The 72,089-nt window shown below is 35.7% G+C and overlaps 1 pseudogene; it reads left to right on the top strand.

Moving 5' to 3' along the window:
* The first annotated feature begins 29,776 nt into the window (after positions 1-29,776).
* Positions 29,777-60,327, top strand: LOC111174744 (E3 ubiquitin-protein ligase Mdm2 pseudogene; annotated as a pseudogene).
* Positions 60,328-72,089: the final 11,762 nt, after the last annotated feature.

The raw sequence follows: 72,089 nt of genomic DNA, 5'->3' as shown, positions 1-72,089 counted from the left end.
GTATTAAATTCATTGTTTTCATTCATTCAGTTTTACTTATGTTTCAAAATAATTGATATGCTAGTTACAATCTGAAAATTAAACCAAGAAAACAATTCCATTAACAACATCATAAAAATAAAGTATTTAGGAATAAATTTAATAAAGGAAGTATAAGCTTTGGCTACCAAAACCATAAAACATTGCTCAGAGAAATTGTCACAGATCTAAATAAATGGAGAGACTTTCCATGTTCATGAATTGAAGAACTTAATATGAAAATAGCAATTCTCTCCAAATTGATGTATAGATTTTATGAAATCCCTATATAAATCTTAGTAAGATTTTCTGCTGTAATTGATAAGCTTATCTTAAACTTTATATGGAAATGCAAAGGACCCAGAGTAGCCAAAAACTCTTTAAAAAGAAAAATTGGGGGAGACTTATGCTGCCTGATTACCAAGTATATCGTAAAGCCACAGTAATTAAGTAGTGTAGTATTGGCATACGGATGGCCATATCGATTAATGGAGTTGAATTGATAGTATACAAATAAACGGTTAAATTTATGCTTAATCAATTTTTAACAGAGGCCAAGACAATTCAATGAGAAAGAATAATCTTTTCAGCAAGCAGTGTTGGGATAATTGGATATCCACATGCAAAACCAATCAAACACACACACAAAAACTTAAATTCCTTATCTCATGCCACATACAATTATCCACTCAAAACAAATAATACATTTAAATGTAAGAACTAAAACTATAAATTTTTAAGAAGAAAACATACGAGAAAACCTTCTTTGATTTATTTTTTTGGCCACGCCACACAGCATGCAGGATCTTAGTTCCCCAACCAGGGATCGAACCTGTCCCCCCCGACCCCCTGCATTGGAAACACAGAGTCTTAACCACTGGACCACTAGGGAAGTCCTGAGAAAATCTTCTTGACCTTAAATTAGGTAAAGAGATTTTTAGATACAACACCAAAAGCATGAGCCATAAAATAAAAATGATACATTGAACTTCATAAAAGATAAAATTGTACTTATAATTATGCCATTAAAATAAAATATTATAGAGTACTAGGTGAAAATATTTACGAATCTTATATCTGATAAAAGACTGGTATCTAGAATATGTAAAGAATACTTAGAACTCAATGAGAAGACAAAGTATCCAATTAAGATTGGCTAAAGCTTTTGAATATATATTTCACAAAATAAGACATACAGATGGCTAATAAGCTTCTGAAGTGTACTTACGATCATTAGTCATTGGAGAAATGTAATTTAAAACCACAATGAGATACACCCACTGACTGTAATAAAAAGAGTTGGTGAGGATGTGGATAAACTACAACCACCATTGTTTTGAACACACATTTCCAGTTTCTTCTACATATTAGTACTCATAAAACCCAGCAATTTCATTCCTAAGACTCTAACAGAGAAAGGAATACATATATCTACACAAAGACCTGGATGTGAATGTTTATAGCAGCATCATTATTATTATAGCCCAAATTGAAAACAATCCAAATATCCATCAACTGGGAAGTGGATAAGGCAAATGTGGCACATGCATACCATTAAATAATATTCACTAATAAAAAGGAATATTTGAAATACTGATCAAGCTACAATATGGACAAACCTCAAAAACATTATGGTCAGTAAAACAGATCTCTCTCTCACAACACACACACACACACACACACACACACACACAATGTAACTGATGATTCCATTTATATGAAAAATCCAGAAAAGGGGAATTTGCACTTGCAGAAAGCAAATCTTTGGTAGTTTGGGCTTGAGTGGGGAGTGAGGTTTGTCTGAGAATGGGGTCATGGGGATTTGGGGGAGTGATGGAATTGTTCTAAAACTGAGTTGTGTTGATGGTGTTAAAATTATAAACTTAATAAAAATCACTGAATTATATTCTTAAAGTGGGTGGCTCAATTTTATGGTATATAAATTATAGTTCAATAAATTGTTAAAATAACGTACTAGGTATAATATTTTCTCTCTTTTAAGATATAAACTATTTGAAGATAGGTTAATTTTATGATACTTAAGAACGGAGAATTTATCACTTACATATTCTAGAGAAGTCTTGCCAGAATTTCATCATTTATTCTTTTCAAATAATGGATTTGGTTTTCTAAACTAACTTTATTATGTTTCTTTGTATATTACTTCATTAACTTAAAATATTTTTATTGATAAATTAATATATAAAATTCAGCCTGTTATAGTCTAAAACTCAGTGTGGTCTTTAGTATACTGACAGAGTTGTGCAACCATCACTATGGTCTAAGTTTAGAAAATTTTCTTCATATCAAAACAAACCCCGCATATTCACCATTAGTCACTCCCCGTGCTTTCCCTCTCTCTCCTAGGCTAAGCAACCACTAATCTATTTTAGGTCTTTATAGATTTGCCCATTCTGGACATTTTGTATAAATAGAATCATACAATACGTGATCTTTTGTGACTTGCTTCTTTCATTTAGCATGATACTTCAAGGTTCATCAAAGTCATAGCATGTATCAGTGCTTCACTGCTTTTTATGGGAAATAACATTCCATTTTATGGATATGCCATATTTTATCTTTCAATTGTCAGTTGATACATATTTGAGCTGTTTCCACTCTTTAGCTATTATGAATTATGCTGCTATAAACATTCATGTACAAGTTTCTGTGTGCACTTATCTTTTCAATTCTCTTGGCTATACACCCAAGAGTGAAATTTCTGGTTTATATGGCAACTCTATGTTTAATTTTTTGAGGAACTGACAAACTGTTTACCAAAGTGAATACACCAGTTTGCTTTCCCATTAACATTGTTTGAAGATTCTAATATCTCAATATCTTTGCCAACACTTGTTATTGGCCTGTCTCTGATTGTAGCTGTCTTTGTGAGTGTGAAATGTTATCTTACTGTGGTTTTGATTTGCATTTCCCTATGACTAATGATGTTGAGAAACTTTTCATGTGCTTATTAACCACTTGTATATATTATTTGGAGAAATGTCTATTCAAATGCTTTATCTGATTTTTTGAGTCATTTTAAAAAAATTGTTGAGCTGAAAGAATTTTTTGTTTATTCTAGATACAAGTCTCTTAACAGATTATAGTTTATAAATCTAGTTTTCATATTTTGTTGGTTGTCTTTTTCTTTTCCTTTTTTTTTTTTTTTTGCGGTACGCGGGCCTGTTACTGTCGTGGCCTCTCCCGTTGCGGAGCACAGGCTCCGGACGCACAGGCTCAGCGGCCACGGCTCACAGGCCCAGCCGCTCCGCGGCATGTGGAGTCTTCCCAGACCGGGGCACGAACCCGTGTCCTCTGCATCGGCAGGCGGACTCTCAACCACTGCGCCACTAGGGAAGCCTGGTTGTCTTTTTCTTGATTGTATCCTTTGAAGCACAAAATTTTTTAGTTTTGAAGCAGCTCAATTTATTTTTTCTTATTATAATTATGATTTTAGTGTTATAGCTAAAGAAACTTTGCCTAACCTAAGGTTATGAAAATTGCACCCATTTTTTTCTAAATGTATTGTTTTATATTTACATTTAGGTCCTTGATTCTTTTTAAGGTAATCGTTGTATATGGTGTAGGATAGGGGTCCAAACCCATTTTTTTGCATGTGAATATCCAGTTGTCTCAGCACTATTTGTTGAAAAGACTGTTCTTTCCCCCATTTAATTATCATGATTCCCTTGTTGAAAAATCAGTTTTTGATGAAATGTGTATAGATTTATTTCTGGACCCTTCAATTCTATTTCATTTATTTATATATCTATTCCTACTTATTTCAGTATTTTTTAACTTGTTTCATTGCATTTATTTTACTTTCTTAAAATTTGTTCTGTTGAATTCTTTTAGTTTTTAAGTATAATGATTAGCTAATTCATTTTCAAATATTCATACAATACTAAAATGCATTTAAGGCTATGAGTTTGCTTCTAATTTCCACTTTGCTGGAATCTGAATAAATTAAACATTTTTAAAAAACAAAAACAATACAAACATCTAACAATTTTTACTTTGGTCTTTGTTTTAACTCATGGACTATTTAGAATACTGCTTTACTGTATTCACACATATTTTGTTTATTTGGCTTTCATTTTATTGTCGATTATTGTTTTTCTCTTTTTAATTCCAGTAATAGATATGTTCTATATAATCTTATTCCATGGGAATCTGTTGCAAATATATCCTACTTATAAAAGACTACCCTATGAATAGTTTTCTGACTGCTGCTTTGAAAGCTTTCTGAGGAATACTTACCCGGAAACAGATTGTAAACCGTCTTTAGTTACTAGAGATTCTGTAGTGTCTTAGGAAAATTATTCACAGTTCCAGCACCAAGGAATATTTTCCTGGGCATGTAACTGATATTCCCTATGGCTTGGGGCCCTGAGGTTCACCTCCAGCTTCACTACAAGAAGTAAACATGGATCCAGAGTTCAAGCTTTCTACGGTACATGGATCTGATGTGGATATTCCTTTGGCATTTAATCTCCAGGCCCTAATGGTGATATCAGAATGCCTAGGGCAAAGCAGCCTCATCTCTCACTCACCAGTATGTGCTTTCTTTCCATTTTTCTCTTTCTTTTATTAAATGCAAATATGGTTTTTAATGTGTATTGTGTGTTTATACATTTTATATAGCATTACTATGCGTTTAAAACAAGAAGTGGAGATTTAAGCCTATGCCCAAATTGCCCTTTTAACTCAGAAGCTTAGTGGATTGTTTTTTAAATGCATTTTGCAGATTGATCTACTAGGCTTTTATGCCTTCTGCATGAAAATTGGTCTATAGTTTTGTCTTCATCATAGAGTTTAACGAATTTATTTATTTTTTCCTTAGAGAAAGAATATAATCTGAAATCACTTTATAAATCTCCAGTGTGATAATTAAAGTTGGTATAAATATTCAGGGTAGATGTAGATTGAACACGCACAGTAGTGCTTGAGGTATTTCCCCAATCACAGCCCAGAATGTACTCAATTTTATCTACCATCACATTAAATAATTATTTCTAATTATGTGAGACTTTAATTTATAACATTATTTCCTTTCTCTTATCACTGCAACTGTACACTTCACTACATCTACTGGGGTTAACAAAAATTCTCTTTGCAATCTAATCCTCTTTGTCAGCTAAAAGGAAGAGAAAATAAATGCACGTATGGTACGTGCTGAAAGTTGGAATCAGAGGAATATACTATTTAAATAATGATTAAATATGTAGTCTAAATATATAGTCTATCTCCACAGATAGATAGATTTTGTATATAATATGTAAACTAGACAATAATTATTGCTTTTAACTGAACAGGAACTAGGTACAAATTGGTTCATAACTGGATCTTAAGGTCACATAGCCTATTTGATCCAAATTTGGCATTACTCCATTCATTCCATTATACCTACTGCACTGCCAATACTAATGACTAATTCCTAAACTTCACAGAGCAATTAATCTCTCTCACTAACTGTGACATCACTGAATGTGGGATTTGTTCACCTTTTAATTCAATGAATCTCTCTAGTGACTAGATGTCTGCTCTTCCTTTCACCCCTGGGATCCTGAAGATATCCTGCTTACCAATCTTATGGTATGTGTGGTATATTAAATTACTGTTCAGCATATATTCTTTACCTTCCTTTGACCTATTTGGGAAGAATATATTCTGTGCTCCTCTGATATTGTGTGTAGACATGTGGCAAATAGTATGTAAATGGACATAATGTAAACAGAGGCCTGAAATGGTCTTGCACAAATGTGCCTCTTTTCTTCAGCCTCTGCAATTGCCAAGACAAGAATATAGCATACATAGTCCATTAAATCCCGGACCAGGGATCGAACCCATATCCCCTGCACTGGCAGGCGGATTCCTAACCACTGTATCACCAGGAAGTCCCAGTAGCAATAACTCTTATCAAACTAGGAATAAAAGAGAACTTTAAAATAATTTGGTGAAGAATATGTAAAAAATCCTAAGGCAAACAATACATGTACTGTTGAAATATGGAACAAATTATTTCTGAGTTTGGGAATAATGCAAAAAATTCCATTTTCATCACTTGTATTCAGCATTGAACTGGATGTCCTAGCTGGTAGGATAAGGAAAGGAAAATAAACAAAATTAATAATGATTAAAGAAATATAACTGACATTACTTCAGACCTCATTACTATGTATCTGAAAGTGCAAGAGTCTACAAACAAATAATCAAAATTAAGAATTAAATTTAGAAAGATGACTGTGTAGAAGATCAATATAAAAATCAATCATATTTTCATATTCCAACAAAAAATTAAAATTAATAAAAAACATAAAGCATCAAAATCATGCTAGATCTTGGAATACCCCAAAAGCAGATACAAATAAAAGGAATAAGTGCAAAGTTTATAAACTAGAAGATTTAACACTTTAAATATGTCAGTTCTCCTGATATCAATCGATAGATGCAATCTAATTTCAATTAAAATTACAGGGCTTTATTTTCTTGAAAATTGTTAAACTGTTTGGAAAAAATCAGGTTAAGAACAGCCAAAGCATATTATAGGGATAAGAACACATCTAGAGGATTTAAACCACTGGACATCAATAACAATTATAAAGCTATGGTAACTAAGGAATTTTGAAATTGGCACAAGGACAGACAAACTGTACAAAACAACAGGGTAGAGTCAAGATAAGTATCCACATCTAGAAAGGCAGGTGATTTACAAGAAAATTGACACTGTAATGAGTGGGAAAATGGTGGTCTTTGAATATATGTTGCTGGTTCAAATGTATATCTGTATGGGGAAACAGAACATTTCTATTTGTTTTATTTTCCTACCTTAAACCATATACAAAAATTAAATTTAGTTGTAAAGCTAAAACAAGCAATCTTCTAGAAGAACACCAAAAACAGTACCTTATAAACTTAGAGTATGTAAACATTTCTCAAACAGGACATACAAGGTACTAAACATTAAATAAAAAGCTAATAAATTATACTCCATTGAAAGTAAGAACTTTTGTTTATCAAATATATCACCAAAAGAGTGAAAGGGCAAGCCTCAGACTAGGAGAATATTTGTAATACATAAATCATTCATACCCAGAATACTTCTTAAAATTCCACGAATCAGTAAGAAAATAAAAATAAAACAGATTAAAAGTGGGGATAAGGGGCTTCCCTGGTGGCGCAGTGGTTGAGAGTCCGCCTGCCGATGCAGGGGACACGGGTTCGTGCCCCGGTCCGGGAAGATCCCACATGCCGCAGAGCGGCTAGGCCCGTGAGCCACGGCCGCTGAGCCTGCATGTCCGGAGCCTGTGCTCCACGACGAGAGAGGCCACAACAGTGAGGCCCACGTACCGCAAAAAAAAAAAAAAAAAAAAAGTGGGGATAAGACTTGAACATACATTTCATCAAAGACAGTACTCAACCAGTATAAAGTAATCAACATTATTAATAATCAAGGAACTAAACATTAAGTCCACAGTGAAGCATCCCTATCAGAGTAGTCAAAATTAAAAATATAGGCATTGCTATATGCTGGTGAGAATGTGGAGCAACTGGAACTTTGTTACATTACTATTGAATGTGTAAATTTTTCAACCATTTTGGACAACTGGTCATATCTGTTAAAGCTAAATAGAGCCGAGCCTATGACTCAGCAATTCTACTCCTAGGTATTTGCTAAATGGGTAATATGCCCACCAAAACACAAACACAAGAATGTCCCTAGCAGCTCTATTCATAATAGCCCAAATCCAAGAATAAACAAATCTTGGACAAATAAAGTGTTGCATAACTATACTGTAGAATACATTATAATAATTTGAAAAGATAACAAGGATAAACTGAAGATATACACAAAAACTTCCAATTCCATCTGTAATGGAGTAACAGGCATCAGATTTAATGTCCTACCTTAATCAACCAGGAAAGTCGAAAAAATTAGATTAAAAAAAAAGAGAGAGACTTTTTAAATTCTGGAAAACAAAGTATGCAAGACTGAGTTTCTTGGGAGAAGGGAAACAAAAAAGATGACCTCTGTGATTGACCCAGCTTAGTGACTGGAAAAGGCTGTCAGGCCACAGGTGTAAATGGAGAAAATGCAAAAGAATCTAGAAGTCTGTTGATTTAAGAATACAGAAATAAGACTCAGGTAAGCCAAGCTGATTAGACTGCAGTGAAAAATCCTGGAGAGGCAGGAGCTAAAAAAAAAAGAAAAGTTGTGTGAGCTGCAGAGTTATTCCCTTGAGTCTTTGACCGAATACCAATCTGTGGGTTATTAAGAGAAAACTGCATGAGAAGGGAAAGAACCACTAGAAAGCAGTCAACTGTACAATTTCTAGAGGTCACACAGGCTTAGGGATAGTTTTCAAACCAGTTAAAGTGGAAACACCCCATAATACACACAGCTTAGGGTTTTGAAAAGGTCATTGCCTCATTAGTAAGAATAAATTATCTTTAACCTAAAAATGTCTCTGGATTTGTCCCAATCAAGCCCAAAAGAAAACTCAAAAAATCAATATTATTCCAAGGAATTTAACTACTACGTGTCAGAGCCAAGTTCAACACTATTTAAAGAAATATTTAAAAAGCTACTGCCAACATGATAAAGTTAATGATGTCTGACATGCAATGGAAAATTACCAAGCACATAAAGCAGGAAAATATGAACCATAAGGAGGAAGACGATCATTAGAAACGGGGAACGAGAGGATAGATAAATTAGAATCGACAGACAAGCATGTTTAGGTCAATATCTTGTAATAACCTATAATGGAAAAGAATCTGAAAAAGAATATATATATATATATATATATATATACACACACACACATACACACACACACACACACACACACATACATATATAAAATAAAAAAAGAAGTGGAGATTCCCTGCCCAGTCTCCTTCCTTTCTCCTTTTTTTAAATTTTATTTTTTTTATTGAAGTATACTTGATTGACAGTTTTGTTAGTTAGTTTCAGCTGTATAGCAAAGTGATTCAGCTATACATGCATATCTATCTATCTGTCTATCTATCCATTCTTTTTCAGATTCTTTTCCCTTATAGATTATTACAAAATATTGAGTTGAGTTCCCTGAGCTATACAGTAGGTCCTTGTATTACCTTGTTGGTAATCTATTTTATATACAGTATGCAAAGGACTTCAGGGCCATTGGAAACAGAGGAGTTGTGGGGAATGAAAGAACCTGTTTCCTTTAATCACCACTAGGAGAAATCTGCTTGGTGACAAGCAAGCCTGCTTTGGATTACTAAATGAGCAAAAATAAAAACAAAACAAAACAAAAAACCTATGTTAAGTCCTTAAATGTAAAGTTTTATTTCTTACCTAAATCACTGTTAACCTAATACAGAATTACCTATAAAATTAGTGAAAAAAAACTAACTTTAGAGTGGGTTCATTTTTCAACCATTGGAACACCCAAATTTACGAAAATCACAGCATGATTGCATAGATAATTAGTTCTGTTACTATATTAATCAGTGCTAAATTTCTAACTATTTCAGTACAGAAATACCTATTCTATATGAATATTCCTTTAAAGGCAAGAACAAGAAAAAACACATTGATATAATCTAGCATGATCCTTAATTTTTATTTTTAAGGGTCTTGGTTATACTAAGCTATATGTAAATATAATCTTGTCATCTCAACTCCAAGTTTAGAAAAATTTTTGTATTAAAGAGAAACATATGTATATATATATTTATAAACAACAGTATTATTTTTATATAAGAGAAGTATAAATAGAACCAAATTTTATAGGTGATAACACTCTGAAGTGTTGTGTATATCATAATAAGAATTAACCTATTTAGTTTTATAAATTATTGCTAAAATAGCCCTAACATTTCAGGGGCTTAATTTTGTTTTATGGTATCAAGGTAGTTTAATAATGTTACTTACGCTTTAATTTTAACCCAAGAATTAGCTTGCTCAATCACATAACGTAGACTAAATGTAATAGTGAATTACCAAATAGTTACGATTACAATGCAATATTTCTTACAAATTAAAATATTATGTATGTATTTTTGGACTTTGCAAATGGTTTTCAAAAGTTATTATGATTACAAAATTCTATTTTAAACTTCTAAACCTTACAGTAACCCAATCCATGTATTTATCAGTGCCGGTCTCAATACTAGTGTGCCTATCTGTTTATTCATATTGACATAATAGAAATAAGGAACAAGCGTCTGTCTCCAGATGATACACATTTCTTTAGAAAACTTGGGGAACTGAAAGAAGAGGAAGGCTGGATTATAGTTTCATACTTTCTCTATTGAATTCTTTTATTTTCATAACCTTATCTTCTTTGGAGCATCCAGATTACTTTTCTACCCAAGGTCTTAAGACCAGTTCCTATTTTTTAACCAATAAAGAGTTTTGCTTATTTTTGCTTTTGTTCTCTGAAAGGATTCTGTGACCTATATGAATCTCTAAGTCTTATTAAAAAGAGTGAAAGTGAATGAAATTGTCCTTCAGTGTCACACAAAGTAGATTTGAGAAACACCTAAGACTACATTTAAAGTACTGTTTGTTAATAATGCTTTCTTGTTGATTATTGTTCTTGCTAATTTATTTCATGGTAAATTAAATATCTTAATCATTTAAAAAAGAATGTTTAAGAACTAGCTATTATAAAGTCCTCCATATATTCAAGAAGTTAGAGGAAAATAGGAGCATGATGAGGAAAGAAACAGAAGATAATAAAAAAGAATAGAAGTTCTAGAAATAAAATATACCATGTCTGAAATAAAAATAATTGAAAAGAATTAACAGAAGATTAAAGCACTGCCAAAAATAAGGATATATGTACTTGAAGACACAGAAATAAATGTTCCAAAATGAAGCAGAGAGAGAAAAAAGACTGAATAATAATTTAAAAAATGACTTATGGGACAACATCAAACAGTGTAGCACACATGCTATTGGATTGCAGAAAAAGGGAAGTCAGGTGAAGGGAAAACAGTTTTGAAGAAATAGTGGCAGAAATTTTTCAAAATTTTCTGTAAACTAAATCTATAGACCAGGAATCTCAATGAACACCAAGGAGAATAATTACAACAATAAAAACAAACAAACAAAAGACACTACACCAGGACACACCATAACTAAATTTGTGGAAACCAGTGGTAAAGAGAAAATCTAAAGAGCAGCCAGAGATAAGAGATGTATTACTTACAGAAGATTAAACATACAAATGACACCAGACTTCTCGTCATAACCCCTGTAAGCCATAAGACAGTGGGGTAAAGTCTTCAAAGGATTTAGCCACCACCACCACAGCAAAAAAACAAACTAAAAAAAAAAAAAAACTTTCAGCAATCATTGATAAACATCTAGAACCATAATATGTAAAGAACTCCCACATCTCACCAATAAAAAGACAAACAACCCAGTATTTAAAACGTGCAAAGGATTTGAACAGACACTTCTTCAAAGAAGATATAAAGATTCCTTTGTCACAAAGGTGGAGCATGGCTCCCCACATGTAATTGTAGGCTACTCTTTGTGACTTATTTATAAAGAGGATAATATGGAAAGGAGGGAAGGAGTAATTTTACAGTGGGAAAATTTGGCAAACACTACCTTACCTGGATCAAGGTAATCATTATCAGTGATAAATCATATTATAGAATATACCTTTTGATATAGTATGTTGAGAATGGCAATTTATCTCTGTTATCCTTCTCCTAAAAATCCATAACCACAGTCCTACCATGAGAAAAACACAAACTGAGGAATATTCTATGAAACACCTGATCCTTACCCCTCAAAACTGTCAAAGTTATCAAAAACAAAGCAAGTCTGATAACTGTCAGAGCCCAAGGAAGCCTAAGGAGACATGATAAGTAAATGTAATGTGGTATTCAACACTGGACCCTGAAATAGAAAGAGAACATTAGGGAAAAAGTAGTGAAATTGGAAAAAAGTATGGATTTAGTGAATAATAATGCATCATAACTGGTTCATTAGTTCACAGTTGTGACAATATACAATAGTAATGTAAAATATTAATAGAAGAAATGGTATATAATATACAGGAAATTTGCAACTTTTCTGTAAGTATAAAACTATTGAAAAGTTTAATTAAATTTTAAAAAGATAAGAGAATACGATAAACAATTTTCTAACAAAGGTATCTATTAGTTAAAATGGACTAATTCCTTGAAAGACACGAACTACATAATTTCACTCAAGAAGAGATACATAAACTAAATAGAGTGTTATCTGCTAAGTAAATTGAATTCAAAGTTTAAAACTTTCAAGCAAAACAGCATTTTAGATTCATTTGGCTTCACTGGTGCATTCTACCAAACACTTAAGGAAAAATATAACCTATTTTTTAAAAAAACCCAAAAATAGAAAAGGAGAAAATACTTCTCAATTCATTTTATGAGGTCAGTGTTACTGTGATATCAAATTAGACAAAGGCATTAAAAGAACAGAAAACTACAGACCAATATCTATCATGAACATAGATACAGATATTCTTTACAGCACTGTAGTAAACAATGCAGCAAAATATATATAAAATGGACATCACAACCAAGATGGATTCACATCATGAATGCAAGGTTGGTTTAAAAAATCAGTACACACAATCCACCATATTAAGGTAAGTAAAAAGATCATATAACGATATGAATGTATGTAGAAAAGTGTTTGCTAGATCTCAACACCCATTCATAATAAAAGCTCTCAGTAACTAGGAGTAGGAAAGAACTTCCTCAACCTGATAAAGAACCTACTTGTGGATACTTATGGATGAAAATTTGTTTTTCCTCTTAAGATTGGACACAAGGCAAAGATGTCTGCTCTCATCACCTGTTGTCTGATATTGACTGGAGGTCCTAAACACCTAAAGCAAGGCAAGAAAAAGAATACCTGCTCTAATATTTTATCTCTTCTGTTTTCCTCTCCCCTTTCATCTCCAGGTAAGAAATAAGGAGAAACAGGCAGACAGAGACAGAGTAAGAGAGGGGGTGGGTACAGGGGGAGGGAGGTTGGTTTTATCTTTTCTCTGAAGCTTCAGTGCCAGCTAATTACACCCAGGCTCAACTGTAGCACCATTTTTCTTCAAACAAAGACATTTCCCTTTACTTGATTAATTAAAATGCCAGTGAGAACAATACTTTTACTTTTCACAGAGAATGGAAATATATTTAGGAATCTAGTTTAATCTCTCCTTCCCAAAGGCTGTATAGATACAAGGAGAAGAACAGCTGATCATTATAAAGTTTGGGTTAACTATTGTTTAGCATCTTCACGGAAAAAAAAAGTACAGCTACCTATTAAAGACACCTCCTGGTAAACTTCATGCCATGAATCCTTTTTAGATATTCACTTTTTCAGTATTTTCTAACTGCTAATCATGACCCATTAATGCAGCGGTCCCCAACTGTTTTGGCACCAGGGACTGGTTTCGTGGAAGACAATTTTTCCACGGACCAGAGTGGGATGATTTCAGGATGATTCAAGCACATTACATTTATTGTGCAGCTTTATTTCTATTATTACATTGTTATAATGAAATAATTATACAACTCACCATAATGCAGAATCAGTGGGAGCCCTGAGCTTGTTTTCCTGCAACTAGATGGTCCCATCTGAGAGTGATGGGAGACAGCGACACCTGAAGTGTGTTGCTTATGTCCAGTCTACTCCATAAGATGCAGCTTAATTGTCACTTGCCACTCACTGATAGGGTTTTGCTATGAGTCTGCAAGCAACTGATTTATTGTGGTCTCTGTGCAGTCGAACCTCTCTGCTAATGATAATCTGTGTCTGCAGCCGCTCCCCAGCGCTCGCATCACCGCCTCAGCTCCACCTCAGATCATCAGGCATTAGATTCTCATACGGAGCGTGCAACCTAGATCCCTCACGTGTGCAGTTCACAGTAGGGTTTGCACTCCTGTGAGAATCTAATGCCTCTGCTGATCTGACAGGAGGTGGAACTCAGACGGTAATGGGAGCAATAGGGAGCGGCTGTAAATACAGATGAAGCTTCACTCAATAACCCCCCGTTCACCTCCTGCTGTGCAGCCTGGCCCCTAACAGGCCATGGTCCGGTATCAGTCCATGGCCTGGGGGTTGGGGACCCCTGTATTAATGGCTCAAGGCTGTGACATCATTTTTTAAAAATAAAGCAGAGAAGAATATATTAGAAATGATAATTTCAGTGAGTCTCTCACATATAGTGATATTAATAACTGTTTTCTGCAAAGTTTGGCTTGGTCACATATATATACATTTACATATGGGAGTTTTTGATTACAATATTTAATTTATTTTTATTTCGATTGACAATAAAATGTTCAAAATAAACTACATTAGTTGGTTGCTGATTATTTATTTGAAAAGAATATAGAATTCTCCCTAACAATGGCTAAATGTGTGCTTTAGGGTAAGTTTGTGGATGTCTGTGTGGTAGAATATATATAACATAAAATTTCCCATTTTAACCATTTAAATGTACAATTAAGTGGCATTAATTACATTCACAGTTTTGGGCAACCACATATCAACATTTCCAAAACCACTCAAAATAGACACTCTGTAATCATTAATCAATAACTCCCCATTCTTCCCTCCACTTGGCCCTTGATAACCTGTAATCTTCTTTCTGTCTTCATAAATTTATTTATTTTAGATAGTATTTTATATAAGTGGAATAATAAGTTTTTTTTCCTTTTATATCTGGTTTATTTCACTTAGCACAAATTTTTTAAGGCTCATCCATGTTGCAGCATGTATCAGAACTTCATTTTTATGGCTGAATAATATTCTATTATGTGCCATATTTGTTAATTTATCTTTTATCTTTGGATGGACACCTGGATTATTTCTAACTTTTGGCTATTGTGAAAAATGTTTTTACAGTCATAGGCATACAAGTTTTTGCATCCTTGTGTTCAGTTATTTTGGGAATACGCCTAGAAGTGGAATAGCTGGGTCAAATGGTAACCCTACGTTTAGCTTTTTGAGGAACTGACCTTTTTCCACAGTGGATATATCAGTTTACTTTCTTACCAATAATGTACGAGAATTCTGGTTTCTCCATATCTTCTTCAACACTTGTTCATTTTATTATTATATTATTGCTATTATTACTGCCACCTAGTGGGTGTAAAGTGGTACTTCTAAGTGGTTTTGATTTGCATTTCCCTAATGCTAATCAAATGTTTTTTTTAATGTGTTTACTGGCCATTTGTATACCTTCTTTTTTTTTAATTAAAAAATTTTTTTTTAAATTGAAGTATGGTTGATTTACATAGCCACTGTTTATTTATTTATTTATTTATTTATTGGCCTCACCCTGCAGCATGCAGGATCTTAGTTCCCCAACCAGGGACTGAACCCATGCTCCCTGTATTGGGAGTGCGGAGTCTTATCCCCTGGACCACCAGGGAAGTCCCATTTGTATACCTTCTTTAAAGAAATATCTACTCAAGTCTTTTGTCCATTGTTAATTTTTTTTTTAATTTTTGTTTTTCAGTTTTAGGAGTTCTTTATATAATAATCTGGATATTAAACCCTTATCAAATATATGATTGATTTCTTCCCATCCTTTTTCATTTTGTTGTCTTCATTTTATCCATTGTGTTTATATTTTATTAATAAAGTTCTCTGATGAAGAAACATGTTAAAAAATTTGATGAAAATCTTGTTTCTTTTGTTGCCTATGCTTTAGGTGTCATATTTAAGAAACCAAGACCAAATCTAAGATCATGAAGATTTCCTCCTCTATGTTTTCTTCTATAAGTTTTATAATGAAGCTCTTAATATTGTCTTTGACTCATTTTGAGTTACTTTTTCTATGTGTTGTAAGGTAAGGATCCAATTATATTTTTTTGCATGTGAATATCCAGTTTTTCCAGCATCATTTGTTGGCGAGACTATTCTTGTCCTATTGAATGGTCTCAGCACCCTTATAGAAAATTGTGACCATATATATGAGGGCTAATATTTATAGTAAAAAAAAAATAACACAATCAGTTATAACATCTGTTATATTTTATCTGAGAATCTGTATGCAAAGCTGGAGGGAAACATGCCATCCTAAGTATTTAGCACTGATAAAAGTCTAGGAGTAGGGGGCATTTAGAGTAAGGACAATCAATTGCATAATAATTCAGTAAACCCACAAGATGAGCACTGGCAAGCCACCTACCCTTTCCCGAAAATGTAAAGAGTAGTGCATTATTAAACAACCACCTGAAAGAAAACCAAGCCTAGATTATAAATGTGGCTGTGGATTGTAGAGATCAAAAAAGTACAATTAGGAAGGCAACGACAACTTCTTTAATAAGTAAAAGCATTCACAGAGAAAGTAAGTTTTAGTTCCACCTCTTTGTAAAACTTTCTCCTGGAAAACTTACGGAAATGTCATTGCATAAAATATTGGTTTCACAAATACATTAGAATATGGGTCAGGTTGATAAATTATACTGGAAATGGCATAACTACAAAATGTTATGTCTTACAGAGCTACATCAAATGACTATTTGTAGAAAATTAAGCCCCATGCACTTAAAACTGCATTCATTTCTTTCTAATTTTATTGAACAGGATTTACCATTAAAGTGGACACTGAGAGAACTTGATATTTTTACATATCCTGCCACGATTTTCTTTGACACCTTGGAAAGTAATTTAAACTCAATAAAATGAAGATAATTGCACTTACCTCACAGAGATGTAGAGGGCATTAATGAGATCACGTCTACAAAGTGATTCAAAGTCTTTAGTTGGTAATATAAATAGCAAGCATAACTATATTTTTCCAGATGTCTAATAATGATAACTGTAAATATGATGAACTGAAAAGTTAAAAGGCTGCCAGTAAAAGTAAAATGTTTTCATTTTAATTGCTAGTCATTTAAATGTTCCCTCTTGCATGTTTGGATTATAGAAAATGCACAGAAGTGTTAATTATGAGTTCCATTTTAATAAGGACATGTCCCCCAAGTTTAGATTCAAGAGTACTTAACTTCTAGCCAAATAAGGAAAAACTGAACTACCTCTTCTTTGCAATTATGCCTAATAAATCACTGTAGATAAAATAAATCACAGCATAAATTTTAATGAAACCTATACATTACTTCTTCAAAATGTTTCTTAATATGAAATACAAGATCATGACTTCAGTTCCAAATCCCATTACTCAATTGTCATACCTTTGGTGTGTCTTTATTCCTGAGCTGATAAAGCCAAATACTAATATCCTCCATTCAGTTCCTATCCTGTTAAATATTTCCCAGGGCAGAAATACTTGTAATAAGTCCCAAACTATTTTTAAGTTCAGAGCCTACAGTATAATACTACTGCTGTCAACCATTTGTGAATTAAAGTACTTATCTTTAAAACTGAATTGCATTTTACATTAAATGAGCCAGAAAAAGCAATGTTGATTCTAACGGGAACAGGCATGATAATCTCCTGGAAAAGATGCTTTTCAAAGTACTGATTCTTGGCAGCTATGGTGGTTCACTGTCTACTCTACTTGGCCATGGGATAAGCATTGCAGACAGGGACTTTGAAACGAGACCAGACATTAGGTCTGGATTCAATAAATACCAGAGGAAAAGAGGTCACTCTGTACAGCAACCAGCAGGGTAATTGCATCCTAAAGGACAGCAGAATTTCTTGTCACGTCCCATGAGAGTGGTTTGGGTTGCATTGATCTGACTGGTTATTGTTGGATCTCATCCAACAAGTTGTCAGAATCCAATAGTCGGTCATGCTCCACACACACAAATAAGAAAAGCAAAAGCTGAGACAGAAAAATTCCAGTGACTTCTTGGAATAAGAAAACAAATTTTATTTCCTTTTAACCTTCCTCTGTAATCCATCAAAATTAATGAGTTCATTGCTGTATATTGAAGTCAAAACAAATGCATTCAGCTTCTGTACATGGCCCCTCGAGCTGAGGTGTCACTGTTGCCATTTCCCATGAGAAACTCTGGTCTGAGGTGCAGGGGGCGAGACCTCTGAATGTGGCCCCCTATGAGCAAGTGGAACTAGACTGAGCACAGAGGAAAAGTTAAAAAGTTTGGAGAATCCTGAAGTTGTAAACCTCAGGTCCAGATGTAAACCTGGGTGGAAAGTGTAACCTGGGTCTCAGACACTGGTCGAAACCCCAACGCTGAACTCTGGAGCAGAGAAAGCAAGTGCCCGGCGCCCCGCATGACTCAGACCTGACGCCCAGCCCTCAGGAGACTGCACCTGAATGGGAAGCCCCTGAGAGGGGGCTGACCCTCAGGCGTCTGTAGGACCCAAGGAGAGGAGCCCTCACAGAATGCCCAGGCCTTGGGTGACCCAGTGATAGGACGGCTGCCTGAGCCATGTGGCTGACAGGGTCTTGGTGCTCTGGCCTGGTGTCAGGCCTGAGCCTCTGAGATGGGAGAGCCAAGATCAGGACACTGGACGACCAGTGACCTCCCGGCCCCATGTAATATAAATTGGCGAGAGCTTTCCCAGAGATCTCCATCTCAACGCTGAGACCCAGCTCCACCCAATGGTCAGCAAGCTGCAGTGCTGGATGCCCCATGGCAAACAACTAGCAAGACAGGAACACAAACCCACCCATTAGCAGAGAGCCTACCTAAAATCATACTAAGTTCACAGACACCCAAAAACACACCACTGGATGCAGCCCTGTCCACCAGAAAGACAAGATCCAGCCCCACCCACCAGAACACAGGCACCGTCCCCTCCACCAGGAAGCCTACACAAGCCACTGAACCAACCTTATGCACTGGAGGCAGACACCAAAAACAATGGGAACTAAGAACCTGCAGCCTGTGAAAAGGAGAACGCAAACACAGTAAGTGAAGCAAAATGAGAAGACAGAGAAATACACAGCAGATGAAGGAACAAGGTAAAAACCCACCAGGCCAAACAAATGAAGAGGAAATAGACAGTCTACCTGAAAAGAATTCACAGCAATGATAGTAAAGATGATCAAAATCTTGGAAACAGAATGGAGAAAATACAAGAAACATTTAATAAGGACTTAGAAATAAAGAGCAAACAAACAATGATGAACAACACAATAAATGGAATTAAAAATTCTCTAGAAGGAGTCAATTGCAGAATAACTGAGGCAGAAGAACGGAGAGTGACCTGGAAGACAGAAGAGTGGAAACAACTACCACAGAGCAGAAGACAAAAGAATAAAAGAATTGAGGACAGTCTCAGAGACTTCTGGGACAATATTAAATGCACTAACATTCGAATTATAGGAGTCCAGGAAGTAGAGAAAAAGAAAGGGACTGAGAAAATATTTGAAGAGATTATAGTTGAAAACTTCCCTAACAAGGCAAAGGAAATAGTCAATCAAGTCCAGGAAGCACAGAGTCCCATACAGGATAAATCCAAGGAGAAACACAACACACAAATTAATCAAACTATCAAAAATTAAATACGAGGAAAAAATATTAAAAGCAGCAAGGGAAAAGCAACAAATAACATACAAGAGAATCCTACAAGGTTAACAGCTGATTTCTCAGCAGAAACTCTGCAAGCCAGAAGGGAGTGGCAGGACATATTTAAAGTGATGAAAGGGAAAAACCTACAACCAAGATTACGCTGCCCAGCAAGGATCTCATTCAGATTCAACAGAGAAATTAAAACCTTTATAGACAAGCAAAAGCTAAGAAAATTCAGCACCACCGAACGAGCTTTACATCAAATGCCAAAGGAACTTCTCTAGGCAGGAAACACAAGAGAAGGAAAAGACCTACAAAAAGAAACCCCAACAATTGATAAAATGGTAATAGGAATGTACATATCAATAATTACCACAAATGTAAATGGATTAAAGGCTCCAACAGAAAGACATAGACTGGCTGAATGGATGCAAAAACAAGACCCGTACATATGCTGTCTACAAGAGACCCACTTAAGACCTAGGGACACATACAGACTGAAAGTGAGGGGATGGAAAAAGATATTCCATGCAAATGGAAATCAAAAGAAACCTGTTGTAGCAACTCTCATATCAGACAAAATAGACTTTAAAATAGACTACTACGAGAGACAAAGAGGGACACTACAGAATGATCAAGGGATCAATCCAAGAAGAAGATATAGCAATTGTAAATGTTTATGCAACCAACATAGGAGCACCTCAAAACAAAAGGCAAATGCTAACAGCCATAAAAAGGGAAATCGACCGTAACAAAATAATGGTAGGGGACTTTAACACCCCAGTTTCACCAATGGACAGATCATCCAAAATGAAAATAAATAAGAAAACACAAGCTTTAAATGACACATTAAACAAGATGGACTTAATGATCTTTATAGGACATTCAATCCAAAAACAACAGAATACACATTCTTCTCAAGTGCTCATGGAACATTCTCCAGGATAGATCATATCTTGGGTCACAAATCAAGCCTTGGTAAATTTAAGAAAATTGAAATCATATCAAGTATCTTTTCTGACCACAATGTTATGAGACTAGGTATCAATTACAGGAAAAATACTGTAAGAAATACAAACACATGGAGGTTAAATAATATGCTACTAAATAACCAAGAGATCACTGAAGAAATCAAAGAGGGAATAAAAAAAAATACTTAACAAATGGCAATGAAAACAAGACGACCCAAAACCTATGGTATGCAGCAAAAGCAGTTCTAAGAGGGAACTTTATAACAATAGAGTCCTACCTCAGAAACAAGAAACATCTCAAATAAACAACCTAACTTTACACCTAAAGCAATTAGAGAAAGAAGAACAAAAATCCCACAAAATTAGCAGAAGGAAAGATATCATAAAAATAAGATCAGAAATAAATGAAAAAGAAATGAAGGAAACAATAACAAAAATCAATAAAACTAAAAGCTGGTTCTTTGAGAAAATAAAAAAAAATTGAAAAACCATTAGCTAGACTCATCAAGAAATAAAGGGAGAAGACTGAAATCAACAGAATTAGAAATGAAAAGGGAGAAGTAACTAACAACTGACCCTGCAGAAATACAAAGAATCATAAGGGATTACTACAAGCAACTATATGCCAGTAAAATGGACAACCTGGAAGAAATGGACAAATTCTTAGAAAAGCACAAACTTCCAAGACTAAACCAGGAAGAAATAGAAAATATAAACAGACCAATCACAAGCACTGAAATTGAAACTGTGATTAAAAATCTTCCAACAAACAAAAGCCCAGGACCAGATGGCTTCACAGGCGAATTCTACCAAACATTAGAGAAGAGCTAACACCCATCCTTCTCAAAATCTTCCAAAACATAGCAGAGGGAGGAACACTCCCAAACTCATTCTACAAGGCCGCCATCACCTTGATACCAAAACCAGACAAAGATGTCACAAAGAAAGAAAACTACAGACCAATATCACTGATGAACATAGATGCAAAAGTCCTCAACAAAATAGTAGCAAACAGAATCCAACAACACATTAAAAGGATCATACACCATGATCAAGTGGGGTTTATCCCAGAATGTAAGGATTCTTCAATATACGTAAATCAAACAATGTGATACAGCAGATTAACATACTGAAGGATAAAAACCATATGATAATCTCAATAGATGCACAAAAAGCTTTTGACAAAATTCAATACCCATTTATGATAAAAATTCTCCAGAAAGTAGGCATAGAGGGCACTTAACTCAACATAATAAAGGCCATATATGACAATCCCACAGCCAACTTCGTTTGCAATGGTGAAAAACTGAACCCATTTCCACTAAGATCAGGAACAAGACAAGGTTGCCCACTCTCACCAGAATTATTCAACATAGTTTTGGAAGTTTTAGCCACAGCAATCAGTGAAGAAAAATAAGTAAAAGGAATACAAATCAGAAAAGAAGAAGTAAAACTGTCACTGTTGGCAGATGACATGATACTATATATAGAGGATCTTAAAGATGCTACCAGAAAACTACTAGAGCTAATCAAAGAATCTGGTAAAGTTGCAGGATACAAAATTAATCTACATAAATCTCTTGCATTCCTATACACTAATGATGAAAAATCTGAAAGAGAAATTAAGGAAACAATCCCATTTACCATTACAACAAAAAGAATAAAATACCTAGGAATAAACGTACCTAAGGAGACAAAAGACCTGTATGCAGAAAACTATAAAACACTGATGAAAGAAATTAAAGATGATACCATCAGATGGAGAGATATACCATGTTCTTGGATTGGAAGAATCAACATTGTGAAAATGACTCTACTACCCAAAGCAATCTACAGATTCAATGCAATCTCTATCAAACTACCAATGGCATTCTTCACAGATGTAGAACAAAAAATTTCACAATTTGTATGGAAACACAAAAGACCCCGAATAGCCAAAGCAATCTAGGGAAATAAAAATGGAGGTAGAGGAACCAGGCTCCTGGACTTCAGACTATACTAGAAAGCTACAGTAATCAAGACAGTATGGTACTGGCACAAAACCAGAAATATAGATCAATGGAACTGGATAGAAAGCCCAGAGTTAAACCCACGCACATACGGTCACCTTATCTTTGATAAAGCAGGCAAGAATATACACTGGAGAAAAGGCAGTCTCTTCAATAAGTGGTGCTGGGAAAACCGGACAGCTACGTGTAAAAGAATGAAAGTAGTACACTCCCTAACACAATACAAAAAATAAACCCAAAATGGATGAAAGACCTAAATGTAAGGCCTGACACTATAAAACTCTTAGAGGAAAACATAAGAACACTGTTTGACACAAATCACAGCAAGATCCTTTTTGACCCACTTCCTAGAGAAATGGAAGTAAAAACAAAAATAAACAAATAAATGGAACCTAATGAAACTTAAAAGGTTTTACACAGCAAAAGAAACCATAAACAAGACGAAAAGACAACCCTGAGAATGGGAGAAAATATTTGCAAATGAAGCAATGGACAAAGGCTTAATCTCCAAAATATACAAGCAGCTCATGCAGCTCAATATCAAAAAAACAAGCAATCCAATCCAAAAATGGGCAAAAGATCTAAACAGACATTTCTCCAAAGAAGATATACAGATTGCCAACAAACACACGAAAGGGTGTTCATCATCACTAATTATTAGAGAATTGCAAATCAAAACTACAATGAGGTATCACCTCACACCAGTCAGAATGGCCATCATCAAAAAATCTACAAACAGTAAATGCTGGAGAGGGTGTGGAGCACAGGGAACCCTCTTGCATTGTTGGTGGGAATGTAAATTGATACAGCCACTATGGAGAACAGTATGGAGGTTCCTTAAAAAACTAAAAATAGAAGTACCATATGACCCAGCAATCCCACTACTGGGCATATACCCTGAGGAAACCATAATTCAAAAAGAGCCATGTACCACAATGTTCATTGCTGCTCTATTTACAATAGCCAGGACATGGAAGCAACCTAAGTGTCCATCGACAGGTGAATGGATAAATAAGATATGGCCCATATATACAATGGAATATTACTCAGCCATAAAAAGAAACAAAATTGAGTTATTTGTAGTGAGGCAGATGGACTTAGAGTCTGTCATGCAGAGTGAAGTAAGTCAAAAAGAGAAAAACAAATACCATATGCTAACACATATATATGGAATCTAAAAAAAAAAAAAAAAAAAAAAAGGTTATGAAGAACCTAGGGGCAGGACAGGAATAAAGACCCAGAAGTAGATGATGGACTTAAGGACACCTGGGGGGGAAGGGTAAGCTGGGACGAAGTGAAAGTGTGCCATGGACTTATATATACTGCCAAATGTAAAATAGCTAGCTAGTGGGAAGCAGCTTCATAGCACAGGGAGATCGTCTTCTTGCTTTGTGACCACCTAGAGGGGTGGGATAAGGAGGTTGGGAGGGAGATTCAAGACGGAGGAGCTATGGGGATATATGTATATGTATAGCTGATTCACTTTGTTATAAAGCAGAAACTAACACACCATTGTAAAGCAATTATACTCCAATAAAGATGTTAAAAAATTATTACAAAAAAATAAAATAAAATAAAATTAAGAAAACAAGTCAATTTGTAATAACATACAAAAACTTGGCATACCTAGAAATAAATGTAATAACTAAAAGAAGAGTAAGAGAGATGCAGTAAAAACTACAAAGCATGTTGAAAAAAATAAAAAACCTAAGTAAATGAAAATGTATCTGTGTTTATTGATTAGAAGAAAAGATTTTTAGAATGCCAATACTTCTTGTGTCAAACCACAGATCCCATGCAATTCTTATCAAAATCTCAGGTGAACTTTATTTTTCCAGAAATTGACAGGCTGATTCTAAAATTTTATGGAAATTCAAGGGACCCAGAAAATTTCATCTTGTAAAAGGGGAATAAAGTTGGAAGATTCACAGTACATGATTTTAAAACTTAGTACAGATCTATAGTAATCAAGACCGTGTGATAGTGGCTTAAAAATAGATTTATAGATAAAGTTAATAGAATTAAGAGTTCATAAATAAACCCATACATTTGTGGTCAATTGAATTTTGGCAAAAATAACAATGCTATTCAATTGGGAAAAAAATTAATCTTTTTAGCAACTGGTGCTAGCATAGCAGGATATTTACTTGCAAAAGAATAAAGCTGGAATCCTGTTTCACAAAGTATACAAAAGCTAACAAAATGGCTTGAAGAAAAAAATGTAAGTACTAAAACAATAAAATTTTTAGAAGAAAACAGGTGAAAAATTTTGTGACCTTCGATTTGGCAGTGGTTTCTCAGTTATGACATCTAAAGTACAGAAATCAAAGAAGACAGATAGATTAGATTTCACTAAAATTAAAAAACTGTGTATTTCAAAGAACACTATCAAGAAAATAGAAGCTTAACCAACAGAATGAAAGAAGGTATTTGCTAATCATGTGTCTGATAAACTCTAGTATACAGAAAAAAAGAAATTATATTACCTCATGGTAGGCTCAAACCAAAAAAATCTATAATATATATACACCCAAAAAAAAGAGCAAGGAATCTAAACACAGCACTAAAGATAATCATCAAATCACAAGGGAAGAGAGCAAAAGAAGAAAGAAACAAAAAAACAAAACAATCTTGAGAAAAAAGAACAAAGCTGCAGTTATCACACTCCCTGATTTCAACCTATAATACAAAGCTACAGTAATTAAAGCAGTATGATACTGCCCCAAAACAGACAAATATATCAATGGAAAATAATAGAGAGTCCAGAAGTGAACCCACACTTATATGGTCAATGACAAAGAAGGCAAAAATACACAATGGGGAAAAGACAGCCTTTTCAATAAATGGTGTTGGAAAAAACTGGGCAAATACATGTGAAATAATCAACCAGGACTACTTTGTTACACCATATAGAAATATAAACTCAAAGTGGGTTAAAGACTTAGATATAAGGCCTGAAATGATAACTCCTTGAAGAAAACATAGGTAGTACTATCTTTGACATTGGTCTTTGAAATAATTTTTGGATATGTCTCCTCAGGCAAAGGAAACAAAATAAAAATAAACAAATGGAACTACATCAAACTAAAAATCTTTTGCACAGTGAAGGAAACTAGCAATGAAACAAAAAGGCCACCTACTGAATGGGGAAGATATTTACAAACAATATATCTGATGAGGGGTTAATATCTAAAATATACAAAGCACTCATACAACTTAACTTAAAACATTATAATCTGATTTAAAAAAATGGGCACAGGACCTGAGTAGACATTTTTCCAAAGAAGACATACAGATGGCCAATAGACACATGAAAAGATGCTCAACATCACTAATCATCAGAGAAATGAAAATCAAGTCCACAATGAGATGTCATATCACATATGTCAGAATGGCTATTATCCAAAAGACAACAAATAACAAATATTGGTGAGGATGTGTAGAAAAGGGATTACTTGTACCCTGTTGGTAAAAATGTTAATTGGTGCAGCCACTATGGCAACAGTATGGAGATTCCTCAAAAAAATAAAAATGAAATTATGGCACAATCCAGCAATTCCACTTCTGGGTATTCTTCCAAAGATAACAAAAACAGTAATTCAAAAAAGGTATATGTAGCCTTTTTTTCATTGCAGCATTATTCACCAAGGGAGCAACTGAAGTTACCATCAATAGATAGATGGATAAAGAAGATGTGTTGTATATATATATATACAAAAGCATACTACTCAGCCACAAAAAAAGAATGGAATCTTGCCATTGTGATAACATGGATGGACCTAGAAAGTATTATGCTAAGTAAAATAAGTCAGGAATCTAAAAACAAAACAAAATGACAAACAAACAGAAAGAGAGTCATAAGTACAGAAAACAAACAGGTAGTTGATAAGAGGGGAGGGGAGTGGTGGGATGAGTGAAATAGATAAGGGAAATTAAGAGGTACAAACTTCCAGTTACAAAATAAATGAACTAGAATATAGGAATACAGTTAATGTAATATCTGTGTGTAGGCTGATGGGAACTAGACTTATCATGATGTTCATTTTGTATAGAAATATAAAATCACTACATTGTACACCAGGAACTAACATAGTGTTGCAGATCAATAATACTTCAAAATACTCAACCAAGCAAGCAACCAAACAAACAACAAATCTGATCTCTGAAGAAAAGATCATATTTGTAGTTATGAGAGGAGGGGGCAGCAGTAAGGGGAATTGGATGAAGGTGGTCAAAAGTTACAAAGTTTTATTTATACGATAAATAAATACTAGGGATGCATGTATAATATGATAAATATAATTAATAGTGCTATGTCATATATGAAAGTTTTTAAGAGAGTAAGTCCTAAGAGTTATCATCCCAAGGAGAAAATATTTAAAATTTTTTTATTTTGTATCAATATGAGATGATGGATGTTCGTAAACTTATTGTGGCAATCATTTTATGATGTATGTAAATCAAATAATTATGCTGTACACCTTAAACTTATATGGCGCTGTATGTCAATCATATCTCAATAAAACTGGAAGGAAAAAAATATCCACATATTAGTGGATTGGTGCATTTCAAACCTGGGTTGTTCAAGGATCAAGTGTAGTTTACATCACTTTGCTCAGAGCCTTCTAATGACTTCTCATTCTACTCAAGATACTTACGTTAGTATAAATTCTATTCTTTTTTCCACCTTGAATTATTTCTGACAAGAAATGTCTTATTTCTCTGGTCACTATTAAGAGTATTTCTTTTTCATTGGTTTTCAACAGTTGGATTTGGATCTCTCTTGGTATATGTGCTCTTTTGTTTTTTATGTTTATCCTCTTAAGGTTCTTTGAGTCACTTAGGTCTTTGTATTTATCGCTCATCTAATCTGGAAAATGTTCAATCATTATTTCATCAAATATGTTTTCTGTCCAAATCTTTTTCCATTTTTTTTTTTTTACTCTTTTGCACGTGTGTTAAACGTCTTTGTATTGTCCCATAGGTCACTGAGGCACAATTTATTTTTATTAGCTTTATTTTTTTTTGTGATTTAGCTTTGATAGTTTCTATTTCCTTCTCCAAATAAACTGATTTTTTTCCTAGTGTTCAACCTGCTGTTAAACCTATCCAATCAATTTTTTTTCACTGAAGGGTTTATATTTTTTAGTTGTAAAATTTCAATTTGGTCCTATTTGGGAGCTTCAGTTTCTTTATTGAGATTCCATATTTGTTACCTCATTATGTCAAAGAATATTCCAAAATATAGTGATCAACAATAACGATTTAGAAAATACATTAGAAAAATATGCTGAACTCACACTGGCAAATATTAAACAAACCATAAAATTGCTATTACAAAGTATTTTTTATTTGACCTTATTCATTAAAAGGACAATTTATTGATTTGGACATGATTGTGTGATTCATTTCATATTTAATCAATTTATTATTAGCAGGTCTGATTTAGAAATGATCACCAGGAAATAACTACTGGGGTGACTCTTGACACTGAACTAAAGTACACGGCTAAAGGTTGTGTGAAAATAGTGAATGTATTCTGTGGTTTCTGGGATTAGATATATATCAGGGTAATACAGGAAAGAGAATATTGCTTGAATTGTGCTAGAAACTATTCTGTTTAAATTCTTCAAATCATCAGACATAAAATGATAAGAGCAGAATACAGTTCTCAGAGATTTGTGTTCAAAAGTAACCATCTATACTTAAGAAAAAAATATATATGTACATACACATATACATTTATAAAAATATATGTATTTTTATTTATTGTTAACATTTTATTAAACAAATAAAACTAATTATGTTTCATTTTTTTATTTTGCATATTTTTGTTATTTTTTATATATATTCAATACTATTCTGAATCTTACATCTCAGCTATAAAGAAAATTTACAGTTTCCCCAAATTTGACTGCCTCAGAATGTAAATAACATATCCAATAAAACATTATGAAACTAAGTAATCTTTCCTAAACTATCAATTATTAAAGGAAATTAATTTATATCACTAGAGGAAGGATTGAATTGACTTTGTATTCTCATGTCAGAAGTTATAATTACAAAATCATTTTCAAATAAAGGAACATTAAAGAAAATGCAGCCAAAATAAAATAGTAGGAAAAATAAAGAATTATGTTAAAAATTTTATAAATAAAACATTATATTGTTTTCCTGGATCTTATTATGATTATGGTATTTATTGTAATTTCTTTTCTCATTATGAATAAATGTTTACTAATTTTGTATTTTTTCCCTATAGAAGTGTTTGTCAAAATTGTATATGCTTGAGGCCAGAACAGAGTGAGAGAGAACTCACACAATTATGCACACTTCTATGTGGGAAGGAACATAAAAATATAATTCATAACCCCCAAATATAAGAATATTTAGCAAACAAATGCCAAATATTTTTTCTCTTTACCTTTTCCTCTTCCCCCTTTCTTCTTCCTCTCCATTATCCTTCTGTGTCCAATATCCTCCAGCTTTTCTGCAGTCAGCTACTGATACATTAATGACTTTAGTTTTAGAATTTTTAAACTTAAGCTACACTTTTAATGAGGGTGAAGACATCAATCAAAGAGGACCTAGTAGTGATCTTAGTATATGAGAAAACATGGCCAACTAGAGCTCTCAACCCACATACATCTCCAATTAGTTGTGCTACTTTGGACACGTTATTTGAACTCGTGGGTTTCACTTTCCTCCTTTATAAAATGGAGTCGAAAAGCTGTGTGGGTGTTTGTTAATTTCAAATAAAGTAGTGCAAAGGTAAGCACAAGGAAAATATAAAAGTTTCAAATTTTTATTGTTTACTTTGTGTCTTAATAAAAGCTTTCTATGAAAAAAATGTATATACCAGGAGAAACTGTAAAAAAAGACAACAGATACAAAAACAATATTTTTAAGGCACATACTGAAAAAAAGAGGATGCCTCCCAAGTAAAAACTGTCAGATAAGAAGAGAAACTTTCACAGAGTAAAGCGAATTAAATAAACACAGTTGTCTTCGTAATTCGGCGAGCATCTCGTGAAGGAGGCAGAGAGGAAGCTCAGTCCTCTGGCGTCCCAGTGAGCACGTGGTCGAGTCTCCCCCTGCAGGGGCTGCTGCTAACACGGAGGCCTGGGGTACATGACCAAATACCAGGTCATAGGGAACACGAAATTTAGTGAGAGGGTAAGGATCTTCTGTCAGCTTTGGCATCCATTTTCCAGTCACTTGACACTTCCCCAAAGACGTCGGCGGAGCATCTGCTCTGTTGACAGCATGAGCTGCTTGACATTTCTTCTGAGGAACGAACGATTAGGGTTCTTGGAAAGCAGGATGGAGCCCGGCAGGCAGCCGCACAGCTTCCGTCCACCTCCGCAAACCGCCTCCCAAACGTCATGGATGCGATTACATTCAAATTTTTCTCTTAATAGGTAAGTGAAGGGCTAAACCACAGCCTGCTTCTGATAACAGATCTGCTCTGGGCACAGTTCCGAGGTTTCCACACTGACGGCAGGAAAGGATGAATGAAAGGTTTTCTTTCGAAAGCATGTGTGTCTGGTGCAGGCCTTGGGGTGGACCTGGACCACAGAGTTGATCGCTTGTTTGTATGACATTTTCTCATTACTAAGACAGGTTTTGAGTTACTATGCTGCTTATTTCTTGAAGAAAGTGTATATAATGGTATCAAATGCCTATAGTAAAAACTTAAAAACCTGCAAGACGTATAAGGAAAAATAAATCAGCCTTCACATTTCCAGGATACACTGCAGTGTTAGCCACTGTCACCAGGTTCTTATGTATCCTTTAAGCAGCATTTATAGATTTACAGCATCTTTTTTCTTAATGACTGCTTGGTATTCCATTGCATGAAGGTATTTTCTAAAATTCCTATATTGTGTGGTATTTACATCATACCAATACTGTTTTGATAAAACTACTGCAATGAACAGCCTCACACATTCAGGGAAGGGCAACCAAATGTGGTTAAGAGCCTGGAGTGTAGAGTCAAACTATCTGGAATCAAATTTGAGCTTTTTTTTTTTTTTTTTTTTTTTAACTAGCTTTGATCTTGGGCAACTCACTTAACCTTTATTTGGTTTAGTAGTACTGGCTTCACAGAGTTTCGTGAGGATAAAATTAGCTGATGAGTACATACATAAGTGGAATACCCAGGCCAGTATTGATACACCTTTTAAAAGGTATCACATACTTCTATTTCCACCCATAGAATATGAAAGAGCCAGTTTTCATTCTTCCTCAGTAGCAGAATATTCTAACAAATAACCTTTGCAATTGATAGGATGAAAACTACATTTCACTGTTGTTTTAAATTTTATTTCTTAATTACAAAAAAATAAGGGTATTTATATGTTCTGCACCATTTTAACTGATTTTTTGGTGAACTCTCTATTACTATTTCCTTTCCCTATTTTACCATTTTGTTGTTCATCATTTTTCTATTAACTCACGGAGATGCTCTATATCTTAAATATGACAACTATACTTCTATCCGTGTGGTTTTTATCTGTTGACATTTATTTTGATATTTATATTAGGCCAAGACTTGAAAAAATTATCTGTTTTAATAATACCAAATATCAGTAAATATTCGTAAATTAAAATATCAGTATTTTAATTTATGACTTCTGGTTTCTTTTATGTGCCTTAGAAGACCTTTCATCCTCCTTCAGTAGAATGGAACAGAGAACCCAAGGGGAAAATCACCATACTTGGGTATTCAATTTGTTTTAGAAGTGATTCTGTAGATCAGTGGGAAAAAGACTGTTTTTCCAAAGGGAGATTGGATATCCATATGAAAAACAAAAGTTATTTGGCCTCTTTGTCACAGTACAGCAAGTCCCCTACATATGAATGAGCTCCATTCCGAGAGTGCATTCGTTAAGTCCAATTTTTTCATAAGTCCAACAAAGTTAGCCTAGGTACCCAACTAACACAATTGGCTATAAAATACTGTACCATAATAGGTTTATAATACTTTTCACACAAACAATACATAAAAAACATACCAAAAAATAGAGAAAACATTTTTAATCTTATAGTCCAGTACCTTGAAAAGTACAGTAGAACAATACAACAGCTGGCATACAGGGGCTGGCATCAAGTGAACAGGCAAGAAGAGTTACTGACTGGAGGAGGGAGAGGAGGTGGGAGATGGTAGAGCTGAAGGATCGTCAATAATAGGAGATGGAGGGCAAGCTGCAATTTCACTCACGCCTGACACTGATGGCGCAGGTTCTGGTTCCTTGCTGGATTCAATTCTATCTACCCTCTTGAAAAAATGATCCAGTGATTTCTGGGTAGTAGCTTTTTTTTTCTTGTCATGGATGACACAGTAGCACTGGATTGCATTCTGAATGGCTGCTGCAACCTTCGTGTACAATTCTACATTTGGGTCCTGTGCCTCAAAAACTAACAGTGCCTCCTCAAATAAAGAAAATCCCCTTGCCATTTCCTGCATCGTGAATCTCTTTGGTTCTTCAGTTACTTCTTCCTCTTGTCTCTCTTTGTCCTTTCTTGGTGCTTGGAGCTTCTTAGCAGTACCAGCTATATCACTGTTGCTTTTACACTTGCTTCTGGACATCCAGAAATAAAGATACGGTACTACTGTACTCTATACAGTACTGTACAGTAAAGTACACAAAAGCATAACCACTTGTAGAGGTGTATGCATGTGACAGTGTACACCAGACATGTGAACTAACTTACGTGATTGATGTGTGAATGCATGTTTGCATCTTTGAAAGTTCGCAGCTTGAAAGTTCGTGTGTAGGAGACTTACTGTACACACAAAATCAAATTCTGGGAGATTGTATACCTATATGTGAAAGACACAACTTTCAGAAAATCATGGAGAAGAATATATTCATGACCTTGGGGTAGGAAAATAGAATAAAAGAAACTGATACGATGAACCATAAAGGAAAGTTTGATAAAATTTGACTACCAAAAGTAAAAATTTACCTCCATCAAAAGCTACAATTAAAAGGAAAACCCACAGAGTAGAAGACGCTTACAACTCATGTAATCAACAAAGGCTTTATTTCCAGAATATATAAAAAGTGTCTTCAAATCAATAAGAAAAAATACATTATTGAAATGTAGGTAACGCAGTTTAAACAGAAACTCCATGAAAGAACATATCCAAATGGTTAATGTGAAAATGTGTGATGACTCATTAGTAAGCAGGGAAATGCAAATTCAATAAAAATAAAATGTCACTGCCTATCTACTACAAAAGACTGATAATGCCAAATGCAGAGAGAACTTAGAACACATTGCAAGTGTAAGTGCAGAAGCATTACTACGTCAGCAAAGAGTTTAGCATCATCACGTGAAAGAGGATGGTAACTTGGGCAGGGTGTGCAGTTGAAGTGGTGGAAGGTAGTAACATTATGTACATATTTTGAGGAGAGATGATAGATTTGCTGTTGGAATGTACGTGGTGAGGAAGAAAAAGATAGAGTGAAGCATCATTTCAAGGATTGGTCTGAACAAATGGATGAATGAGGTTGTCATCAATCAGTGTAGGAAAGACTGTAGAAGGGCTATTATTTTTCATGGAGGAGGGGATGGTTCAGTAATTCAGTTTCCTGCCATGTTAATTTGAAATACCAGTTATGAATCCAAATGGCAGTGTCAAATAGGTAGTTGCAGATACAAATCTGGAGTTCAGGGATAAGAACCAAGCTAGGAAACTATACTTGGATTCATCAGTAAAGGGAAAGTATTCAAAATTATGTAACTGGAAGTAATTACCAAGGCAGTGAATATAGGGAATGAAGAAAGTCAGTAAGAAGACTGACCACTGAAGTTTAAATGTTTGTGGAGGTGAGGAAGAACCAGCCAAGGGTATGGAGGACTGGTAGTGAGAAAGAAGGGCAAGCAGGAGATGGTGATAACCTGGAAATCAATCAGAAAAAAATAGTTTTAGGAGGAGACAGTAATTAGCTGTTAAATTCTGTTGATAGGCAAGGCAAGGCGAGAGCCAAGAACTGAGGCCATTGGTGACCTTGAAAAGACAATTTTTGGAAGCCTGGTGGAGATGAAATCCTGAATGAAATGGGTTCAAAGTAGGGGAGAAACCAGTGGTAGAATATAGACAACACTTTTGAAGAGTTTTGCTGTAAGGGAAAGGAAAGAAAAGGCAATAACAAGAGAGGGAAGTAGAGTAGAGAGAATAGGATATGTGTATGCTGATGAGGGAGATACAGTAGAAAGATAAATTATAATGGCATAAAAAAGAGCAGATACGGAAGCAATATCCTGGAATGGGCAAAATTCATGAAATCTCATGTGCAAGTTGACAAACTTCTGTTAGGAGTAGAAGTAATTCATTTATTATAAAACACCAGAGAAGAAAGATCATTGGAGCACGGCTGCAGATAGGTGGCCAGATGTATTAATAGAAGCTCCTGAAATATTTTCTAATCACTTTTACTTTCTCAGTAAAATAGGAAAGAAAGACATCGGCTCTACATAGAGAAAGGGGAGGTCTACAGGGATTTTTTAGGAGAGAGAAAATGATATGCTGTTATCTTCCAGAAGAGTGGGAGAGTGAATGGGCAAGGGAATTGTAATAAGAATGCCAGGAAGCAGTAAAATACTAATTTGCACAGATTTTTATGTAAATATGCAACAATATGACTTTTTAAATCACAAAACAGTATTTTTTTCTTTTATATACTAAAATCATTTATTGTGTTCTGAGAATACTAGATGGACCAGATGTATGTGGTCATTGTTTTTTAGGGAGCTTACAAAACTCTTCCTCCTCTGAGGTCCTCTTGGGAAGCTAAAACATTATTTCCATTCACAGTAAAGTACTGAGAAAACAGGTTTTCGTTCATTCTTTAGATATGCATTCAGAACATACAAACACAAAAACTATACGAAGAAATTTAATTTCTGATGTATTTCATTTTAAAGGACATAATTATTCTCATATTATTTCAAAGTAAATTATCTGTGAATTGCTTATTTCTTATCTGTCTTCTGGATTTTAGGGGCAAAGAGGGCAAAAACGTTTTCAACACCATTCAATCTTCAGGTCCTGGAATGGTGCTAGCACACGGTAAGAGCAAAGTGACTATCTGTTGAACATATAAATTAATGGAAGGAACACAGTATATCAGAATATGCTACTTGAAGAAATACCTGAAGAGGAAAAAGAATCCCACATATTTTCCATTTCTATATTCTACACTATTTTGCTGGAGACTTAATAAATATTGGATAAATGTGATTAACCTATTCAAAATATTTTGACTATAAGACGTATGTAGCCCTAGAATATCACAGGAGTAGAGTATAATGGAACTTACAGAGAATTTTGCTAGATATTGTTTAAAAAGATTAAGAAAAGTTCTCAGCTCACTGAATTTCCATCTTCAGCAAATAAAGAAAATGTCATTAATTATTAATGAAAGCCTTTTCACTTATTAATCTGTGAATTGTACGTGTAAGATGAATTCGCTGTTAATAACAAAATGTGAATATGAAAGATAACATGCCTAACTATCAAGTTTGCCGAACAAAGTAAAGTTCTTACCTCTCCTGGGAATGAATTTCATTAGGAAAAATACATTGAGTATTGTTAAAAGTGGAGAACAATTGGGCATGGATGAGGAAGTTATGACATTGATGCATATTCCTCTATAAATACTGAGATTTATCCTGTGCATCATTCAATACATATTTTTTAAAAATAGAGTTAAAGGACCTCATATCAGTGATCTAGGAACATAATGTGAGAAACATGATAAATTAAATGATTGATTGTTCATGTTTTAATGCTTCACACATTCACCGATACTGAAAAAAAAATTGTTCATTTATTTAGGCTCATTAATTATGAACTTAGGATCATTTAGGGATAAAAAAAATAAAGCTTCCAAGTTAATATTTTGTTGTCAGTTTCTGAGTAAGTTTCTTAAGAAAACTGGTGAACTGGTTAGCTATGGAATCCATTATTTCAAGTTTCTCATTTTGACTTCAATGTGAAAGTTTACTTATTTATTTATTAAATACAAGCTGTGGTGTAATTTATTTATCTATTAAATACAAACTAGTGTATTATGTTTTAATTATGAAAACATCGGTAAAATATGTATGCTTTTTATTGAATTAAACATTAAAGAGATATATTTTATACTACCAAAAGTCAAATTTCAATAGGACTACATTGGGTTGCTTAATGGCTTTTTAAATTTTGTAAACATGGCTAATTCTCTTTTATTGATGACTTAACAACTTAAAATCATGCAAATATAATTTATTTTGCCTTGGCACTAATCCAGACAGTACCTGCAGTAAGCATACAGTTCTCTATAAATGGCACTTCTCCTCAATAGGTGAAAAGACAACTAGTAAGTATAGTAAAATTCTTTTCCTCTAAAAATAGTGATGATCTCAATAAGTTATTGCTACTCATTGACTATGGTCAGAGTCCTATAAGTTTCAGGAATGAAATTTCTGTTGGCAGCCTTACACCTCCCTACTTGCAAGGAATGTGCAAGTTAGGGGACCCTGGTCTTCTCTCTTGGTCTGTTTCCTATAAGTGGGACTCCTTGAGGATGGACTATGTTTCTAAGATCTCTGGCTTTCTTTTCAGACAGAATGCTTGAAATTACTCAGCTATATATTTAGCATGTCCACCATTACACTCAGCACTCCGAAATGGATATTGCCTCTGTCATCATTTTTTGTTTTTAATGTATCAGTTTTCGGGCGTTTTTTTTAAAAAATCAAAACCACTTTACTGAATCATCACACCTTGCATGTGCATTGTAAACAATAAATCCAAACATCAGTTAATGGTAACACTACATTACTAATTGTATTGTAGCCAAGATGAACCATTCTTCATCTGAAAAAACTTTCCCATCTTCATCATATATTTTTTTTCAATGACTAGAACATTAAGTCTTTCATTGTGGACATGTATACTTAGTACATTTGGTAGATTTTGTGTGTGTGCGTGTGGCATCATTTATTGAATCATTTTAATGATTTTTGAATATCTGACCTGGCATTGGTATGTCACCTTTGTTTGTTTGAATGAGTTCCTGACTTTAATCTTGGCTTGAAGGGTATGGGGTTATTAGCAAAGTGTTGCTCCTATATCATACAATCCCTACTGCTTTCCCACTATATCATCGCTTCATTGATTAGGCAGAGTTCATTGTACTGCTCCAACATGAGCAAAGATTCTTTTCAAGAGAACTTGACCTTTCTATAACTTTTTTTTTTTTTTTTTTTTTTTTTGCGGTACGCGGGCCTCTCACTGCTGTGGCCTCTCCCATTGCGGAGCACAGGTTCCGGACGCGCAGGCTCAGCGGCCATGGCTCACGGGCCCAGCCGCTGAGCGGCATGTGGGATCCTCCCGGACCGGGGCACGAACCTGTGTCCCCTGCATCGGCAGGCGGACTCTCAACCACTGCGCCACCAGGGAAGCCCTCTATAACTTCTTGCTATTGATAATTACCTGAATTGAACTTATTTCTAAGAACTGCACCACCATTCTCGCATTCATGAAAAAGAGCCAGCTTTCTCTTTGTTCTATACACAGTCAAAAGCTATGAAATAGATGTGTCTTCTCTGGTCAGCACTTAACCAGTAAGGCGACTGGCTACCTGAATCCAGTTCCTCTCTCAAACTCACCAGTATAACTTACTTCAACTCTATATGGGGATAGTAAAAGGGAGGGGAAAGAATTGCTATAATAATGGGGCTTTAACACCATGTAAAAAAACATCAGTTTGAGAGGAAGTGTTTTCCCCAAATATTCCATGTCTTTCCATATCCTAACTCACTGGGTTTAGCCACTAAGCTTATGGTCAACGAAGAATGTGATTATTCTTCTACCATGAAGGAGATCAACATTGCTGCCTTACTGTCACGAGGCCACTTCCCCAAAGATAACAACTGCTCTTCTCGATCATCTTCTGGGAATACCATGACATAATACAGATTTGGCTACCCAGAAGTCTAAGATATATTACAACAGTGCATTTACCAATTCCATTCTAGTTCCATACTGTACCTAAGGCTAGGGTTTTCCAATGTTCCATCCCAAATTATTTCAAGCCACTTGGTCCAGAACACTTTTTTAGAGATTCTGTAATGGGGTCAAATGACCACATCAAGACTGATGTAAATTTCAATAAATACATGGACCAATTTGAATACAATTCACTTGCCATGATCAGATTTTTAAGAATAAAATTATCTATAAAGCCAAAGAAAATAAACATATGCAATTTTCGAGTCAATCTAAACAAAAAAATGTTAAAATAAATCAAAATCCCCTATTAGCATATCTTATATTAGCATACTTCTTCCTGGAAACAAGAAGTCACATATTCCTATGTTCCTTAAAAAAAAAAAGAAAAAAAAAAACAAAAGAGGGAGGAGGAATAGGGAGAAGAAAAAGAGAGAAAAAAAAGGAAGAAAAGCATGTTCCATGTCAAAATTCTCCAGAAGTGTAAATGCAATCATACCAATTAAGGACAAGCATCAAATTAATTTCTAAGGGTTTTTTAGTGGCTCATATTCTGGCATGAACAAGGTACCAGAATGTGGAGTATAGAGGCTCCTTGTCATTTGTCTTGCTGTGTTTCAGAGCATCTAAGTGCCTACTCTTCTATAATCAAGTTTCCTTTCCTTCTGCACTCTAAAACTTTTCTACCAATGCTGCTTTCTCCTGACAGTAGGGTGTTTATATTGATGACAGGCAATCCTACTGGCAAAATACATTGATTTATAATTTGGACAACTCCAGTTATTTGATCTCCAGATAGTGCTTGATCTCATTCAGTCATATTTGGGTGTCTTCAATTTCCTGATATCCCTAAACATGTATCAACCTAATTCTGTCTGTTCTTCCAACTTGGGAGGTGCCCTCACAATAGTCCTTGGAGTCCCTCTTGATGTATAAATGTCTTCATTGTTTAGATTGTTGGGAAAAAAGCTGTGCTTAATTTTCTCTGTTGAATGGCCTTTTACTTTTTTTATATAATATATGTCTCAGACGCTGCCGGAATCCTCTGTTGAAAGAAATGTGCTGCCTTTCATTTCTGGTTCTGTCAGAACATTTCTCTTTTTGTTCTCCTGAGTAGGGAAATCGTTTCTAAGAGCATGACTTCTCTGAACCCCAAATCTAGCCCAGATCTGGATTCTACTTATTGAGATCTGCCTGTTTTCCCCCTGGTTCATATCATCCATCCTTTATTTTGCCTTATTTTATAAAATTTCCACAACATATTCTTTGAGAAAACTACTGGGGTCCAGGGCAGGCCACTCCAAAATGCACCTCAATTTTATATTGATAATTTGGAGTTAAAGTTACCTAAGAAATGGCCGATGCAAGAGGAACCCTTTGACTCCCGGTCTCTGTCTTCTTGAAAGCAGGAAGTAAATCTCCCATATGAAAGGTGTCCTCCCTGTACAGGGAGGTATAAAAATATCCTTATCATCAGAGACAGGGAATTCAGAGTCCAGAAATCTGTATACATAAACGTTGTTACTTTGTTAATTTACTACCCAAGCCCAAACTTTGCTGAAGTCCCTTATTAATTAAGTACCCAAACCTATTGCTTTATCTTGTCAACTCCTCACAAATTTAGTTTCTTTGTGTAAAAAGATATAAAATCTGCCTGCTTTGGGTCACTCTCTGAGCATCATTTTATGATCTCCTGTACACATGAAATGAAATTGGGCTTTCTCTTGTTAATCTGTCTTGTGTCACTTTTATTATTAGTCCAGCCACAAGAACTCAAGAGGGATAGAGGGGGGAAATTTCCTCCTCCCGACAAAATGGGTAATACTGGTGACTCTGTTTATAATAATCAATTTACCTTGAAACTCACTCAACAATAATTTGAGCATCTTACACGGATACTCCTAGTCTTCTATTATACCTGTTCCAATAGTATATAAGCTGTTATTATAATTTATCACAATCTTCAAGGATACAGTTTTCCATTCGTTTTTAGCGTGTACTGTATCTGTAGCTTTGAGATGGCATTTCTCAATAGTTTCCTGGGTCCTAGCTCCATCCAAAGGAATTATTTCAGTCTGATCTCTGTGATCTTAACTATATTCTTCTGTGAGCTTTCTCAAGCCCTGATCACTTTTTCTGGCTTGCTTATCAATAAAAATATTTACCTCTTGTCTATCCAAAATCTTAAAAGTAGGTAAATCTTGGTATATTGTGTCCTAAGTACGTTTTTTTACCCTTTCATTTGAACCGTGGCCTCTGAAACCTTGAATTTCTTTGAGGAATATGCCTTTTCTCTTTTTGCTTGGCTCTCCTAGATCATCCTCAGTCGTTTTCAAAGATAGACTTTTCTTCAGATACCATCTCCTATTCATCTAAACCATGCTTCAGTTTCTCTACCATTTTCCTATGCTCCAACACTGTTTTCATACCAGGCTAATTTTCAAGATTAATTCACCCAGGCATAAGCTTTCTTGAATACTAATAATTGAAGAGGTGGTTCAAGTATTTGTGATCAGCTCTCCTCTAGCTGTATCTGTGTGAAGGTTATATATTCCAGCCTGGCAGGAGCCTTCATTTCTACTTGTATGTTCGTCAATACAATCTATCATATTTCAGTACATAGGGCTACTATTTGGATTTCCAATATTCACAAGCTAATTATCAAATGATGGGTATAACTTTAAGGTATGTTAATAATAATAACAAAGGACATATAATTTTCTAGCTGGCCTTGCATCAGCCCTGGTGAAAAATAGTAGTTACAACCTCACAGCTTTATAAAAAAAAAAAATCTTAGTAACCTACAAACCTGTCTGAGAAAAAACATAGAGGTCATTAACTGCACAGAAGTTACTCTAAACTGGGTATTAACAAGCTTTAAAGAAAACTATGAAGATAAGATACCGTGTACTGGTTTCCTCAAAATGTCTCCACATGTAACTTTAGACTTCACAATTCTTAAGTTTCACTGCTTGATGAATGAGTTGTGAGGATATGAGGATACTACACAACCAAACCCACAGGTCTCGCCGCTGAAGGGACAGGACCCATGACTGTGAACCTTAGGATTGAGTACAGCAATTGTGAACCTCCAACAGACAGGAGAAAGAAAGGAGGAGGACCATACACACTCAGTCTCCTCTTCCCAACCTCACTATCAAGGTAAGCTCTCCTTCCTCCTGGGGTGAGTTATGGAGGGGCCAGAGGCCGGCCTGAAGTAGTATCCCAGTGGTCATCCTGCTCTACAGATGGACATTTCGGATGGGGGCAGGTCATGGGGGAACTTTCCATTTCTGAAACTAGTAAGCACACTTATACATGTTCTTCAAGGAAAGGCTTTTGACTGATGGAGAACAAACAGTTTCACATTAAGCCCCATTGTGTACTCAAGCTCTCTGTATCAGAGAACTCTTTTGGACCTTCACTCATAGAAATATAAGACAAGGAAATCCAAATGTAACAGGAGGATCTGTGGCCATCTAATCCTGCTGTCCTGTTAGCTTAACCCAGAGCGATGTCTTCTTTTCTGTGTGAATTTTCTTCTGAATTTTCTTGATCCATTAAAAGACAGACTCATGCTTTCTACCTGCTGGAGTCAATCGCAGACCTCCGCTGCTCCTAAAGCTGCCTGTGGTGTGAATGTAGACAAAGCAACTTTAATCTGATTTGTGCTGTCCATTGTTGGGTGATATCTCTATTTGCAGGCAAGCAAGAGAGCAACTACTCAGAGGAGATGGACTTTTTTTCCCTAGATAAAGGTATAGTATGGGATTTATATAATAGTAGCAACTTTATTTTGACTAGTAGGTATTTTTGCTTGGTTCCTGATATCCCAGCAGCCTTTACTGAATTTCCAGAAATAAAAGGTAGGGACTGAAAGAAAAATATAATAGAAATTTATCTCTAATGGTGGTAGAATAATAGCTTATCACATTGAAAGAACAGCATAGTCTTAATTAACATACACAAGAATTGGGTTGATATTGCTACTAACCCCTTTATGTTATAAAAAAGAAAGCTGGCGCAGTTGTTTTCATCTAAAAAATTATTAAGGGACCAATACATTCACACGGCCAGTGTGGTCGTCTTCACTGGGTATACTGCTTAGTTTCAGTGCCTTGAGAGTTACTACCAGTCGGTTTTAGTTTCTGAGATTTTCTAGAATGTGTGCCTTAACATAGTGCCTGATGTAGGGTTTATCATTTCAGTAGCCACATCAGGAATTTATTCTATACCACATTTGGAAAGGTAACATGTATGCTCTCTGAGGTAGCCTTGCGCTGTTGAGTTATCTTCCTAGATAATATATCCCACACACATATTTTATGGAGTTGGACTAAACTTGAAGGTATTATAGTAGCTTCCCTAAATATTTCTAACCTGAGATGATAATCATTATAATAGTAGTAATAAGTCTATCACTTTAGGTATTACCATAGACACAGAATTTATCTATTAGTTACCAGTTAAAATTAAGCTGATTTACACTCTATATTTAAAAGATATTAATATACTCTTCCATATATTTCTCTTAAAAACCTGAGAAATGGGGTTTCCCTGGTGGCGCAGTGGTTGAGAGTCCGCCTGCCGATGCAGGGGACACGGGTTCGTGCCCCGGTCCGGGAAGATCCCACAGGCCGCGGAGCGGCTGGGCCTGTGAGCCATGGCTGCTGAGCCTGTGCGTCCGGAGCCTGTGCTCCGCAACGGGAGAGGCCACAACGGTGAGAGGCCCGCGTACCGCAAAACAAAAACAAAAACAAAAACAAAAACAAAAACCTGAGAAATGGATAAGGTAATATGTCTGTTTAAGAGATAATAAATCTGCCTTATGAAGAAATAAGCAACAAGTTTATGAACATTCAATAAATAGGTGGCTAACTTGAAGGCAGGTTTATATCTCTCTTGAATCTGCATCCTTAACCATTTCATGAAACTTTCTCTAAGGAGTAGAATACTTTAGCGTACAAGCTGACAAGGTGCTTCTTTATAGGACCCAGGTAGCCTAGTTCATACAGCCCTTAAGCAGAAATATTAGTAGTGCTGAGCAGAAAAATAAGTCTGAGCCAAGGAACCTGTGTGATGCCCACCTGAGCCTCCCCATGACAACAAATATGTCCCAACAGGTTTGAAGCCTCAACAGACAGGAGATCAAGACCACCTCCCTCCTGTACAACACTCTTTTTTGTCTGTACACCCTATAGCTGCATCACGATATATCCCAAAGCCTTGATAAATCAGTTTAGTCCTGGCAGTGAAGGCAAAACAAATCTTACAAGCTGCTGGAGAGCTAAAGAACATTCACTAAATATCTACAGCAAAAGCAAAACCTGGATAAAGGTTTGAGAAAAATAATGAGGATGTTACAAGGAGTGCAAACACCACTACAAAGGAACTAGCATAACTGAGAAATTTTCATCCTTGGGAAATTCCAAGCAGCCTTTGACTACCAGAGTGCTCATTCACCAGTGTATTATTTCCTAGGGCAGACTTACAATCTGTGAGGTGAACAGCGAGAAGGGGTAACCACCAAGGTGAGACTACTCATTGGACAGAATGTCAAGGACAGGAGCAATGAAAATACTGAATGTCCTTTGTCTGACCATTATTTGACACCAGTGCAGTTCTTTCATGGGGCTGACATCTAGTCACTTAGAGAAAAACTCTTTGAACTTTTAGTTTTGGAAAATAGACCTCATACAAGACAACACATAATAGGATGATAGAGTATTTTTTTTCTGGTCCAGTCAAATACTTGACATCAAGTAGTGGGGGAAAAAGTAGAAAAAACAATTCCTAGCCTAAGCTTTTTCTGTAATCATCTAAAATTATCTAGATTAAACTTGAATCTATCTACTGTACCTCATTAAGCACCCTGTTCCACTGCCTGCCCTTTCTATCCGAAAATGTTCTCTCATTTTCAAATCGAATTTCTCTCCCATTAACTTACTGCTTAGGTATATTTTAATGGCTTTCCTTTCAATGTAAGCCCATTTGTTTTGGCTGTGAAATTATCTCATTTCATTGTATAAGGCCCAGCTTCATTTCTAATTTTCAGTAATTGTGTCCATTTCCAGGTGAAAAATGTAAGCCCAAACAGAAGCCCTCTTAAAACTGGCCTGTCGTTTTCAATTCTTCCGCTTGCAGACAGTGGTTGTTAATTTTCCTACAATAATGCATGTCTGTTCTCACCCCCTCCAGTGTACTGTTATAACCAATACAGTGAAGCATCTGCACCTTGCTGTATGAGGTCATCCTCGGATAGGAAGCTGACAGCTTCACACAGTAATAGGTAGTACAGGTGTTGTAGCCCTCAGGTAACTCATCACCCATTTGCTTTCTGAATAAAAGCTATTCAGAACCACAGTTCTATCCTTAATTTTCCATTAACCAGAAGTTCACTGGCTGAAAGCTTTTGTCATGTAGAAACTCTGAAAAAAGTATATTTTATTTTAATCCTGAATATATATTCCCCTACACACTCACACTTAAAACATGCACACATTGGATATACATTAGCATGCATGCACACTCACACATATACACTCCGAAAAAATCACATATATAATACACTACACACACACACACACACACACACACACACACAGTCTTTTAAAACCTTGTTTCAAAATGAGTTGCCAATACCCTTCAGTCTGATTTGTGTCAATTTGCCAATGGGGGAGAATGAATGGAAGATGACATTCCAAGTAGAGAAATGAGCTTATAGAAAGACACCATGTGCAGAAAGGACCTTGAAATTTTGCAAAACATGGCAAGGTAAGTACATCTGGTAAAGAAAAAAACCCACAAAAATGAGTTTGTAGCTGAAACTTGGAGTAAAACTGCGAAGAGCCTTATGTGCCAATCCTCAGACCCTGGGCATGATCCAAACACACGGTGTGTGAATCAAGCATCTGAACTTAATCCAAGTGATACGAAGGGCATGAAAATCATTTGAAAGAAAATAAAACTTATCAACCACTTTTATACATCCGCACAAAATTATTAGTTAAAATGCATTTATACGTCTTCCCTTAATGGTCCATAAAACACAGAAGCAAATAATAATAATAATAAACACCTATGTAGAAGTAGAACAGGTAGTAGGGTGATATCAGTATAAGAATGAGGAAACCCAGATTCGAGGCATCTAAATGAATTTTCAAGTTCACACAATTCCACTGCATTGATGCTTTCTAACTGAGTAGTTTGAACGCTACTACACCAATCTGGAGAAGGATGCTAAGAAGAATTTGCAAAGAGGTAGATTGGCTTATAAAAATGGGTCTTAGTGTAGGCGCACTAAGTGATTTCCAAGTTCCCATAGGAAGACCAGGCACCAGAGCAAAGAAGCATAGAAATGTGAAAGATTAATATTATATCTAGATTCAGGGAAAGATTTTGACAGAAATGTTTGCTAGGGGATTATTTATAATGAGAAAAAATGGAAAGAATGTATGTGTTACTGAATGTGAAGGCTAAATAAATAATGTGTGTTACATATTTCAATAACATGTGGGCATCAGGAACAATTTTTAATTAAACGGAAAATGATTCACTGGATAATGTTAAGAAAAACAAAATACACACACATACAAACATCAAAAAAAAAATCAAAAAAACCCCAAAACTATACACACAGCCATATTTGTTTTCAAATATAATTATAATTTATCCATTTATCCAGCTCTGTGTCATCTATTGATTCTCCAACTAACCATGTTTTCAATCTGTCTATCTACCAGGCTTATAAAGGAGACTGGAAGGAAACACATTAATTAGATATTAGGGCTTTTTTTTTTCCTTTTAAAATTATTTTTCTCCATATTCTTCCCTGTGTGGTAGAGAAACTTGGTGAGGGAACTCACGTGCCACTATTTCCTAAGGTAGATAATTTTGCCTCCTCTTTAAGATGCACACAATTAGTTACTTATTGGCTTGTATTCAAATGGCAAGTGAGGAATCAGGACACAAGAAACTACAACACAATTATAAGTCAATAAGCATTTGCCATAAGTGCCTACTATGTGCTGAGCAAGGGAGATTCCCTGTCTTCATGGAGTCAGGTGGTGTCTATAGATGATTTAAAAAAACCCATAGCAATGCAAATGTGATACATGTGATAAACAAGGAAATGCAAGGTATTTGGAAACTACATATTCAGAACATAGAATCTGGTTTAGGAAAAAGTCAAAAGGCTTACAGAAGAAGAGCTATTGAGACTAAGATCCTAAAGGAATTTTAGCAATATATGTCCAGAAAGAAAGATCAGGACGTATGAAGGCACTGGCATGTGAGAATCCTGCCACATTTGAGAAACTGAATGGTATTCAGATCAATTGCACTATAAGGTGTATGTTTTGGGGGGAAGGAGTTAAAAGACAAGGCTTTAGAAGTAGGCAGTGGCAAGTCGTAAGTGCTGCTACAAGTATAAAAAGAAACTTAGGGTCTATCCAGAGGGCAGAAAGCTTCCGGTGGAGCTAGCCGAGGGGTAGAGGTAATCAGGTCAGCCTCGTAGTGGGTTTATTCTGGCTGCACTGTAGAGTGCTGACTGTTGTAAATAAGATTAGATGGAGGAATGTCTGTTAGGAGGCTGTTTCAGTAGTCTCCAAAAGAGATGATGGGGGACTTGATTCTTTCAGTAAAAACAGAAATGAAGGAATGATGATAATCCACAGACTTTAGATGCAATGATATGGATAGAATGGTGAGGCCCCAAGTATAACTGAATTGTTTTCTTGAGAGAGTTTGGATGATATATAAGTAGCAGAAGGTGTAAAAAAATAGCTTTTTCACATGAAAAACTTAAATTATCATTTTAAAAGATTATGTCATATATATTAGAGCATACCTAAAAACATTTATAGAAGCACGAGCCTTGGGACTCTCTGGAGAGTTTTTGTTTGTGTGTGCCTATATGTGTGTGTTGTGGGGAGTGTAATTTGAGACTTCAGGGACAAAATTAGAGAGAGTGAGGAAGAGCAGACATCCTTGGAGAGGTGTGGGAAACACAGGTTTGAGTGTTCCCAGAGATAATGGGCGCTAGGTGGGGGCTACTTGGAGGTCTGTGTCTCCACCTGTGCTGGGGAGAAGAATGTCATAGGAAATGAACTTGGAAGTGCATGGAAAAAATATAATTATGGCATAGATGCAATTCATACCCACTTCTCAATGACATTTGGGTACAACTGTATTTTTCAAGTTTTCTACAATAAGCAGATATCGTAAGACCCTTGACATTTACAAGGGATAAATCCCAAGATCTTTGCAAATTTCTAGCTCTGCAAATACACAGGGGTTTGTATAGTCTCTTGACTTTCTCAAAAATTGTATTTTCTTCAAGAGAAGTAAGTCTCTAGTGCATTTCCTTACGTGACCAGCAAGTCTTACTGCTTCTAACCCTAACTACAGCACATATGTGGATTCTATCCTCACTTTTCAAACTTCACTATGACCACTCTAGTTTAAACCACATCATCTTTTCCTTGGAGAACTGCAATAGCCACTAAAACTGTTATCCACGTTTCCATTCTTGAACTATACATAGACCAGAATATTTATAAAATGTATATCATATCTCACTCCTCTGATTAATATCTTTCAACATCTTTCCATAATTTTTAGAAACTAAAATCCACACTCATACTGCTATGACTTAAAAAGTTCTTTATAATCTAAACTTCCTAAATGTAGAAATTTTTCTTGCACTACCCTTTTCCATCTTTAATATGCTGCAGCCACTCTGACCTCTGGGAGCACAAACTGACAATAACCAGCATATAACCTTACTGTGGAAAAGATTAAAATTCATCCTTAGAGATACTGAAAACAATTTCAGATCACAGACGCTCAGCAGTGTTCATGGTTTTAGTCAACATGAGGTAAGGTATGCTGCTTTAACAGATAACCACAAATCTTTTGGGCTTCACACAAAAATGATAACTTTTATTTATAAAAATTTGCCCTAGGTCTAGGAAACTCTCAGTGGCAGCTGTCTTCCACCCAGCCTGCTGCACTCTTGGGACTTGGCCATCACAATGGGAGGACTCCTTCATAAAAGCTGCAGTAGCAGAATAATGAAATTAAAAACTTCTCAGAGTAGTTTTACTGCCTCTGCTTGAAAGTGATGTGTTTTACCAGCCAGAACCAGTCACATGGCCTCATCTCACTATAAGGAGGTTGGGAAGTGCAGTTCCTGTAACTTGAGGCAGGAAAGGAGAATTGAATACTGATGATCACTGGTAAATCCTGCTACAGTTTTTCTCCCAGTTCTAATACATTAAGTTTAATCTTCATGCTAATACAAACCCCCTTGCCAAGGAAGACCACCTCAATCTTATCCAACAAGAGCTCTAAAGTTTAGGTGTTGTGCAATAACGGTCTCTCCATCACATCTGGACGTGGCTCCTCTTGGACTGGAAACCTATGAACTCAAATGACATTCATCTCCTCCTTCCCATACACGCTTTGTATATAATGGTAAAACAAGGCTAGGATAATTGTAATAAACATTCGTGTTCTGAGAAAAGAAAACTGAGAGTTACTGGTCATTAGAAACTCTGAATAGCAGTTACTGGTCATTAGAAACTCTGAAATCCCACTGAGCAGACATAGTGTGAACCACCTATCTTGAAGGTAGAGAATATTCCTTATCTTCTCTCCCAGGAGAAATTCCCTTTTCCATTGTTCTCAGAGGCCTCCTAGCTCCATCTTCTGAAAGCTTTTTTTCCCTCTGTCTCTCATTATCTTCCATGTCCTTATCTGAAGTGGACTTTGGGAAAAGGCCCTTCCTAACGATTGTAACAGTTTATCAATCCACTATCTGCCTGCAGAAGTGTGAGGGCCCAAGGATCATTTTGACAATGAACATTAACATTTAGTGGATGCTTTCTATGTGACAGAAATCACACTAGGCAACTGCATGCATTTAATCCTCACAATGACCTCTAGAAATGGCATTATAATTACTCTTGTTTAAATTGCCCAGTGTTCCATAGCTAGTTCATAATGGAACTTGGATGCTAACCCTGCTCTGTTCTGATACCAATCTGCAATGTTTCCCTTACTTCTATTGTCTTTATACCTCAGAGTTAAAGGAATTGTTTCAGGAATTATTAAGAGTAATTCTTGGCAGTAGCTGGACATAATCAATACTTCTGACCAGTTCAAAGTCTCAAGGAATAACAGGCTTTTTCAGTCTAGGCTCCAAGTGTCTTTAGCGATATGATACTCCACACACACACGTACGTACATACACACATGGTAGGGCTCTTACATATTTGAATCCATCCAGATCCATGTATCAGGAACCATACATTTGTTTACATGTTCTCGGGTCCAGTATTTTCTCTGATTTTATTTATTTATCTGTTCTCTTACTTTTTTTCTATCCAAATTGATCTACTGAGTCAATTTTGAATAGTGTAAGAAAAGGCTCCACTACAAATAAATCTGATCTTTACCACAAGGTATTTTAAATATTGATATTAATTTATTGGGCATTGACCTTTAATCTGATCTTTGTTTTAAGCACTTAAGGCTTTTGAGAAGTTTTAACAAAAGACAGGAAGGCCTTTAATTTATTCATTGTTACATGGCTAAATTCTTACAGATTTTTTACTTTCAAAGTTTTTATAATATTCATCACTTATATTTTGGGATCAAAAGCTGTCTGCTTCACCAATATTGCAAAACCTGGAATGCTTATAATTCCATCATTCCTTTCCATAGCCAATTATTTCCTGAGCTCATCACTTTCTTAAAATATCATATAAAGTGTGGCCAATTTTATTCAAAACACACTAACGAAATTCTATTTTCCAACATTTTCCCTACGCTCTGAGTTCAAGAGGAAAAGTCCATCATTTATATGCTCTAATTCTTAAATTACTCCAGGCAAGAGTTTTACCACTCTATCATGTATGACAAATGCTCTGCCACTTTTTGATATAAATCACCATATTTTAAGGCACCTATAACAGCCATGTCACATACTTCAGGTTTCTGTGATGACAGCACCCCACCTCCAGTGCTAATTCTCTGTATTAGGTAGGGAAGTGTCTTGGTGGTTCCCAAGATCATCCCTACACTAAATAATTCACTAAAAGGACTCATAGAACTCAGAAGTCATTGTACTCACAGTTATGGTTTATCACAGTGAAAAGATACAAGACAAAATCAGCAAAGATGCATCAGCCAAGTCTGGAGGAAACCAGGAGCAAAAGCTTCCAAGAGTTTTCTCCCAGTGGAGTCACCCAAGACACACAATTCTTCCTGCTATAAACTGTACCAAACATATTTGAAGTGTTGTCTACCAGGAAGTTTTCTTGAGCCTAAATCTCAGGTTTTTATTGGGGGTTGACCATGTAAAAACACACTGCCTTCACGACTGATTGCAATTACCAAAACTAGAGACTGCCAAGAAGAAAGCAGGTGCCTACCATAAATCCCATTGTTTGCACAAACTGTCTGGATAAACTGGTAGAATTTCCTTCAAAGCTCCAGACATATAAAACACACTTATCAGAACATTTTAAACGTTCAATTGCCTGTAGCCCACCAAGGGCCAGTTGAGAAAATCAGCTTGTCTGGGAATGTACAAGTTTTAAGCAACTAAAACCTGATGAATTTACTGTTTCCTGCTCAGGCATATTAGAATATACTGTGATAACCAAAACAACCCTCTAATTTCATTGACTTAATACAACAAAAGCATTTCACCACCACTGCCTATCCCATTTATGTCAACTTTGTGAAAAACCTGGAGGACTCTCCAGGGCACTTGATTGCCGCTCAATAACCCATGTTGCTTCAGTTCTTTGGTTCTGCCAAGTGAGCATAAAGCTTTGTCTGCCATTGCACTGGCAGAGGAAGAAGATGCTAGAGAACCCCATAGGGATCTTCATTGCATCAACCTGTAGCAGATGCTATTTTTGCTCTCACTTCATTGGTTTTCACAGGGCTCTACCTAACTTCAAGGGGTAGGGATTTTAGACTTGTATATGTCCAAGATGGAACAGAGAGCCAGTTGTCAATGAGAACTAGTGGTATCCATCATATTTTCAAATTATCAGTATTGTGGATGTTAAATCTGTGAATGACAAAGAACTCATACATTTAGTTTATAATCATGAAAATCATTTAGAAAATTACTGAGAAGTTAAAAAAAAAAAAAAAAAAGAAAGCCAACCAAGTGAACTAATGGGAACCGAAAGTTTCCCTTGAAATGAAAAAGTTTGTCCTCTTGTTTACTCAGATGTCAGTATCAAATCTTTTGAAAAAGAATAGTACTTTCCCCCAAACTAGAGAGGTACCATCTCCTAATAAAAACAAGTAAATATTTTAATTACTTTGAGAGCCTGTAGAAAAATCTGAGACAGTCTTCTAAGAGGAAAGAAAATTCCTCTGCAGCCTGATGGTATAAACCCTCCTGAGGGGTAAAGGTGGAATTTCCACAAATTTTGAACAGGTTAGCTATTGAATGCTTTCTATGGGCCTGCCCTTTTGGTAAGAAATTTACATTTACATATATCAGATGAATTATTCCTCACAAGAATCTTTTGAAAGAAGCATTTTAACAACTCCATTTTACAGATAAAGAGTCTAGGATTAGACAGGTAAATCAGGTATATTAGGAAGAGTCAGAGTCAGAACGTAAACCCAGGTCTGTCTTGCTCTAAAACACATGCTTATAAACTACTAGGCAAATTTTTTGCTCGAAGGAAGAAGATGAGCTCAGAGACTTGAACGAGGCTGTGGTCACCAGGCATGGACAGATGAAGCAGTTGAGAATATCATTCACTCTAAATAATTTTGCTGTCCTATTCATCTTCCAGCCATTACCATAAAAATGATGAACATGTGTCTGGAAATAAGGAAGTTTATTAACTATAATTTTTCTTATTTTTATGCTGACTTATTATCCAGCTTATCTTGATGTGTAGAGAATTGTGGTTCAAGGTAGGGCAGAACACATAAGGATGCAGAAGACATAGAAAGGCAGGGGATAAAAGAGGACAGGGGGTACAGAAGGTCAGAGCCTTGGGGATATAGCAGGGCCAACGGTAAAACAGGGCAGGCAAAGAAGAAATAGATAAGATCATTGCCCTAAAAGATTTTATTGCTTAGTCAGAGAAATAGAATAGATGCATAAAAATGATAGCTAGCATCTTGAATTCACGTATTTTCTGCTAAAAGTCCAACTAATGATCAGAACAAGATATCACTCAAGGAAGAAGGTTATTATATATAGTCTGATTCACAGAAGACGTTGCAAAATGAGCCGATTAGGGAACGAAATGACCAAAATTATGAAGGGTCAGTATGGTAAATTTGGTAGAACATGGAATCCAGAATCAGATTTGAAACGAACCTTTCCCTCTTTACGTGACTTTAAGTTATTGCAATGTTTTTAGCCTCAATTGTTAACTGTAAAGTGGGGATAATAATACCTATATCTCAGGTTTGGTGGAGCATTAAATGAAGTAATGTGTATAACATGCCCTGCACCCTTCCTGAAACAATGTGTCTGTTCTTCCTCATCTTTGCTTCAAGCCTGGGATGATCACTGTTCCTCTGCCAATCAACCCCTTAATTAAAGAAACATTTACTGAATTCTTGCTAGATAGTATTCAGTCCTCTAGTTGTTTCAGAGTGAGTGGTGAGCAAACCAGGTTTCTGCTTTCTTAGAGTTTATATTTTGTGGGAGTCATAAAAAGCAGAGTAACCAAATAATTACACATGCTTATTTCACATGTTGATACATTTTATGAGGTATTAAAAGTGTGATGTGATAGTGAAGGGTAGAGGGGTGTACAACCTCTCTGATAAGGTGATACCTGAATGAGGGGAAATGGAGATGACTTTTTCCAGGGGGAATAACATGTGTAAAGACACAAATTTGATGGCTGAGCTTCAGGTATTGGTGGAAGGAAAGAGTGGCCGGAGCTTAGTAAACATGGGGGAGAATGATAGGAGAGAGGCTGGCGTGAAGGCATGGTCCAAAAGACACAGGTTGTTTTGAACCTCAGTAAAGTGTCTGGGTTTATTCTCAGCAGCACCTGTGACAACGACAGAGAGCCCATGCCAAAGACCCAAGGAGGAGGTGCTGTGGGAGAAACCCTGTGGGCAGATGATGGCTCAGTGCCATGACTGGGAACTTAAACAGCCTCCTATGATCACTTCCGAGCTAGAGCCAGCTTTTCCCCAGCAGCCCAGAACCTTTTTCTTGCTTGACCAAATGTGATCATTAGACAGTTCACAGTTTTCTCAGCACGTTTTTTTTTTTTTTCCAGGCCATTGAAACATGTAGCCTGGTCCAGCCATGCTGGATTTTCATTCCAATGAATAAACTCCCTTTCACTGCCTCTCTGACTGTCCCTTCTGCAATTTCCTGGATGTTTCTCCTATTTGGTTCCTAGTCATGCCTCTGTTACTGTTTTCATTATTTTAAAAATGGAGAGGATGTGTTTCTGCTGAAGTTGCCCAATCTTGTTTTCACTCTATTGGACTCCAAAGTGTGCTATCTGGATGCCGGCAGATGGATGAGGCAGAAAAGCCACTGATTTGATTTTCCCTTTCAATTTTCAGATCTTTCACTGCTTGCCTGGTTTTGTTTTCTCTCCTAACAGCGCATCTAAATATATGCCTTTCCTTTCTCTCGAGGTAATCCTTTTTATTTCTTTTACCTGTAACATTTGCCTTTGATGGTTTCTGGATATGCCTTTAGGATCAAAGATGTTCTGTTCTATGCTTAGTTATCATGTCTGTGCTTTAACTTAGTTGTTTCCTTTTGTACTGTGATTTCTATTGTTGGCTTATTTTTTTCAGCTTTCTCTTTTTAGAGATTCTTTTACTTAGGGTGTCACAATAGGGTTTTCAAATAAACTTTTTGGCCTCCAGAACTTTTAATGTGTCAGGTGGTATCTTATTGTTGGTATTTTGAAAGAAAAATACCACCTCAGAGAGGCTCAGTATTCCCACACAAGTTCTGTGTTTTTCCTCCTGTTTTAACACCCCGCAATTAGTTGGTATACACTCCCTAAATCAGGTCTCCACTGACGCCAAAAAGCAGCTACCCAACCATTGTGCAGTAAATCTAAGAAGCCTGCTCAAGTAAGTGTCTTTAGGAAATTTAAAATAATTTCCTGCTACTGCTCCCTTACTTCCCAGAAATCAAAACAATCACAGAAATTCAAAATGCCGTGTCACGTGGCCACAATGGTGTTAGAGTGCGCACAAATTGTATGTTTATGAAAGGACATCTTCCTAGCTAAATATTTGGAATCTCTCTATATTGTATAATTGCCATCTTTATTATTTCCTCCTTCTGTTTTAATTTTTTAAGGACACCTAGTTTTCCTTGTTAGCTGACAGAGTTTACCCTCAGCTATATATATTGTGTTTTGTAACAATACTTATTCGTTTACGTTTGTCTAAATTATTTGCAGTTTTCATGCTTTAATATACTTTTCAATGACATATAGGGTTGACTTCTATGGACATGCACCGTTCCTTTTTCATATAAGTTTTGTTCAATTTTGACCCCAGATTTCAAGTAAACATTTAAAGTTTGTCATGAAATATATCATACCTATATCTCTAGGTATTTCTACAATTTGCTGGTTGAAGAGTGGTATTGATAAAATTATAGATAGACATTAGTATGCATCGGCATCCTATTTCATTTTGTTTGAATGCATATATTTTCATCATTATAAAAACAATATAGCCACAGTGTAAAATTATGAGAAATTTAAAAATGAAAACTTACTATCTTAATGTAATCATATTATCTTACTATAAACATGCTTGAACTTCATATCATACAGGTTCAGTTCTTGGGATGCCTATGATGCTTCTATACATCCAGAACTTGCTAGATCCTGGGAAGATAAAGAAGAAATGGAACAGCCTCTGAGCTCACAAAGGGTCCCAGTGGAGATGGAAGCCTCCTACAAAGCCAACAAAGAGACCATCTTATAATAATGTGTCAGAGTCTAGGATAGAACTGTTAGCAGAAACCTTAGGTGTACATAGAAAGGAAGTAGAGATAGAGTTTCAGAAAAGATAATTCCTGGGTGTTATCTTAAGGAATAAGTTGGGCTGCCTCAAAATAGGAAGGACAGGAAGATCATTCCAGGAAAAAGAAATACACAAATCAAAGCTCATACCACAGCTTTACTTGGAGTACTATAAATAATTCACTGTTGCAGGAATATAACCTAAGTGGTGAGAAATATTAGACATTAAATTTTTGGCCACTTCAATCTAGTCTGTGCATCACACTTTGGAAAATAGTTTTAACCAAAGGAAATGTAAATATAGAGCTGTATTTATTTTTATACACACATATGTATATGTATGTATATATATATTTATGCATATGCGTGCATATATACATATGGCTGGGTGTGTGGCATATTGCATTTAATATAAAGTCATATGGATACATTGAATTTTATTTAACAATTATTGTTGCATATTACATATTGTTAAATATAAATTTAAAATAAATATTGTTCAATATTAAATATTATTAAATATTGATAAATAAAAAAATAATATTATGGCTACTGCTCAAATTAATATCATTAATCTCAGGTTTTTGTTATCGTGTGTAGCCTGGATTATTCCTTTAGAGTATGTTTCAAGGCTTAATCTAACGAAACATAAAACACCTTCATGTGTTTTATGTTATCATGGCTCTTTATATATATTAGAAATTACTTAATAAGATAGTTTTTGCACAATTTAACTTCTCATCCACAATGCAAGTTTGAATTCATACATTTCCCAACAGCCACTGCTAACATTGGTGATTTTTTTCCCCTTAAGTTTTGCTAATTTATTTGGCAGAATATATCTTAGTCTTTAGTATCAGTCCTTGTGATACAATGAGAATTATTCTCATGTCTTAATGATGTTATAAGGATTAAGTAATGAATGAAAATTGCCTAACACACTGGCACATGTAAGTGTTCGATAAATTATGGCTATCATGTTATTGTTATCACTCTGACTAATAAAGACTATCTTGATCTATTTTTTTTTCTCTTCCTGGATCTAGTGGGGAATTAATAACTTAATCAATACTTAATGCTCATGTTAGAAAGCATTTTTATTTTATAGTAGTGATTGACTACCAGCACACAAAGCCCACAACTAAGATGAGGTGCAAATGTAATGCAACGATTTCAAATCTCCCCCAAAATATCAGCCCATGTAGACTCTTTAGCTTCATTACAATTTAGTCAAATTCCTAAGGTTCAAACCAAGGAAAAATAAATAATGTAACCAAATGGATTTGCCACATTCAGGGAGGGAAGATGACTCTTGGCTCTGTATCTTATATCAAAAATCTTCACTTGTACTAGAAAATATAAAAAAGTGGAAGTGGATCAAGTGTCTTAAATACAAGATCAGTTAAAGAAAAATGATGGAAGGAAAAATGTGGAAATAAATGTGTACTTTGTAGATATTACAAGGCTGAGATTTAAGCACCTGTGTATAATCTTCGCGTTGGCCAAAAATGTTAGGCTGAGCTATAAAAACAAACAATTAAATAAAAACAACATTATAAAAAAAAGAACATATCACTGATAGTTACAGCAGTGGTACATTTTGTTTCCTTTCCTGAATAACCCAATCTCTCCTTTTTTTAATAGTCAGGTTTATTGAAATAAAATTTACGTATAGTAAAATTCACCCTTTTTAGGTATTTATCTCAAAGCATTTGTCCATTCAACCTAAGCTGTCAAATTTATAGTCATAATGTTGTTCAAAATGGTCCTGTATATTTTAATGTCTTTGGATCTGAGGTGAGGTTCCCTCTTTTATTCTTGATATTGGTAAGTTGTGTCTTCTCTCTTTTTTTCTTAATTAGTCTGGCCAGAGTTTTATCAATTTTATTATTGATCTTTTCAGTTTTGGTTTTTTGATTTTCTGTATTTATTTTATATTTTGAGTTTTACTTAGTTTTGCTCTTTTTTATTTTGAATTTAATTTGCTCTTCTTTTTCTACTTTCTTAAGTTGAATCTCCAAAGACTGATTAGAAACATTTCTTTTTTTCCCATTGTTACCAATTTTTTCTAAGCACCACTTAAACCGATCACATAAATATTGATATGTTGTATTTTCACTTTCATTTAATTCAAAATCTCTCCTAATCTCTTTTTTGTTTTCTTCTTTGACACAGGGTTTATTCAGGGGTATACTTTTTAAGTTCAAAATATTTGATAATTTTCCAACTATTATCTATTGATTTCTAGTTTCATTCCATTGTGGTCTGAGGATATATGGAGTGCAGTTTCGTGCTAGAATCTGTGTCACAGAATATGATCTATCTTGGTGAATAGTGTGTGTACGCTTGAAAAAAAATGTATTCTTCTGTTTTTAGGTTTCTGCCCTCTGTCCTGTAAATGTTAAGTAGGTCAAGTTAGTTGACAGTGTTGTTCTTACTGATTTTTACTTTACTTATCCTATCAATTACTGAGATGTCTCCAACTATAATTGTAGATTTTATACTAGTCATTTTTAAAATGCCATGTGTAGTGGCATTGATTCTTAATGTCTAATAAATTAGCAAACTTTTAATATTTGCTTAAAGCCACATAATTAGCCAAAATGTGTCTGCTAAATTCAATGTAATTTGGGTTTTAGTCACAATAAGAAGCATCAGATACTTTTCACTGAGCAACAAATAATAGCAACTATTTATGTGTTCACGGATAATATAATCAAAGACATATTTTGGTATTTGGGGATCTATCCCTATTTTTAAAACTTTCTAAATATCACTAACCAAAAGGCAAGACACTAGAATTCTTCTGACATTAAGATCCTGGGCTATGACTTTTAGAAAATTCCCATTTTAAGGCTTAACTGCATCAGCTGTAAAAGAACAAAGGTCAGCTGAATGAGATTTTAAGACTGCTTTCTGCAACCTCATCTTCTTCATCAAAATCAGCATGCTTATTTTATTTACAATTTGTTTTACTTTTAGGGCCTACCACTTTTTTTCTATGAGGTAACTTACCAAAATGAGCCTCACTTCGTCAATTACAAAATAAGATCATAACACAGCCCTACCTGTATACCAGGAAGTTGTAATAAATGAGAAGATAAACAGAAAATTTATTTTGCCCTGGTCACGAATTGTATACAACCAAGTTGATATCATCATAATGACCATTATCTGCCAAAAACACTGACATGGTAGTGAAAGTTGCTACTTTCCTCTGAAATACACAAAATAACACTTCTGCCCCAGAAACTTAATTATGCCTGTCCTATCATTTTGTATAAGTCTTTGAATGGTCTTATATTGTTTCTAACTCAACATTTCATGATCTTTCCTTCCCTAGGCAGCTAATTAAATCAGTGATGGAACTGTTCAATTCATACTAAGGCAATCAGGAATTTCTATTTCTTCTCAACTAGTTCCCTCAATAATTGTACAGTTTCTTTTTCTAGAATCTCAAAGAAGCAAGATTGAATGAACTTGATGGCTTACTTTCAGAGCCACAAACATAACTGACTTCTCAAGATTTTGGCCAACTGGCATCCATCTGAATGGAAGATGGTTTGACTCGTCAAAACTGAGCTAGAGGGACTTCCCTGGTGGCGCAGTGGCTAAGAAACCACCTGCCAATGCAGGGGACACGGGTTTGAGCCCTGGTCTGGGAATATCCCAGTTGCCGAGGAGCAACTAAGCCCGCAAGCCACAACTACTGAGCCTGCGAGCCACAACTACTGAAGCCCACGTGCCTAGAGCCCGTGTTCCGCAACAAGAGAAGCCACCGCAATGAGAAGCCCAGGCACCGCAACGAAGAGTAACCCCCGCTTGCTGCAACTAGAGAAAGCCGGCACATAGCAACGAGGACCCAAAGCAGCCATAAATAAATAAATACATTTTTTAAAAAATGAGCTAGACTGAGCCCTAATGTGGCTTTTGATTAATCTACTCGAATGCTTCTGAATTTGTGCCATCTACTTTAAAAAGAAATCGAAAGCATGATTTCTTATTTTTCATCCAGAGAGGATTAGTGGAGAGAAAATTAAGTTCCCTCATCTAAGTAAGTACCTCAGGGAACTATTCACCTATCAATGTATAGGAGAGTTTCAGCCTGTGGCTTACCCAATTTCATTAGCATTAATGGGAGTTTTTTTGTGAAATCCTGTGTGAATCATCGCTTTAGGAGTTCTGTAAGAGTATGTTGATTACTGTTATTTTGGTAATGGCTCTGTTCTGCAGCTCCAACTTTTAACTCATTAGGCTTGCAATAGATGCTAGATTTTGGAAGGAATCAGACTTGGACTTCTGAAGGTAATTAAATCAGAGCAGTATCACATAGAATCATTCACCACTGTGAATGTTAGATGCTGTTATGTGTTAGGTCCCAGGTGTTCTACTGGCTTGCTGTCTACAGTGTACAAAGACTGAAATTTAAGTTTTTAGATTTCACCTAATTATGTTTTATTACTGTGTACTCATCTACGAATATTCTTACTAAAGCCCTCTATCTTTTCTTCGTTGATGGGCCATGAATTCTGCACCCATTCGGATGACCCTTCAAGCACCCTGCCTTCCCTTTTACTCAGCTTCATAATATTTAGTGACCTTTATATAGCATGAAAAGAGAACTTGTGTCCAAACCTGGGCAATTTTGAAAATGAAAAGGGGAATTGGTGGAGGATGGGGAGACTTGAGTGCACATGTGCAAACGCGCAGTGACGCGCAGGGAGACCCAAGCAAGCCGGAGCCCCTCGAGCCTGTGAGGTCTGCGTGCCTGAAAGGAAGATGCGTAGAGAAGCCCAGCCAGGGGGGTATCCCTAATACCTCTAGGGGTCCCACTTCTTTCACCTCCCAGAAACCTCCTCCAGACCTAGTGTGTTCCTGAGCCCTAGAGGCCTGGGATATGAGTGGTTTGGGAATTCAGAGGAAGAAGTGATGACTTCTGAGAAGAAAATTCAGATGTCACCTGGCGAATGACAAAGAAAGCACAGAAATCTGATAGCGTTTCTCTTTCTTTGATGAAAGCCTGGTTTTCTGCGTAATGAGGGGTATATGTTGTGCAAGAAGTAGCAGAGAATTCACAGAGATGCCATCAAATCCGGACCGTGATGCCGGTGTGAGTGAACATTCAGGTGGTTGGAGCAGGATTCAGTTTCAGATGAATTCTCTGGAATTTGAAGTTGAGTCTCGATTCAGAAGATGATAGCTTTAGTGGGGAAGAATAACTCTCGAGAAAGATGGCGAGGTATATCAAGTTCCTGTACATCAGACATGGAAGAGTGATACAGACTCACTTGAAGAAGATCCTGAAATGTCTTTAATTGACTACTGGAAGTGTACTTTATGAAATCAACCCTCCCCTTCCACTGCCTTGCAACAGACGTTGGACCTTTTGTGAGACTTAGCTTCCTGAAGATAAAGGGAAAATGTCAGAGAAAGCCAGTCTAGAAAACTCAACACAAGGGGAAGATGGATTTGATGTTCCTGATTGGGAAAAACAAAAAACAAAACCCTACAGTGAATGATTTCAGAGTCATATGCTGAAGAAAATGATAAAATTCACCTGAGCCTCTCAGTCCCAAGAAGGTGACCACTATTCTCAGTCATCAACCCTTACAGCACCACTTCTAACAGCCAGGAAGATGTCAGTGAGTTTGAGAGGGAAGAAACACAAGACAAAGAGGCGAGTATGGAATCTAGCTTTCCTCTTAATGTCATTGATCCTTGTGTGATTTGCCACAGTCCACCTAAAAATAGTTGCATCCTCCGTGGCAACACAGGACATCTTATGGAATGTTTCACATGTACAAAGAACCTTTAAAAAGTATGCAAGATGAGTAACTTCTAGAGATTTGCTGTACAAAATAGTTTATATATATGTATATACATATACATATGTAGTTAACAACATAGTATTGTGCACTTAAAATATGTTGAGGGTAGATCTCATGTTAAGTCTTCTTACGCACAAACAAGAACATAAGGAAATGGATTTGGTTAGTACCTTGATCGTGGTGATAACATTACAGGTGTATGCTTATGTCCAAACTCATCAAAATGTATACATTAAATATGTGCAGTTCTTCTGTATATCAATTATACATCAAAAAGCTTTAAGAGAGAGAGAGAGAAGTAAGCCTTGCCCAGTATGAAGACAGCTAATTCAAATGATTCTGCTAATTTATTTCCCCGAGTTGACCTATCCATAAAAGTAGCATTATATATTTCTAACCATATAACCCTAAACGTTTAGACAACCATAACAAGTGCTTTTATTTTTTTACATATATCAAAGCAAGAAAGTATCTCAGTCCATGTATATTTTTTCTCTTAATAGTATAATTTACCTACTTTGGCGGGGATAGTGAATATTTGCTTTCATTTAAGAAAATGTAACTTCTGTTTATATTTGGATTTTAATACAATTTGAATTGGATATACAGCTCATCCTTTACCCCTATTCCTTATGTTTTAAATCTTATCCACTTTCTATTAAATGAGAAGTATCTGATATATATGTGTGTGTGTGTGTGTGTATACACATATATAGAACATTTAAATGTAACGTATTTAGTACTTTTCGTGTAAGGAGAAAAATTTTGTGTGAAATATTCAATATTAATATTTTAGATACCCCTTAATCTTGTGAGTCTTAGTTTCTCTGCTCTTTCAGAGCCTCTTAAAATACTCTTTCCGGATAAAAAAATAAATTGGTAGTTATATTTGGTGTTATGTAGTTAAATTGTACTTCTTTTTCTTTGGCTACTTTAGTATGTAAAGAATTGGTGGTAAAGACGTTGTCGATTGAGAAGTCTTTGAGAATAATCATAATTTATCCACAAGACAAAACTTTTTAAGGCTCCATAGTAGAATATGGAGTTGTCCTGGTGGGAGGGGGGCTCAACTCTGTATATCAGGCATTTTTTCACACTCAATTTCAGGATTTAGTGGAATCTATTGTTTCCTCTAAGTTGAAAACAAATCTAACACACTCTGAAGTACCCTCTTGGATTCTGGATTCCATGGCTCCTGGCAGTTTCCTAGGTTTCAGACATTTGCTTAAGGCTAATTCTAGGAACCAGTGAATTCGGAAAGATGAATTCAGAAATGTAATAACAGAAGAAAATGTTCATTTTAAAACTAGCCAGAGCTCTATTTACAATAGCCCGGAGATGGAAACAACCTAAGTGTCCATCATCGGATGAATGGATAAAGACGATGTGACACATATATACAATGGAATATTACTCAGCCATAAAAAGAAACGAAATTGAACTATTTGTAATGAGGTGGATAGACCTAGAGTCTGTCATACAGAGTGAAGTAAGTCAGAAAGAGAAAGACAAATACCGTATGCTAACACATATATATGGAATTTAAGGGCAAAAAAATGTCATGAAGAACCTAGGGGTAAGACAGGAATAAAGACACAGACCTACTAGAGAATGGACTTGAGGATATGGGGAGGGGGAAGGGTAAGCTGTGACAAAGCGAGAGAGTGGCATGGACATATATACACTACCAAACGTAAAATAGATAGCTAGTGGGAAGCAGCCGCATAGCACAGGGAGATCAGCTTGGTGCTTTGTGACCATTTAGAGGGGTGGGATAGGGAGGGTGGGAGGGAAGGAGACGCAAGAGGGAAGAGATATGGGAACGTATGTATATGTATAACTGATTCACTTTGTTATAAAGTAGAAACTAACACACCATTGTAAAGCAATTATATTCCAATAAAGATGTAAAAAAAAAAAAAGAAACATCTAAATATAAGCCAATAAAATCTCATCATACACTACCCAAAAAACAAAACAACTAGCCAGAAAGGTCGTAGCTTTTTTCTGAATTATCCAAAAATTATGTATCACTTTTCTTCAAGAAAGACAGGGTCAGAACATAGGATTCTAAAGTATCTCTCAAACTGTGTACATTAACTTTTTGATTTATGTTTAAATGTGAGTCATATTTGAAGCAAAGTAGTATAGATTACCATTTTTATTTAGGTTCCAATGTTTCTCTCCTGTATATGACAGTTGTATGTACTTAGGTGAGGGCAATAAAATCAACTGAACTGTAAGTTTAGAATAGAACTGAGGGGTCATTTTGCACAGCAACTTGTATGCTAGTCACTGACAGAACATGGCTATTATAAATTTCAAAAACAAAAATACACACACACACACACACACACGACTTACCATGTATGCATATGTAAGTAGGAAATAAACGGCTGAAGAGATCAGTCCTCAGCCAAAGGGTGATACTCAAATACAGTAGAGCTTTATTAGTTTGTAATTTATAATATATCAAATAGAACAAAGTAGAATTCATCCTTCCTGTGGAAAGTTCGTGGTAATAATGAGAATATAAACAATGTATATCCAGGGTATATGCATGTAATGATTACGCTATTTATAAAATACTCATTATCTATGTGAAAATGGAGTCTCATTCCACATGCCTATGGATTACTAATGTAGTCTTGATTACATTTTAGGTTTAGTATTCATATTTATTGATTTACAAATAAATACATGATTTATTAAGTGCTTGATTAAGAAAAAACTGAAAGGGGAACTATTAATGATTATGTAAGGATGACAAGCATAAAATGAGTCACCTTACCTCTAACCCCAACCTTCTGATATACTCCCTCACCCTGGTACACCCCTGGTCCTTAAATTCTGGAAAAGTTTCATTTATAACCCCGTTTTTTTTTTTTTTTTTTTTTCGTTACGTGGGTCTCTCACTGTTGTGGCCTCTCCTGTTGTGGAGCACAGGCTCCGGACGCACAGGCTCCGCGGCCATGGCTCACGGGCCCAGCCGCTCCGCGGCATGTGGGATCTTCCCGGACCGGGGCACGAACCCGTGTCCCCTGCAGCGGCAGGCGGACTGTCAACCATTGCACCACCAGGGAAGCCCTGTAGTTTTTCAATACAACTTTCTACCCTCCAAGTTCTCCACTTAGTATTATTCCCAACTTATCTGTATCCTATTCTACTCCTGTGCACATCCTTCTCAATTTTGAATAGATTTCAAGTCGACCCACTCTCTGGTATCCTCCTTTCACTTGGTCTATTGTCATTCTCTCGCACCCACCTTACAGAACACTGATTTTGGACCACACCAATTGTCCTTCCTTAATCAAGAGCCAGGTTAGGTACACTGTTCAGAGAAGAATGAGCACCTCACAAAGTACCGTTCCTTTAAACATATTTTCACTAACATGAAATAGGCCCTCAAGACCTTCTGGCAATCCTGTTCTCTCATCATCATTACACTGGTTATTTCAAGGCCGTCTCCCTTAAGCCTTCTACATTCTACCTCTTATTTCAGAGAAAACAGATGCCATTTAAATTGGAAATGTGTCAACGCCAGACCCACAAAGGTAAATGAACCTGGACCCTTATTTTTGTCTTTTACACTCACCACAGTGCAAGAGAGACCTTCCTCCTTTGTAAGATTAATTCATTCACTTCCGTTCTGGAATCTATAGCTTTCTACTTTCCGAGAGACCTTGCTACATTGATTGTTCCCTCTTTTAAAGAAAACAATTAGCTAACATGGGTTGAAAGTATATTGACACACATTTACAGATGAAAAGACTGAGACCGGGACAAATGTCCAAAGTCATGCTGCTTGAAAATGGAAGAGGTAGAATGGAGATTGACATGTGTGACACCATTGATAGAGGAATTATTTGCTACCATATATTGACTGCATCACATAATCATTTAAACAGCCTCAGCTCTCTCTCATCCTAAATATAATCTTGGAATCAGTGTCTACTCTTCCTGTCTCTCATTTTCATATCTCCCATTTACTCATTCGTTCACAAGGATCAGGCTTTACCTTGCTAGGTTCCTCTGACAGCTCAATTTCGCTGTGATCATCTGTGAGCTCCTTGCTGTCAAAACCACTTCTCCGTTCTGAGTCTTACTTGATATCTGATGTTTTTAATCACTCAATGTTCTAAAAAATGTTCTTTCACTGGGCTCTGTGACATCACAGGTTTTAGCTTTCCTTCTACCTCTGGCTGCTCTTTCTTGGTTTCCTTCATATATTCCTATTTCCTTAAATGGTTCTCAATTATCGATTGTCAACAGGATTTAGTCCTTGGCCACATCATCTGTTATGACGACCTAGATGAGTACCTGTTTTGCAGAGCTTCCCAGAAATGCAAGGAAAGTCTGTTTGAGCTCTTATTCACCACCATCACCTCCACCCTCTCACACACACTTAAAGTTTTAGAGTTTTCTCTTTTAATATGGGCAGTGCAAATCTTTGAACTAATTGGCACTGTGGCTGAGGAAGTATTTTGGTGGCCACCCTTGAATAGGAAGGGTGCTGTCTTTTTGGTTCCTCAATCTGCAGCTGGGATTTCTCACACCCACTTCTGATGCAGCCTGATAAGCCAATTTTCAATCCTATTTTACCTTTCATCATCTCCCTTCCGTGTTACTAGTGCTAAGGTGGAAACCATTGGCATGTGCAGCCCTTTTCTTCATTAGACATTGTAGATGTCAGATAACAGTTTCAGTTCTCGAAAATATCTGCCAATTTGTGGGTTGTGGGGCTGCAGTGATCGTTCTCAATTTTATAGAAACTATAAAGTGTGACTTATAAATAATAATCTTAGAAGTCTTGTGGTTTAAGACTGAGGTCTGTCAATCCTCTAACTTGCAGATCTGTTTGCATTCCTGACTCTTCTCCAGTTTGGATCTGCGAACATCAGTAGCTGTGCAACAAAGGTACTCTCACTGGCAATTCAGCAATGAGTGGTGTTAACGCACAGGGTTGACACCAGTTTACTTAGGGAACAGACTTGGCTTCATGGCCAGCATGGACCTGTTTACTGGCAAACAGAGAACAGTTGTGATTTCTAATAAGTAAGTGCTGGGATATAACATTAGCAAGTTTTGCTGCCAAGTTCTTGAATTCGTCTTAACCCAAAGGCAATTATGGTATTCAGCGAAGAAACAGTATAGGATAGAGTGTACTTCTCTTTAATTAGATTTCTTGGCCCATTATTTGCCCACCCCTTATCTTTTATTTCCCAAGGTACTATTTTAGTCACTACAGAACAGAGATAGGTGACTAAGGAAGAAAGGAAAAGTTAGTTGAAATTCAAGAAGAAAGTACAGGCTAAGGCCGAAAGTCCTAGGGTACCAGGTAGTCTGACATGGACATCTGTGCATATCTATATTACTGTACAGAGAGCACTACTAACTTTTCAGTATCCCCTTTTAGAGAGTAAGATTTTCAGAAAAAAGGGGACATTTCTTTACTAGTTTAAATAAACCACAGTGTCCAGCATTGTGGCTAATCCAGAGTAGTCAATAATTGTTTATATTCTAGATTTCACTAAATAAACCTTTGCAACCACCAAGAAAGCCTCAATGGAGTATTTGTCTTCTCAGGAAATAATAGCAACAATTTTGACCATATTCCACTGAAGGCTGTAGTTTTACTGTTACCTCTAGATGAATTTCAGATATGAAACTTTTCATATAATGGTAATATCCTACTAAAATGTTAGAAAGTTGGCTCCATTCATTACAAAACTGTTTGTGAAAGAACCAGGAAAAGTTTGTTGGCAATCTGTATATCTTCTTTGGAGAAATGCCTATTTAGGTCTTCTGCCCATTTTTGAATTAGGTTGTTTGTTTTTTTTGATATTGAGCTGTATGAACTGCTTGTAAATTTTGGACATTAATCCTTTGTCAGTTGCTTCATTTGCAAATATTTTCTCCCATTCTGAGGGTTGTCTTTTTATCTTGTTTATGGTTTCCTTTAAATACAGGTCAGATCCATAATAGTACCTTTATATCACACACACCAAGGTATACATTTTTGGACTAGTCTGATGCTGCCATGTACCCCTACATACCAGCTTCAACCCCACAGTTAAGAGTCAGATATAAGATAAGTCATGATAATTCATAGTATAACCTTCCCAGGTTTGTTCTTTCTTTCTATGCTCTCAAGAGTCTATATATATACATACACACACACACACACACACACACACACACACACACACACACACGTATGGACACATATATAAGTATATATACACATACAAACATATATATGCACACACAAATGTATACATACATATAAATGTTTATTATATAAATATAAAGGACATTATGGGGGATGTAAAACAGTACTTTGAAAATGAATTTCAATTTGGAAATATGCATCAAGATTTCCCTTGAATAGCCATACGTTTTGATCCAAGAATTCTATGTCCAATAATTGATTCCATAGTTATTGAGAAACACAGTGAATACTATATGCAACATAAAAAATGGGCAAATATACTCAATGATTACCTACAATTTATTTATTTATTTTTGGCTGCGTTGGATCATTGTTGCTGCTCAGGGGCTTTCTCTAGTTGCGGTGAGCAGGGGCTACTCTTTGCTGCGGTGTGCGGGCTTCTCATTGCGGTGGCTTCTCTTGTTGCAGAGCACAGGCTCTAGGTGTGTGGGTTTCAGTAGTTGTGGCTCGCGGGCTCTAGAGCGCAGGCTAGTAGTTGTGGCTCATAGGCTTAGTTGCTTGCTCTGCAGCATGTGAGATCTTCCCGGACCAGGGCTCGAACCCGTGTCCTCTGCACTGGCAGGCGGATTCTTAACCACTGCACCACCACGGAACCCTCTACTATTTAATTAAATATAATATACTCATACTGTCAAATATTATTCAGCCCTTCCTAGAGATCACATTTCAAAAGAACATTAAAAATGCAATAAATAGGGCTTTCCCTGGTGGCGCAGTGGTTGAGAGTCCGCCTGCCGATGCAGGGGACACGGGTTCGTGCCCCGGTCTGGGAAGATCCCACATGCCGCGGAGCGGCTGGGCCCGTGAGCCACAACTACTGAGCCTGAGTGTCCAGAGCCTGTGCTCCGCAACGGGAGAGGCCGCAACAGTGAGAGGCCTGCGTACCGCAAAAAAAAAAAAAAAAAAAGCAATAAATACCCATAAGGTAATTTTAAGTGAAAAAAAGCAGCATATAAAACTGTTACACACATAATTGCAATGGGGATGCTTTGGGCATTATATATATTTTATTTTTCCTACCTTTTACACTTTTTCTGTACTAAAAGTTGTTTTATTTTTATGGTCATAAAAATTAAGGGGCTGTTAAAGGAAGATTTTCTAATAGTTAAAATCAGAAACAGCTAATAGAATGGGATCTAATAGGGTTAAATATAATGTCTATGTTTAGGAATAAATATCTGAGGAAACAAAAAATTAATAAATATTCATGATCGTAATGACTCAAGATCAGTTTTAGGCAACAGTTTGCAATGGCTCCTGACAAGACATATGTAGTCTGTGAATTATTGTAATATTTCTATTAGGAAAATTGAAAGTGAAAACTCCTCTGTACTTTGACTTGGTCTGGCCATATTTGGAGTATTGTGTTGGGTCCAAGAACCACACTTAAAGAGGATCAGTGACCTGTAAGCTAGTGTGGCCAGAATTACAAATGGCTTCCATGTGGAATTACAAACTCCTCCAGAGTAGTTGTGCTAGAAGGGGCATCTGTTTTGGATAAATATAAAGGTATATTTCTCAAGGCTAGAACTGTAACAAGTGGAATCGGTTTTCTTGTGCCATCATTATCTTGCTTTCACAGAAACTAATGGGAGAGTATCTGATGGCCCCCTTGACAAGAAACCTGGTCCACAAATAACAGACTAGCTCCACCACCATGCTTCCAAATCTGTAGAATCCTGAGATCTGTAAGGCAAAACAAAATCTGCGTGTTTTCAGGATAAAGAAACTTCCTTCATTATGAGGATTCCTTCCCCATTAATAAAACATGAAAAATATCGAAGAAAAGGAGATGAGTCTGAATCACAGAACAGAACGACTTTTGTAATGTAGCATGTTATAAGACTCTTGGAGCAGATGTACATTGAAAGTTTGCCAAATTGTTTTACAATAATATTATAAAATATTTTTCTCAATTAAAAAGCTTGTGGCTATCAACCTAAGAAAATCCTGTTGGAATGTATGTGTTCAAACCTGTCTTCAAAAACTACTTAATATGTTGATAATTACTTATGAGTCTATTTAATGTCTGGTTTTGAATTGCTTTTTCTGTGATTCACAAAAAAGTAGTACAAGTATGCCAGATGGCAATGCATAAGATGAGAATAATTTCATGCTTTTGCTTAACAAAGTAGTGTAACTTGGTTTACTGTGAGAAAGAAAAGTATTTTTAGGATGTCAGTCTTCACATTTAAACGTAAGTATGTAGGTATGTGTGTGTATGCATGTACATAAACGCAGAGTATAATCTATAAAGGAATTTTTCACATCTGCATCTTGTTTAGTTAGTGCATTTTGTGTATTCGTCAATGCAACTTAATGAGCATGTACTTTGCAGTAAATTGTCTTTGTGATATGATTATTTCATTACAGAATAGGGGTGAGAAGATGAGTCTGACAAAAAAAAAATTTAAAGTACCTGCACTAAGACCCTTATTCAACAAATACAATATGACTATTAACCAAAGCCAAGATAGTAAACGCAGGAGGGCAAACCTATTATTCAAACATTCCTATTGGAACTACATGGACTGCACAGTTATAAGGCATATTTACTAATGGAGTGAAACCCCAGATTACACAGTGTGGATGTGCTAGGTAATTATGAGTTCATGTAACAAACTATGTAATTTTTCTTATTCCTGATCAGAAATGGACTTAAGGTAATAGATACATTTTTAATAAAATAAATGGAAACTATTTAAAACATTGGGCAAAAACAAAGAGTCCTACTTAATAGTCTGTTCTTCGTTATTTTCTGCCACAGATTTTAGCCAACATTTTGTATTTAGCTGTAATATAAACATAAATCAGCTAAAAGCAGAAAATGTCTTCAAAGCATCCTATACTTCCAATGCATTACCAAATCCTGTTTTCTGATTTCTCATTTCATAAAAATCTCAGAAAGTTATCTTCTCTTTAATGCTTCTCCACAAAACCTGCATCTTATTTCTGCAAAATCACCGATCTCATCTAAAATTGCAAAAACTAAAATTATCTTTCTTGCATTTCATGTCAAACAAATTAACCTATTCTCTTTTATTCTCATCTCCTTCCAATTGCCTTAACTTCTTGCTTCCAATTGGTGAACATCTGCTGTTCCAAACCATACCAAATCATTTTACTTTCCTCTGGCTCTTCTGTTCATATTCAAGTATTTTTTTTTTTAATTACTAAAAATGTCTTGATGCTTGTACATGCTAGGTAAACCTCAAAGGCTTCTGTTATTTTCAGAGTCCCTTTATCTTATAAAAGACATCCTTTGCCATTTTGCCTGAAGCTAGTATGTCCTTCTTTGAAGTTTCACATAGTTAGGTCTCCTCCACTGAACCCTTCATAACTCACCTTTCCCTTCCTTTTAATCACAGACACATTATTAACCATCCTTGGATTCTCAGTCAACATTGAGTAGGTAATAAACAAGTTAATTTCCCAATATTTATGTCAGGGTTGGATCAAGAACCAAAATAATTTATGTTAATTTTGATTTACTGAATTAATGGCTCTATAATAATTGGTACTAAATTGGTCTTAATCTATCTAAGTGAACAAAAAACAATGATGAGGCCATCCTACACCCTTACAAGCCTCAGGGGTCATATCTCTGTTACAAAATGCTAGGGATAAAATGAGAGTACAACTTGCCTACTTAACTACCCTTGAATCCCTAGGATTCTGGAGTCACAATAGAAAGAATAGATATACAGATCCCTACTTGGCATTTGAAATCACAATGCCAATCTGTCATCATCCTGTAAGTAATCTATAAATGCTATCTGCAGCTGCAAAAGGATTCCTGTCTTCTGCACCCAATTCATTTATTTGAAAGGAAAACAACTTCACTCTTCACAGGTATGGTGCTTGCCTTCTCTACAATTAATTAGGCTCCATTCGTTTACATAATATTAAGGAGCATTTCAGGCACTGATCTTTCAAGTTGCCAACAAAACACACATTGTTTTCGGTTTCTTAAAACATAAATAATCTGTAGACTTCTGTGCTAGGTTAACTCAACTGATTGTTTTTCCTGCCCCCTCCCCACTTTGTCACTTGACAGCTTGAAACTGGGCCTGCAAAAGCTCATTTGCATTCTGGCAGCAAGGCTGGAGAATATACCCAGCAAACGTGTCTATTTGTGTACTTCAGTATATGACTGTGCTGGCTTCAATCAAGACTTATTTTCAGTATCATGGCCAACAAAAGCATTAAACGAGTTTTCTCAGACATGAGTGATAAGCTGTAGAATGTATTTCTTTAAAGGATTTTTTTTTTCTAGTGACGCTTATGGAATGCAATAAAAATAAAATAGAAGCAAGAGTGCAAATCTCACTAGAAATTCAATGCTACCTTGACATTTGAACTCTTTCTTCTTGTTTCCTGACGCGCTAAATACCTTCATTATAGTTTAGGTTGTACCTGATTATAAGTTTGAAAGGTTACAGTTTTATTTCAAAGGGAAATATTTTTTAAAAAATCAGTATTTCACATTGAAGTTTAAAGATTGCATTCTCAACCCAAGATTGTCATTTCACACACAGATCCCTTTTGGGGTTGATGCTGGTATTGGCTTCTTAGAATGAAAAACATCTAAAGTCTGTTTTTTTCAGGCACTAGTATTGTTTCAACATAATCTCTTCTGGATATTTTTTCTAATTCTTCCCCCATGAAAATATCTGGTGCATTTTTATTCAAATCATTTCTTCCTTAAGTACTCACCCTCCCAGGGCCAACCATTTAGCCTACTCCAATTATTTTTCTGACTATAAACCATGGTTTCATCTACAAAATGGAAATCTGTATGTGTGTGTGTGTGTGTGTGTGTGTGCATGTGTGTGTGAGAGAGAGAGATCTGTGTGTTACTGGAAAAGTACAAGTGAAAGAAAAAAAATCACTTTCCTTGTGTTCTGTGTAATGCTGTAGTATCGTGTTAATGACAAGAGATGATATTCTCAGTGATTCAGTCAACACATTCTTCTTTTCACAACATAATCTCCTTCATCTGAAAGAGAAATATATTTTTAGCCAACTCTCTGGGACCAAGTCATTGATTTATGAATATAAGGTGAAGGACTTCATGAATTTTTTCCTGACCTCCATCTGTCATTTCCTCAGTCATATCTATTTTAAGAAATATAAAACAAATTGCCATAATGGGGCACATTATCACCTTGATCATCCTACAGGAAGAACTCCTTCTGCTTCTTATCATGCTCACACAGAAAATTAGCTTTACACTGTCCTAAGCTGGTTTTCTCTCTGTTCTTTATTATTTTATACTGATGATGATATACATTACTCAAATGCTGATTCATTCTGAACATGCTCACAAGAAATTGGAGTAAGTAACTTCAAGTCTTTTTGGGATAACGACAAACAACCAGAAACAATTGTTCCTGCACCTGAGAATTTCTGGGAAATTAATCCACCAAAGCTGCCTGACAGATCATTACAGTGACTGCTAACATTTCCTTTAGGACATATGAGTTCACATTCTAACAACACTATCATTTATGTCTTTGACAGACATCACATCTGTTAAGCCTCAGGC

Source organism: Delphinapterus leucas, chromosome 13, assembly GCF_059928025.1.
Source record: "Delphinapterus leucas isolate spDelLeu-1000000601 "Yukka" chromosome 13, BTC_Dleu_Yukka2, whole genome shotgun sequence".
Lineage (NCBI taxonomy): Eukaryota > Metazoa > Chordata > Mammalia > Artiodactyla > Monodontidae > Delphinapterus > Delphinapterus leucas.
Note: the sequence above shows the minus strand (reverse complement) of the source record. Positions and strands in the feature narration are given on the sequence as shown.